The sequence below is a fragment of the Amblyomma americanum genome, chromosome 6 (genome assembly GCF_052857255.1).
Source record: "Amblyomma americanum isolate KBUSLIRL-KWMA chromosome 6, ASM5285725v1, whole genome shotgun sequence".
Classification (NCBI taxonomy): domain Eukaryota; kingdom Metazoa; phylum Arthropoda; class Arachnida; order Ixodida; family Ixodidae; genus Amblyomma; species Amblyomma americanum.
The window spans coordinates 200,323,480-200,395,568 of record NC_135502.1 but is presented as its reverse complement, the minus strand read 5'-3'; the positions used below and the strand labels follow the sequence as shown (position 1 = coordinate 200,395,568).

General features: G+C 46.0%; 1 protein-coding gene, 1 long non-coding RNA gene and 1 pseudogene across 2 annotated transcripts; all 3 read left to right on the top strand.

The window, feature by feature from the left end:
• Positions 1-4,604: 4,604 nt before the first annotated feature.
• LOC144095695 (uncharacterized) lies at positions 4,605-8,530 on the top strand. The gene is made up of 4 exons (XM_077629354.1): positions 4,605-4,844; positions 5,609-5,702; positions 6,238-6,313; positions 8,369-8,530. The coding sequence occupies exons 1-4, from the start codon at positions 4,829-4,831 to the stop codon at positions 8,528-8,530; spliced, it is 348 nt and encodes a 115-aa protein (XP_077485480.1). The 5' UTR covers positions 4,605-4,828.
• A 9,598-nt stretch (positions 8,531-18,128) lies between these two features.
• Positions 18,129-21,389, top strand: LOC144095169 (uncharacterized; annotated as a pseudogene).
• Positions 21,390-38,523: 17,134 nt separating this feature from the next.
• LOC144095167 (uncharacterized) lies at positions 38,524-45,413 on the top strand. Its single transcript, XR_013306707.1, has 5 exons — positions 38,524-38,558; positions 38,963-39,033; positions 42,591-42,697; positions 42,827-43,007; positions 45,297-45,413. It is a non-coding gene; the product is annotated as an uncharacterized LOC144095167 (long non-coding RNA).
• The last annotated feature ends 26,676 nt before the right edge of the window (positions 45,414-72,089 follow it).

Genomic DNA, 72,089 nt, shown 5'->3' with positions numbered 1-72,089 from the left:
CTCGCGTTTGAACATTTCGACACTGAACCACGTCACGTGCGGGTACAGAGGTTCCGTGACGCCGGACAGATGGTAGGGGAGGACGTGCGAACATTTGCGTCGCGGCTTCAGCGCCTAGCACGCGATACGTTAAGCAGGGAGGAGGAAGGAGACCAGCTAAGGAAGAAATACGCGGAGGATATACTTAAAGAGGAAATGACCGCTTTGTTCGTGGCTGGTCTGCAAGACCCCGTGCGCCGGTTCGTGCTCTCGCGCAAGCTGAGCAATTTCGACCAAGCCGTGGCGGCCGCATTGGATGAGGAACGAATTGAGGCGTTAACGACAGCCGCAGCGAGAGTACGCGTCATAGAGAGAGCGGTGCTCAACCCTGAGGTTGCTCTCTTGACAGAGCGGTTAGATCGCTTAGAACAGCTGCTATCTCAGCAGGTGGAACGCCAGGTTGAAGCGCGCGCTCAACAGCGCCCATTCGCTGGAAACCGGAGACCGCCACAAAGCTACAGGCGCGGTATGCGAGATTTTGAAGAAATCGTATGCTTCGCTTGCCAGGGTCGCGGACACATCGCCAGGTTCTGCCAAAACGTGCGCCGTGGGGAGCCACAAAGAGAAGCAGGCGAGACACGCCCTAAGCAAGCCTACAGCGGGGCTCCAGATACCGAGACAAAAAACTAGATAGTCCTCCCTATCCTGAGGAGCGTGGAAGGGAGCAGTGGATGATGAGGTGGTGGTGGTTTGTGTGGCCGACGAGGCATGCCCTGTTGTGCGTTGCAAGTTAAATGGTTGTTGCATGGAATTGTTGATAGATACGGGGTCAAAGGTGACATCCCGATCCAAACGCACGACAGAATTTTTTGTCGCGCACCTGTCGCGCGACACAAATTTGTGTCGCAAGACAAGCTGTCTTGTCGTGCCTTGTGTCGTGCGACAAGTTTCGTGTCGTGGGTTCTTTCGCGCGACAAAGTTGTTTGTAGTAGGTTCTGCCGCACAACAGACATCTTTCCTGCATTTTGTCGTGCGAAGAAGGTCTCTGTCGCAGCATTTGTCGCGCGACAGGTTTCTGTCGCTGGTACTGTCGCGTGACAGAGGGAGTCGTGCCGCGCGACAGAGATTGCGTGCCTCAGCAAAGTTGCCTGTCGTGGGTTCAGTCGCGCGACAGACTTCTATCGCGGCTCTTTTCACGCGACAAAAGTACCTGTCGTGCGGCCTGTCGCGCGACACAACAGCTTGTCGTGGGATATGCCGCGCGACAGATACCTGTCGTGGGATGAGTCGCGCGACAGATACCTATCGTGGATTGTGCCGCGCGATAGATACCGTATCTTACGACAGATTCCTGGTGAGGGTAATTGTTTTACTGCAGAATTCTAGAAATACTGTCGTGCTGTCGTGTGACAGCGATAGGAACAAATTGACCAAAGATGCTTCAAAGCGCGTTCACTGTGGCGAGTCGCTAAGAGGATGCGAGGTGCTCTGGTCTGTTGGTGACCGGCACCGAGCGAAATGAAGTGCTCATTCACATTGGCGAATCGAGCTTTCAACTCGCTTCCCGCGACCCGGCTCTCTCACCGAACGAGAATTGGCTTACAAGAGAGGCACGTGCTGCTCGAGCAGTCACCTAATTCCCTTCCGTTCCCACATGACAGTGTGACGAAAGTAGTGCATGCTCAAGAGTATAATGCGGCTTTGAAAGCCCAAAAAGCTGTAATGCACAAGCGACGAAGCCAGCGGTGCCTGCGTATCCACACGCGCTTGCGGTGGCGGCATGTAGCTGCAGCCACGACAGCGCCTGCACACCAATCGGTGTGCGCAAGTCGAATGGCGCTACTGAAACTCAGTGTCCTCTTGGCTTCTGTGACATGTTCAAGCCATGTAACATAATGTATACCGCTACTACTGCATGCTCAGAAAAGGCCAAGGACACTTCTATGCGTCGCGGAAAAGAATGTCGTTAATCGTCAATCAGGGAAAATTACTCGACATAACCATCCGGCTACACAAAGGCAGCATGTGTGTACATGCACGCAGTTCTCTGTATAAATGTTCAAAGCAACCCCGATATCATTTTTCCGCGTTTCAGTTTCAAGAGCGTCAGCTCTTACTACTTACGTTTGTCAAGGACACGTCTCTCTGCAGGGAAGGTCAAATTGGCCACAACAGTTACCACACTATATGACATAGCAACAGCGGGCGCGTCGAGCCTCAGTTGTCACAGATACCTTCGACCCGTTTTACATATGCCAGTTTAGCGGCTATCGAAGTGTAACCCCGGGGACCCCCATTTGCATCAAATTTGGGGGCCGCCCGTTTGATGCTAACGATCGGAAGTGGTGTCATTTGACTTGTCATGTTCCTGACGATAAAATAAATATTTAGATGAAGCCCAAAATATGTGTGGGATTCGCACCGACGACCTTTTCGCCCCCAAACCGTGCATTCCGGGGACTTCCAGACAGCCATATGGCCTAATCGTTTGTCGCAGAGGGTTCCGGATGCGGTAAAACAATTCGTCTTGTTGTAATGCACACGTTTATAAAATGCGTTAACTGATATATAAGGAGGAAACATACCGGATATAGCGAAGGTGGCTGTAAATCGCAATAGTAGTGCAAAATCTTTGAAGTAGATGACGCTGCTTGTATCTTAGAACGCATGTTTCCGAAACGAAATGCCCTGAGATGTTTGCATTTTGTCTTTTCCACGTTTGCTGAGCACCCCGATCTAGCACCCCGATCTAAACACTTGAAGCTCTCGTAGCTAACGCTCTTAAGTCCAACGCTGATGCAGTGTTGGCGGAGAATTTTTTTTAGCGACAGTGACGTGGTACTTATCATAAAATAGCAAAAAAAAATACTTTACGACGTCGTTTATTGCCTTCACTGAAAATTTCATGACGGTGACACGAAAATGTCGCTAAATATAGACAGCAGCGTATGCAGCCGAAGGTGAAATGCGGCGGCCGGCGAGTTTGAACCGATTTGATTCTCGGTCGAAATGAGAATAAAGTCTTGGGACTGACGTTAACCGCGCGCTTTCAATAGTTTCGCCTGCTTTGACAGTCTAGCTCCTGTGCACCCGCGCTCGGTCCTCTAAACTGCTCTGGTCCCAGTGTGACTGTGTGCTATGAAAATCTGAGCGAAAAGGAGGATGTCTGGGGGTTTTGATGTGCACCACGGCCATACAGTTGAGCGACATGATAACGTACGGGCACGGCATGCCAGCCTGAATACCGGCCGCCAGCGTCAGAAAAATGCGACAGTAATGTTTGTTCAAGTCCATACTAAGCCATCGGATGGAGTATCATTGGCCAATATCGAGTCGTTGGTGGAAGCGATAACAGGAATACAAACAAATGTCTCCCCACGGCGCCTTTAATTGCTGCTGCTCAATCGCGGCTCTCCTGGCCTCAGCTGGCTCCGCTCCTGAAGGTGTCGCGGAAACCGAGCATATCTTTGTTTTACTATGAGACGAGGTTCACAGTAAAACGATGACGAGAGCAGCACCTCAGCGCTAGCCAGTTTCGAAGTGCACTCAGCTGCTGCATCGATGTGAAACAGGCTAGGCTTAGCGACGACTAGGGCAGCCAGGGGGTAGCGCGTAGTTCATTGCCCGGCGCGCCCGCGGGCGGCGTTGTTCCCGAAAGCTCGCCTCGCTCACTCCCGCTGGCTCACTGATTGGCTCAACAGCTTGCGACCTTCACTCGGAATGCTGGAAAATCGAGAAGCGAGCGACTGGCGCTGCGACTGAGCGATACTTTATGCCCACGTTTGCAGTACTGGTGAACAACCTTTAACGCCCATATGCTTGGGTTATCGGCTGCGTTGCGGCGAGTCCTAGTTAAGATCGTCCGCGACGCCATCGTCACCGTCCGTGACGCACAGGCTGAGAACTTCAATTCCAGTACGTGCCGAAACAGCTCGTATTTATCGTAACGATACGAACTCGAAAACACAGCTGCTTCGATGCGCTAGTGGGCTCTTGCTTGTTAAACGATACGCGATCAGGATGCTGCGAGTGTGAGCCGCTGTTGCATATTAGCTAAAGTGAGACGCAAGTATCGACGTAGTTTCGTAACGCAGTTGATATCAAAACACTCCGCTTGTACTGGTCACTGATTAAGCTGTTAAGTTTCATGATCTCCGGTGAGCGTGCCAGTGTCGCGCAAATTAATGCATCGCAGCTACTCTCCATCGTGCCAATTGCGTTCAACTTATCCACGATATTCGCCAGCTTGAGATACGGCGCTTTTCTTCGCTGTTTTTGTCGCAACTTAGTGATTTTATCTGGCCTCAAACGAAATTGCATTCTGTCAACACCGTCGTCTGCTCTGTCGTCTGCTCCGTCGTCTGGTAGGGCATCCGGGTAGCTTCAGGGGATCACAGGATCGCAGCTTCTACAAACGACATGCCAGAAAAAGTAACTGAAAGTGCTTTAGTATTCTTAAATAATCTAAAAATAATTTAAAATAAATGCAGTGTCTTTGTTGTGAAGACAATATAAATACTAATGGTTTAAAAACAAATTTTTTTGTCGGTTTCATTTTTTCACCGACACGAAAGCGCGGCCGTCGGCGCCATTGCAGCGCAACCGACGCGTCGTGCTTTGTATTATTTGCCTCTTTGAGGCATTGCTTGAGTACTTGTACGGCGGACACGTGTGAAGAACTCATTCAATAGGAAGGTGAGCAGGAGTGTGTTTTGGAAGCCAACGACCAGGATTTCGGCCTGTCAGCATTGGCGAGTTTCAACGGGTAAGCCATGAAGAAAGACAGCGCTGCGACGTCTTGTCATCTGTAAAGGGAACGAAGACTTCTGCGCCGTTTTACTAAGCTTGGATGAATCGCATGGCCGGTGAGTCCCGCTCTGCGTTTCCTTGCTAATGATCTGTATTCACACGCGCTATTTGTATGCGGCTATACAGGGATGTGAGTGGAGGCAGTCCGCCCGCGGTTGCCGCGGCTATAATGCGGCGCCAAAAAAGCAGGGCCTATATCCTGCATGATAAGTGTTGTTCTCATTGTCTTTATGTGCATTTAGTACTCGCGTGCCGTGGTAAATAAAAATGGCACCAGATATCACAACAGAGTTACGCTTTTCGCTTGCTAGCGCTTCGACACTCGGTGGAAAAGCATGGATTTGCATTGCGTAGAAGACGATGAGCGTGAAGTGCCGCGCGGCGGAGCGCTCGCGCTAGGCCAGCTGCGATCAGACACCGCACTATTTTGCTCAGGGTTAGTACTCATCGGATTAGTGCTTGTGCCTTAATATGCGTCTTACTAAATTCTGAGACAGTGATCGCATGCGAAAGGCTAGTTCATATTCATCGCCTTCTCATTTGTAAACTTGTCTGTGCTTCCCCAGTGGCACAGGATTTGAGGAAGTGTTATGTCAAAGTTAGATCAATCTTGCGTCTCCTGAGCTGTAAACGTTGATGCTTCCTCTCGTTCTGAGCACTGCGAGCTGTCGGAGATGCAACTGCACAATTATTTATGATTTCTACCTTTTTGCTATAATCCCTCGCTTTTGCGGCCCGCATTCAAGTCGTTCGCCATTGTCGATGTTTTTTTTGTTACTTATTTTCGCTTTGTTATTTATTCTTGGTTGCGTGCCATCAGCTGTGGTGCCGGCGATTCTCCGAGCTCGGAACTCTTCCCAGGCACGGGATCCTACCCACAGACCTCCCTTCGCCGCACTCACGAGTGTTCTTTGGTATTTTTTTGTTTCTCTTGCCCTTACTTACATTGCCAGTCGACAAATTTGTGCAGCTTTTAATTGTATGCAGATTTGTTAAATGCGCTAGCAATTTTTCTATGATGCTAAGCTGTGCTGTGAGATATCAAGCTTCTTGCAAGTGAAGGCATGCTTTTTTCCATTCTCGCTTCTCATTTAACCAAGGCAGACTGGTTGCAACCTTCAATTTAATACCTAGACATTGGTGCAAGGCACCATGATAGGAATTAATGAAAACCTGCACATTCTATATTCAAATTGGTGTGCGGTATTTCAGCCAGCTCATCTTTCAGTGTGGTTATAACAGTCATTGTGACTCTTCTCAAAGAATGTATATGGGTGCATTACATAAAATCTGTTCATTTGTTTTGTCATGGGCTAGCTCATTGGTTTTTTTATTTACTTATATAACGTCTAAGTTTAGTCTTTAAAGCAGTAGACGATTTCCTCTCTTGTCATTCATGACATGGCTACAGCCACTGAGAGCTGTTGCTCTGGATGTATTTATTTGCAGTTGCCAGCGGCCAGCATCTATTGGGCCATGCGTGCTTCCTGCCTTCGGCTGCGTCATCCCTCCTGATCCGTTCATGGTAGTTATTCTTTTTCAGTGATGCAAATCTTAGCTGCCTATTTAGAAAAATATTTTCAATATAGGCTTGCAGCTAGGTTTAGAAATGCATAAAATTCTACATGCACTTCACAGCAGTACCTGAGCTTATAATTACCGGAACTGTAGACTTGTACAAAATATAGTCGCTGATGTAGCTCTTGATGCAGCTGCTAACATAAACGTGCTTTGACATTGCACACCTGTTGCCTGGTATGCATATGTGTCCTCGAAAAGGACCTTTATGTTCATTTATCCCTTTAAAAACATTGTGCTCTACAATGATGGTTTACCAGTATTTCTGATACAGAGACCAAATTGTCAGTCAGTAATGTAACATTGCACGATGGCACCAATCCTTGTATGGCATAGCATCCTTGCAATGCACTGGGCAAGCTGGTGTCAGCACAGATTTATTGCTGGTTTATTGCCATAGCATATGGTTATACTGCACAGTTTGTACCTCTACCTTCTTAAAGCTGTATACTTGAAAAATTTAAAATTAGTTGAAGGAAAATTCAAGGAAATGTAGCAGTAACTGTCTCACATTTTGGTGGACACTTGAACCGTGATATAAGGGAGGGATATAGAAGGGAAGTAATGAAGAGCTGATGCGCATGTTAGATGCCCCTCTTTAGTTAAACATACCTCGCAATTAACACATTTGGTGCAAAACAAACATGGGACTTGCACGCTCACAAGCACCCTGATGTCAGTAAAACAAAGTGCCAATGTTGCCGTACTTTAGAGCTTTGCTCTTAAATGTGCAGCTGACTGCTGCTCAAAGTTGAGAGCAAAAATATGTACTTTTCCTCATGTGCAGTCTGCGGTGCTGGTGCCATTTGCAATGGTGATTGACATTGAGTTGCATGATGCGCAGTCCGTTCCTGGAGTTAGTGATTTTGTCTGTCGTGTGAATGTGCTGTTAAAATTAGTGCACAACAATGGTTCTCTAGTTAATTTTAGGTAACTGTGTCCTGTGCCACATGCTACCACCCTTTTGCCTCAAATTTCCTAATCTCATTTAGCCATCTGATTGCCACCCATTCATGCATTCACCTACTCTTGGAATCCTCCCAGTGTTTTAGTGTGGTATTGCTTATATCTTCTCTGCATTACACATGCATTGCACTTCCTCTTTTTGATTTAGTCAAGATATCTCTGTTCCTGTTTCTTGCATAAGCATAAGAGGCGACTCAAGTGCACCATCTGGGCTTGTGATGCAATGTATAGGGCCCTTCGTTCTTGAGTAAAACCTGGTTTCTCCCTACTGTTGCACCAGTAAAGATTCTTAAAGAACAGGTTCAACGCAATTTCTGTGCAAATGTGCCTGTAAGAAAGTGTGGTTTGTCGGTGCACAAAACCGAAGAACTGCTGGAGTGTAGTGGATGCCACATAATTCTTCTGACAGATTTTTTAAACAATTCTGGTTATTTTATTTCTCTTTTAATGTTTATTGTTTGTCGGTTGCCTATAATTTTTGGATAAACTGAAAACTACATGTACTGACTGGTATTTAATTCCAATAATTATACCCATTATTATGAAGCTGTGTTGGAAGGTAGGTGTGCATTTAGTATGCATGCTTTGAATTTCAGTGATCGTTTCTGCAATGCAAAATGGAGGACAGGTCTCTGCTGTGCGAGTTTTTTTGCAATGGAGTGAAAGTAGCTGGAGCAGCATTTGCTGCTGTGTCACCCAGCCAAAAGTTCTCCCACAGACCACTGAGCTTCTGAATACCTATGGCTTAAAGCTCGAAGCTCTGGTTGCCCTTTCCGTGGTTTTCTGCATTAACGAGTGCGAGCCCAAGGGCTCAGAGCTAACAAGCATTTGAAACCATAGAGCTATACACAGTAGTGCTGGGGCCGTGCAGCAAGTCAGTGTGAATTAGGTCGCGATAAACGTGGTTTACTGTAGAAAGCCAGTGTGAAAAAATAGTTGCGCTCACAGAAAACGCTGTTTCTTTCTTAGTCGGTCATTGAAACAAAGCAATGCATGTAAAATTTGATATCTCACTGATCCCTCAATTTTTTTCCAGCTAAAGACCAAGAGTTGCATGGAAGTTGTGCAAGCCACCAAGTTGCGTGTGATTTGTGCCAGGCACATGGAGCAGGCTGGGAAATTAGTGGATGGCCAGTGGTATTCACTCAGTAAGGCAAGCTTTTTCTGTAAGTACAGTTTTTGGCATGGCATTGCTTAGGAACGCATGCACTAATCTGACTACTCTATGCCCGCCCATGTTTCAAAAATAAAGAAGTACATGAAAAAAAATTGATTGCCGAAAAAAAATTGCCGCTTCTGTTATGTTTTTCAGGAAAGTATTTGCCATTTAAAGGGCTGTGAAAACCTTAAAAATTATTATGTGCTTGTTGTGGCTTTTTTTCAAATTTCTTTCACGTCTATGTTCGCCTGACCTTGTAGCTTGTCTGCATGAGATTGGCTGCAACCTACAGTTCGCTTTTTTGTTGCTCCTTAATTGCCTGTCACAATCTTTACTTTGCATGGCAGTGTCATGCAGTTTGGGAAGTAATCTGATCTTATTTCTGCATTGGCCTGAAGTGCAAGCTTTTGCATGTGGGGCAGGTTTATGGCCTCCTTTTGTTTGCTGTAACTGCAGTTTGGCCATGACAGTTAGAGGCTTAGTCCTTTTTTTATTTTGATGCAGTGTCATATACTTCATGCATAAATTAATGAGGTAAGCACTATTTTTGTAATAAATGAACATTCATTATAGCTGTGGCCATTATAAGTGCACTTGACGCTTAAATGGCTGTCTTCCGGCATTCAGTATTACATCTTAAAACCAGCCGGACGACACAAAACAGGAGAAGAGATGAGCACAAGATGAGGCTGGTCAAACAACTGAAATTTTATTGAAGGATAGTGGAAAAAAAAGACCTGCAAAGAGATTCAAGCACGCAAATCCCCAAAGCAGTGAGAGGGCAAAAAACAATAGAAAGGCACTGACGTACTAGTAAACCATCTAAAAAACTAATTCCTTACAGTGAAGGTTCACCGACGGTTTAGTCAGGCACTTGTTTTTAGCCTTACTGATGTAGTAAGCCTCACATATTTTAGGACATTCATTACTTCCCTAAACCACTGATGTGCCGCAGAAATCAGGCGTGCAAAGAGAAAGGTCGTCCTCCGATTGCATTCACGAGATTGAACGTGCAGTGTCTGGTGAAAATTCGCCTTCCTCTCTATACAGTGAAAGTGCTCTCAGCCAGGCACACATTCAGATATCTGCTTGTCTGCCCATAGTAGTTTCAGCTACGAGGCAGTGGAATGCAAAAAACCCGTTTATTTTTGCAAGTGGTGAACATTTTTTATCTGCCACTGTGCATAGCGGACGATTACCCGTAGTTGTATCAAGCCTAGTTTGAACGAAACAAAAAGCTCCTACCTTACTTTTAGCGGTCAAGACAGCAGCAACATTATACTTTGGTGCAACTTTCTTGGGACGGTGCGAAATGGCATGGAGGTAAGGTATAGAGCCCGTCTTTTTGTGCTGCTCAACTACGTCAGAATCATGTGAATGGTGTTCCGTTCCCTCGAGAGAGTAAAAAAACACTCTGGCAGTTGCGTGAGATGGGCAAGTAGGAACCCAGGTGCCATTGGCTTGGAAACCTGCTCCGAGAATGCATTCTAAGCACTGTGATGTAATGACTTCCATATAGCGGTCGTGATGCATGCTATTGCCAACCTGTCCTTCGCCAGCCTCGAGTGGTTCAACTCGTAGCTAAGAGGCTTCCTGATCTTGGGCTGTGGCGCCAACATATGTGGTCGTCCGCAAAGCGCAGGTCTAAGTCAAGAAGCTACAAACGGTTATGCTTAGTGAAATTCAGACATAAAAGATAGGCTTTGACCACATGCCTAAAGATTTCTAAAACGTCTTGTGCCAACTTATCTGAGCCCTCCTTGTGCAAAAAAATTAGGTAGCTATCAACATAACGAAATGCTACTATGCCGAGGTCTTCCAAACAGGGTTTTGATGTGGTATCGACTCTGGACAGAAGAATGTCACGGAGGAACAGTGCAACCTGGGACCCTCTGCATATGCCTGATTTCTGATGTAAATACCGCCTTGCCAACTCACAAAAGTGGAGTTCTGTGGAGTTCTAGTTTCTTGTGGACAGCAACCTGGGCAGGTGCTCTGCAGTCAGCATCGAAATGGAGGGCCTGCACTATTCACTGTCACATGATAGACCTCTGAGGCATGTGCAAACTGCATCAGGGTGAACAATGAACATGCTTTTACAGATGATTGTGTGATTTCGGTTGCTGGCTTCATGGGGCTATTGTCCTTTTACTGCAAATCCGCATTTGTCAGTTGGCAGGGCGGTATTTACACGCAGGTCGTACCTTTGCTCAGCAACGTTTTTTTGTCTAAAGTCGATAAGGCATTAGAGCCCTGTTTGGAAGACCATGGCATAGTAGCATTTCGTTATGTTCATGACTATCTAATTTTTCTGGACATAGAAGGCTCAGATAAGTTGGCACAAGATGTTTTAGGAGTCTTTAAGGCATGCGGTCAAGGCCTGTCTTTTACATCAGAATTGTCTAAGCAGAACCGTTAGCAGTTTCTTGATGCAGACCTGCGCTTTGTGGACGAATATGTTTGTCGGGGCTACAGCTAAAGATCGGGGAAGGCTCTTTTTAGCTACGAGTCGGACCACTCGTTGCTGGGGAAGGATGGTGAAGAGGTGTATTTGTCGCTGGTTAAGGTCAGTAAAGTTGGAAACACTTGATGGGTGTGTAATCGTGTGCATGACATCAGGTTTACATAAGTCATGCCATCACTACTGAGGACGCATTCTTGTAGCAGGTTTCCAAGCAGCTGGGTTCCCACTTGCCTATCTCAACAACCTGTCATAGTATGTTTTCACTCGCTCGAGGGTAAGGAGCACATACTCCGATGATGCTGATACACCTTACCTCCACAGTATTTCACAGTCTCAAGAAAGTCGCGGGAAAGCGTAATGCTGCTGTTGTCTTAACAGCGAAGTGCAAGACGGGAGGCCTTTGCGCCGCCATTAAAAAGGCTTGATAAAACTGGGTACTTGTCCACAATGAAGAGTGTCACAAAAAAGGTTCACCACTTGCAAAAGTAATGGAGTTTATTGCATTCCACTGTTTTATGGCTGCAACTAATATGGGCAGAAAGGCAGATACCTGAATTTGCACCTGACTGAGCACTTTCGCTCTATAGGGGAAAGGTAAATTCTAATCTGGCACTGCATGCTCAATCTTGTGAATGCAAATCTGAGGATGACCTGTCTCTTTGCACGCCTAATTTCCACGACACATCAGTGGTTTATGGAAGGGATAAATCTTTCGGTAGATAGTTGAGGCTTACTACATCGGTAAGGCTAAGGACACGTGTGGCTAAGCCATCGGTAAACCTTCACCGTAAGGATATTGCTTTTTTAGATGATTAATCAGTATGCCAGTGACCTTTGATTGCACTTCGCTCTTTCACTGCTTTGGGTTATTGTGCGCTTGTATCTCTTCGTGGGTCTTCTTTTGCGGCTTTCCTTCAATGATGCCGCCGCGGTGGCTCAGTGGTTATGGCGCTCGGCTGCTGTCCCAAAAGACGCAGGTTCGATCCTGGCCGCGCCAGTCAAATTTCAATGGAGGCGAAATTTTAGAGGCCCTTGTACTGTGCGTTGTCAGTGCACGCTAAAGAACCCCAGGTGGTCGAAATTTCTGGAGCCCTCCACTACGGCGTCCCTCATAGCCTGAGTCGCTTTGGGACGTTAAACCCTCACAAATCAAATAATCAAAATCTTCAATTAAATTTTTGCTAGTCCCGCCTCTTGAGCTCATGTCTTCTTGTGTGTTTTGGCTGGTTTTGAGGTGAGTCAGTACCAACTTGGCCAGTCATAAGCCTTGTTCAGTATTACAACATTTTGAATAAAGTGAGAAGTTTACTAGGCTATGTTGCCGGGGGTCGTGTCCGCAGCAGTTGTGGGCAACTCAGAAGAGATAGCGTCATACGATTGGTTGTGTAATTGGCAGAGGATGATGTGAGGATGCTGCTCGAAAAGAAACTTTTATAATCTGATAATTATTTACAGCCAAAAATGTCCAAAAAGTGGCTGGGCCAGAGAAAAAGTGCCGCGAATTTTGAAAACGCTGAAAGTAGATGGAGCTACAGCGTAGTGCCAAGTTTGAAAAATTGGAAGTATGGACAAAGCCAGAGCTTGGCGCCAAGTTTGAAAACTCGAAATGAGCAATCACGTGACCAGTGATAAGTGTCCTATACTTAACCAGGAGATAGGAAAAAGAATGATAAATTAGAGGCAATTAGGTAATTATTGAGAAGCGAAAGGCAATGACCGGGTGATTAGACTGGGCGGGTATTCAGTGAGTGGGCAGGAACGATCCGTGGAGGAAAATTTGAACTCGAAATTGTTGCTGGGATGAAATGAGGGTAAAATAAGAGTTAATTAATAACCGATCCAGTCAACGAAAAAACAACCATGGCGCCAAATTTGAAAGGCGACCAGTGTTGAGGAGGCGTCAACGCTTTCACATTTTTTTTTGCGCAGGTAGCAGCGGTGATCTCTATTTTTCTTTTTTTCAGCCAAGACAAAAACATTTTTCTTGGCTCATGGGCGATGTATCTAGGAACCTGAGGCCAAGACAACGCTGGACAGCATGCATCAGCAAGCTCGAAAAAAAGCACGAAACAGTAAATAAATATTGATCATTTTCATTTCAATTCTAGTGGTTTTGTGCACGAATTACTCTGGAATGCACAAAGCTTGTGTTAATTGACAGGCGACCATTAATAAGCTGTGCATTTTTGTGCATTGCCTACTCCAGAACACAAATCCTGTGTTAATTGACAGGTGACACAGTAACGACTGATACACAGTGTACGAGCACTACACAAGACACACTACAGAAGACAAGGCAAACTACAGAAGACAAGACAGACTACAGAAGTCAAGACAGACTACAAAAGAGAGGACAAACTACAGAAGACAGACTATAAAAGACAAGACAGACTACAGAAGACAGGACTACAAAAGACAAGACAGACTACAGAAGACAAGACAGACTACACAAGACATGCCCAAAATACGACAAGACTACAGACTACAGAAATTTTCTGTCTTAGAATCCTGTAGTGCGTTTTGACTGGGATTGCTTAAGGAGAGCAATTTTAACACGCTTCGAAGGAAGGGAGACCGCGAGGTGTTGGAAGCGCCTGGTGGTATGGTAACCAAATTTGTAGGCATAACGGGGGATCCTCATGGCATAAGTGGACTCTACCGGTTACACTTCTCTCTCGGCGGAATTGCATTGGAGCACCCCTGCTACGTATGCCCGGACACGGTGTCTCTGCCAAACGGAGTGTCAGGTATATTAGGGCAGGATTTTTTGAGAAAAGGGAAGGTAGTCTCATTCTCTGAGGAAGAGGTTAATGCGGGCGGCTCAAAAGTTGCGTTTTTGAACAGGAGAGGGGCTGAGATTCGCATTACCGATATTGACACCCGTCAAACAGTGGGATCATTGTAGAAGGTATATTCGCGGGTTGCCGTCAGGCTGGTCGATGAGGCGGTCGTCCTTCCTTGGTCGGAGCACATTTTGTACACGTGTGTGCCTTCAGATGTAGAGAGCGGCGCCGTGGGAGTGCTTGAGCCGGTCGACTCTCTCAACAATGGCCTGAAGGCAGCCGCGTGCCTCGTGACAGTTAATGACGCCCACAGAGTGCCCCTACGGGTGCTTAACTGTAGCCAGCAGCCACTGAGCCTTCCCAAGAACAAAACATTGGCTTTCTTCACCTCTGCGATAGAGAAACGTGAGCCCACCGATACGGTACTCGCAACTGTAGAGCATGCTAGTCCTTCGGCTGCTCCAAAGGCGTCGTTCGATCTTTCTCACGTAAAATCCAGGGAGAGGGAGGCTCTGGCTGGTTTGCTGAACGACTACTCGGAGGTATTCGCCGCGTCCAACCTGGATTTGGGCTGCTGTGGCGTTATAAAGCACAGGATAGAAACCGGCACTTCATCGCCCGTTCACCAGCGTGCGTACAGGATTCCTTACTCCCAACGTGAGGAGATGGAGCGGCAGGTGCAGGACCTGATTGATCGCGGCATTGTCGAACACTCAGTCACCCTGGGGAGCACCAGCACTATTGGTGGAAAAGCCAGATGGCTCGTATCGATTGGTAGTGGACTACCGCAAACTAAATGCCGTAACTCGCATCATCCATACCCCATCCCCAATATACAGGAGACGCTTTCTCAGCTGGGCTCTGCCAGGTACTGCACGGTAGTGGACATGGCGGCGGGATTCTGGCAGATAGCAATGGATCCGGCAGATGCCGAGAAAACGGCATTCAACACGCCCTCAGGGCACTATGAATGGAAAAGAATGCCGATGGGTCTGGCCAACAGCCCTGCTGTCTGGCAGAGAACCGCTGATGTTATCCTGGCAGGTCTTCTGGGGAGGCTGTGCTTCGTGTATATGGATGACATAATCATATGCAGTGACAGTTTTGAGAACCATTTGCGCGATATTGAGCAGGTTTTGGTGCGACTAAGAGGAGCGGGTCTCAAGCTGAAGCCCTCTAAGTGCCAATTCCTCAAAAAACGAGGTGAAATACCTCGGGCACGTTGTTTCAGCTGACGGCGTGCGACCGGACCCTGAGAAACTAAGGTGTGTCTCGGATTTTCCATCCCCGACTAGCGTCCGCCAGGTCCGGCAGTTTCTCGGCCTGATCGGTTACTACCGAAGGCACATAGAGGAGTTCGCCAAGCTCGCTAAGCCGCTCACCGCCTTAACAGCCACAAATGTCGCCTTTCGCTGGGACGAAAACGCGGAGGATACTTTCGGAGCCCTGAAAAGGAAGCTAATGAGTGCACCGCTGTTGCGCCACCCGGATTTTAATTTGCCCTTCGTTATGGCCACAGACGCGTCAAAGTTCGCAGTTGGTGCCGTGCTATCTCAGGTTATCGAGGGCAAATAACATCCCGTTGCTTTTGCTAGCCGACAGCTGAGCCCCACAGAGCAAAAGTACGGAGCTACGGAAAGGGAGTGCCTCGCCGTTGTCTGGGCAGTAAAGCACTTCAGATGCTACCTTTACGGCCGCAAATTCAAGCTAGTCACAGACTGCCATCCTCTGAAATGGGTGATGAGTGTCAGGGACCCTAGCTCGCGACTCGCTAGATGGAATCTACACCTGCAGGAATACTGCTTTGAAGTTGAGCACAAGTCAGGAAAGACACATCTGAATGCTGATGCACTGAGCCGCACAGCTGCCGTGGCAGCTATAGATGAGTTTGTCCCCGTAGTCGACCCCGCCGAATTACGCACAGGGCAGTGCAAAGATCCTGACCTGAAGCGAATAATCGAAAGCTTAGAGGGCGCACCGTCTCACCCCGAACAGCTAGGTTATTTCATTTGCAAAGACGGCACCCTGTGTCGGCGCACGAGGCCAACCAGGAAAGGGAGACCAGAGAAAACCGCTTGGGAGAGAGTCGTCATACCTCGGTCCTGGACAGAAAGGGTTCTTCGCGCGTTTCACGATGCGCCATGCGCCGGTCATTTTGGCGTTGCGAAGACACGCAGGCGTGTGGAACGTTTGTACTTTTGGAGTGGCATGCGACAGGATGTTAGAGACTACTGTGCGAAGTGTCATTCCTTTCTCGAAAGAAAAACACCCAAGGGACGAAGACCAGCTCCAATTCAGCCGTTCCCTGAGGTTTCGGCTCCCTTCGAGCGGACAGGTATGGACATAATGGGCCCATTGCCCACGACCACTTCCGGAAACAGGTACATTTTAGTATTTGTCGATCAACTTTCAAAATACGCGGAAGCGGTAGCACTCCCAGATCAGAAGGCAGACACGGTTGCAAGAGCATTTGTCGAACAGATCGTGCTCCGACATGGACCCCCGAGGCAACTCTTGACAGATCGGGGAACGAACTTCGTGTCGCAGCTAATGAGGAGAGTTTGCGAGCTGCTTAAGATCGCTAAGAAGCAGACAACACCGTACCATCCGGCTTGCAACGGCGCGGTGGAGCGACTGAACCAAACCGTGGCCGGGTTCCTGTCGCATTTTGTTTCGCGCGACCAGCGGGACTGGGACTTGTGGCTCCCGTATGCAATGTTTGCCTACAATTCCGCAGCACACGAGAGCACGGGCGAATCGCCATTCTTTCTTCTCTACGGCCGAGACCCGGACCAGCCTAGTGAAGTGCCAGAGGGCCCCCGTCGTGTCCCATACGCTTCACTGGACGACTATAAGGTTGAGCTAGAATCGCGCTTGCAAGTGGCGAGGGACATCGCAAAGGAGGCCTTAAAGAAAGCGGCGAAGCGCAGGAAAGAGGTGCACGATAGCAGTGCTAGAGACGCGCCGTTTGATGTGGGGGACAGCGTGTACATTGAAAACTGCCAAAGGCAGATTGGGCTAGCTCGTAAGTACCAGACGAAGTGGAGAGGACCGTGCGAGGTTGTCGAGAAGCTTTCTCCGGTAAACTTCAGAGTCCGAGACGTGAACCGGCGCTTGAGAAGGATACACGTAAATCGCCTCAAGTCGGCACCCGTTCAGTATTCACGAAATGAGGAAAGGGAAAGCGCGGATTTTGATGGGGACAGAAGTGAAGCGGAGCGCGCAGATAGTTCGCAAGAAACGCCCTCTCCTGCATATGTTCGGCCGGCGCCAGAGATGACGGCCGGAATGCCACCGGATTTACTTCATGCATTGCTAGAAGAAGAAGAAGCGCGCGAGGTTGCCGCGCAGATAACGCCAGGAGAGGCTCCTGCCACGAGCCCTCGCGAGTCTCAAAGCAGACAAAGGGTCACAGACTTACTTGGTATGACGCATGAAGGCCGATATCCGCTGCGAAATCGGAAAGATAAGTCGGACTAATGGCGTAAACAGAGCGGAGTTGTGAACTGGTTAGAATTGTGTAATGCCGCAGCTCATAACATTGCTATGTGCTTGTGTGTTAAGATATCGGAGTTGGTAGTTAAACCTTTCTGTCATTAAGTAACACCTTCACAGGAGAGCATGCGGAGCGCATGCAGAACCTGCCCTACTTCCTTTCGTTATCTATATTTTTGTCTGTGCCGTGATCGTGCTAGAAGTGGGAGCTCCTTTGTAACTGTGGTAAATTTATTTCGTCCAGTTTGGACTAGAAAGGAGAGGCTTGGGTGCTGAGTTTCATGTTTATCTGTAAAAGAAGATCAGTGCTGCCCTTGGAGACGTCAGTTATGACAGCTGAGGCATATGGTGTTGGGCAGTGGTGTTGAGTGCAGCGAAAAGTGTTTTGTCGGACGCACTGTGCGAGGCGGTTCAGAAAGAGAAGGGAAGCTGCATGGACTCAAATGTTCGGAGAACATTCTTCTGGAGGGTGAGCGAGTGTGACGTTCCTTGTGTGTGCTACGAGGGTCCGCGTTCGACGGCGTGACGTAGACGGAGCCCCTAGTGGCGGCAAATCACTCAAGGGAAAGCAGTTCAGCTGGAAGAGAGGAGATCGGCGACAGCCGGTCTCGTTTTGGAAGCAGCCAGAACACATGTTTCTACTGTATATGGCTGCAAGCAACTTGAGTGGGATTGCTTTCGGGCCTGCCGCCATGGACCGCACGGAGAAGACCCAGGTGACAGCTGCGTCCAATTACCGAGCCATACGGTGTCTCTGTGCCTCTCCGTCCCGTGTGGACCTGCGCATTATGGGGGGGGGGGGGGGGTCGTCACAGCGGCCTGGTCGCGTTTGTCGTCTCTCGTCGTTGTTTTGCGGCAATTTTGTTTCCGTGTGCGATGTGCAGTGGATACTAAAATGCCGAACAAGTGTTGTGTGCCGGGGTGCACCGGCAATTACGATACGGGCAGGAAGATACAAGTGTTTTCTTTCCCAAAAGACGACGACACTTTCAAGAAGTGGTTACGCGCCATTCCAAGGAAGGACTTCGTGCCCACTTCGCACACTAAGTAATGTTTATGGTACAGTTATGTGCTCCTGGTTCCTTTTACTTAATCAGCACGTTTACTGTGATACTTCCGGAGCCCAGATAGATTGATTGTGGCCACATTTCTTTGCTGAAAACACGCTTATAGACAAAGGGGCTAGCATTAGGCTATTTTAATAAGTGGATTCTGAGATGTTTACGAAGCGTTTGTACGTTTGTGCAGGTTTGCACCGATCATTTCGACGCTTCATGCATGGAGACGACGACATCGTACACGGATCCAAGAACAGGAAATGTTCTTACAGTTCGATTGCCAGTACCACGGTTGCGCCGTGGATCGGTGCCTACCGTATTTCCCAACTGCCCTTCGTACCTTTCAGCAGCAGACAACAGCAAGAGAGAAGCACCTGATGCTAAGAGGAGCCGACTAGAAGCTTCCCAACTCGGCCGTGCGGCCAAAGTATCACTGGCGTCACATGAAGCGGAGCAGGAGAGAGACCAATTTTCGTCACCCGAAGAACTAAAGGCGCGCCTGCAAGTGGCCTCAGTGTCAGTGCAGTAGACTGTGATTCATAAAGAAAAGTGTACGATGTTTTTGAACATCACCAACTATCGTGAACCTTGGTTGAAGGCGTCATTGACAGTGTTCGAAAACCTCCAAGTCTCTGCCTGCTACCAAGGATCCGCGATCAAGAATCTTGATAGCGCTGTTGTGCCAGACTCGGTTTGCAAAGTAAGCTCCTTGTTGGAAATTTTGAGCAACCTGTGCATGCTGTCTGACGAGTCTGGCGAGCGTTGTAGTTCTCGCCACCTGTCGCTTGCAGTAAATTCCCTTCTAGACAAATTGGAAGCAAGCATTAATGAAAACAAGAAAGGGGATGTGAAATTTTAAAGGAACAGCTAACATTGCTCTCTGCAGAGCGTATTCAGTACAGCACACATGTAATGGTGTTTGCATGCATTCTCCACACAGTATCACCGCATGCCTACAAGTATTTGAGAAAAACAAGTACACTAGCCTTGCCCCATCCGAGCACTATTAGGAAAGTGTGCTCATCTGTACAAATGTGCCCAGAAATCGATTCTTGCGATTCAACTTTTCTTCAGTATGTTTCCCTGAGATTTACACATCTGTAGCCACATGAAAAGACAGCGATGTTGATGCTTGCCGAAATTCATATCAAGCCTTGTTTTGAATATAAGGGGGGAGCATATGTGGTGCTGCAGTGAATTCCAGCGAGGGAGCCACATCTGTACACGTGTTTATGATACAATGTCTGCTGAGCTCATTCAAGGAGGTAGCACACATTTTTCCGGTAAAAACCATACAGGGCGACCAACTTCATGCCATACTGAAGAAGGTGATCATACGCTTAGAAGAGATTGGGTTGAGTGTCATAGCCGTTGTTTGTGATAATAACTCTTTAAACAAAAAGGTAATGAAGATGTTTCTGCCAAAGCCAATGCTTCGTCATGTTTATCCACTTCCGGCAGATCCAGATCGGCCATTATTTTATGTGGTAGATGCTGTACATCTTTTGAAGTGTATCAGAAACAATTGGCTGAATCAGAAAAATGCGGGGACTTGCTTTTTCTGCCGACGCTTTGAGCTTTCAAACAATGATGTTCGTCCTGAATGCAAAATGACTTCCTCATTTAAGAATTTGAGAGATTTACTTAAAGAGGAGTCATCTCTACTGATAAAGTCTGGGTATGGCTTGACATCCAAGGCACTTAATCCTAGCAACTTGGAACGGCAAAATGTGAAGCTGGTACTGCAGGTTTTTAATCCGCACGTAGCCACAGCCCTGGCAGCTCGCAGTGGTGAAGCTGATTTTCAACATGCGGCAGCAACAGCAGATTCCATCAAAATCATTTTTCGGTGGTGTAGTATTCTCACCGTAAAAACGCCAATTAAAGGCTTCCATCATCGTACTGTTTACGAAGAACACATGTCTTGCAGTACAGATGACCCAAAAGTACTTTTTCTGAATGGTTTCATTACCTGGCTTGATGTCTGGGAATTTTATGGGCATGACACTGGGGCCCTTACCCAGGACACATTGAGTGCCCTAAGGCTATCTGCTCAATCCTTACTTGCATTGGCAAAGTACTGCATAAGTGAACTTCATTTTAAGTACGTCCTACTAGGGAAAGTTCAAACGGATCCTCTCGAGAGTCGTTTTGGACAGTACCGGCAAATGGCTGGTGAATAATAATAATAATAATAATAATTGGTTTTTTGGGGAAAGGAAATGGCGCAGTATTTGTCTCATATATCGTTGGACACCTGAACCGCGCCGTATGGGAAGGGATAAAGGAGGGAGTGAAAGAAGAAAGAAAGAAGTGCCCGTAGTGGAGGGCTCCGGAATAATTTCGACCACCTGGGGATCTTTAACGTGCACTGACATCGCACAGCACACGGGCGCCTTAGCGTATTTCCTCCATAAAAACGCGGGCAGTACCACATATCTGTTCAACAGCTTTGTGAGACAGAGGGAAGGATTCGCCTTCAAAATGCCCTGCCAAAGATGAGCACTGATGACTTCAGAAACATCGAAGAGACAAACAGTGTCAGAGATGTAGGAACCTCCTTTAGTGTTCAAGTTGTAGACGCTGACCTTGATGCACTCAGAGAACGAATGACAGTTATTGGTTATGTTGGCGGGTATTGTGCGCATGCTACAATAAAAGTTTTAAAGTGTGAAAGTTGCCGAGGTCACTTGGTTGTTACCGGAAGTGAGACAGAAATGGAAGAAGACACCCATTCCTTAATCGCACAACAGGACCGAGATGGACTCAAGTTTCCCTCTGCCTTTGTGATTACAATAGTCATGTACACGGAGGCTGTAGTTACAAAGCTTGCGACACAAAGTGCCTGCACACAATTTCTCCATGGACCCAACCAAAGGAATCGCGTTCGGCAACTGACGCTCAGCTCTCTACCGAGGCTTGAGGACATAGATGCATGCGGAAATGGGCATGCCTACGGGTTCCTTGTCACACTTGTTGCAAACTGTGCAGCAAACATAATGCTTAACAACTTATGCAAACAAATGAATGATCTACTTCATATTATAAAAGAACAGAAGGCAAAAAACAAAAAAGCCCAAATCTTTTTTGAAAAGTAATTTTCCATAACTTGTACACCGCACATTTAATTACTTTAAATTGCACTGCAGGTATTTTATTGCAGTTTCCTCATGTGATTTCTTTGGCGAACTTCTGCCTGTTGTAGTGCAATGAGCCTTCTTTTGTTTGTGTCATGCATGCTTTCTAGCCCAGAGTTTAAATGACAGTTCTTTGTTTTTAATCTGAAATTTTAAAGTATTTTGGCAATTAAGTGCAATGTTTTTTTTTTACTGAGCTGAACCTCAGACAGTGCCTGCTGTGGTAGGTGAATGACCTATTTGTCACACTTTTTGTCTCTATCTGCTCTTCTTGTCCAGTGTCTATTATTGTACTATTGTTGCAGTGTCTATTATGTATTGCTGTATTAGTGTCTATATTATTGTGCGATGCAGTTTGTGCAGTGGATTCCTTGTGCATTCCTGTACTTGTAGCAATGAAATAAGTGGTTATTTGTGTCACTTATTTATTATAATCTAGTCTACAGTTTAGTCACAACTGTGTTTAATGTACTGTGGTTTCTTCGCATGTCTTCGACTCTACAAAGTAATATGTTGTGTTTTATGCAATTGAAGGGCGGCCACCTACTCTGAAAAATGGATGAAATAATATTTTCTTCAAACCTACAGTTAAAGGGACACTGAGGAGAAATTGAAGTTGGCTTGTATCGATAGACTACCAGCTCCTGATCACAAAAACGCCGCTCTTACTGAAAACAAAGCTCTTGTAAGGTAGAAAATAGCAAGAACCAAAATACAGGTATCGCCACCACAGGCCAATCTCGCAAGTACAAGCATACTGACGCCATAGGACAAGAGACGCCACCTTGGAGAAATTTTCCATCCTACTTGGTGTCGCGAATCTCTGAGGCTGACAAAGGTAGGTTGCGCAGATCAATATTGAAGTAAGTTTTGTTTTAAAACCAATGGTCCACTTTTATCACACAAGGGAGGCAGGCAAAAGACAACCTGAATGTTGGAAGCAAAGAAAACGGATGCTTGGCGGCGCCACAGGCGGCCAGGAGAGTTTCGATTTGTTACGGCGCTTCGCGTCTATGAGCTTTGCGTGCCCCGTGCACATGGTTTTGCCTTTGACGCGCTTCGATTTACAAGCGCCGAACAGCAGAGGAACTCCAAGTACCGCTTGAAGTGCTAGTTAAACTTTGAAGGAGCGTGTAGGGCTTGTCAGATGATCGCCACGGTCGATGAAAAGCTATGATGGCACGATGGTCGGTGATCGTACAAGGCAGCACTTGTGTATTCGCACGCTTGCACGGCGAAACATTCCCGGCGGTGCCAGTCAACTTCAAAGGACGGGAGACAAGGTACAAGGCAGTTCAGAAAAGTTGCTGATGGCCTAGCTCTGTTAGGCCAGGATTTACCTAGCGAAAGCGCGGAGATTTCTGCATCAGAAGAGTGCATTCACTAGATGCGCCTTTATTGACGGCTGTAACTTGAGCCGTCGTAGCGTAGCGGTAGGGTTTCCGCCTCAAACGCCGAAGGCCCTGGTTAGATTCCGAACCTCGGCACCGGACTTTTTTTTTTTATTTAGTGAGTGGGCGGGGTATTTCAGTGGCTCCCATGGATGCCGCCACTGAATAGGTTGGTTAGCGGTTAAGCGCAGACTCTGTTATGGCGCGTTTATGCTGCGGCGAGGGGCGCGCGCGCGCACCCTGCACGGCGAAGTCACGTCGGTCAAAGCGAGACCCTCTATACTCCAACTGCGCTTGACCGCCGACGCGTTCGGCGGCTTCGGCGCACTCTGACCGAATTGGCGGGGAGATTGGAGCATGTATCTATTTCGCGCCGAGTGCGCCAGCCGCCGCCGGCCCGGCCAGATTGTTTTGGCTCCGCGGCGAGGTGCGCGTTATATTCAATAGCTGCGGCTGTTTATCCATTCACAGTACATATCTGAAGGTATATGCAAGTTGGCGAGAGAGCCAGATCCAGTGGACCCGTTGGATCTAGCGGAAGCCGTTGAAGCGTCGTGCGCCGGCTTTGGTTTCAATCCGCCGACTTTAAACGCGACCGTCGTCGAGCACCCATTTGTTTTTTGTGGCAAAAAATAAATAAATAACTTGGCCCTTGCAACCGTGGGAGACCTCGACGCTGCCTGCTGCGCCGTGCAACTGCTCCGTTCAAGGAATCACAATCCGTTGGCCCCAAAGCCCCGGCCAGCCTCCGATGGGCGCAACGCACCCCTCGCGACTCCCCGCACTGGGATTATGATATTTAGTTTGTAACGGCTGCTCTCTGAGGAAGGGGGAAACCACCCGCCGGCGCCTAACCCAACCGTGCTCTCTCAAAAGCATCGCACGCTCTGTGAGGCTGAGGTCGTTGAAATGCAGGTCAGAGTTTTTGCTAGAACTACGTCGTCGGGTTCGGGAACGGGATCCATCGTAACGCTGGCAAGACGCCGGTGCAAACGTAAACGAAGCGATGGTGGCGACGCCCGATAGATGCCTTCAACGTGCGGCGGCGGTAGCTTTCATTTCGGCAGCTGCTAGACCGCACCGCTAGCGGCCAGAAATCACGGAGTCTCCGCTTACGTCACGTTTCACGTCACTCCGTTCTGTGTCGTCATAAGAGTTCTTCGTGTCGTCATAAAAGTTCTTGAGTTTGAATCTGAGCGGCGGGAAAAATTTTTCAACTTCGAATCCAAATTTCTTTGAAATAAATGCATCTTTCGCTTCCGGACAAGCGGCAACAAAGCCATGAAATGGCGAACTATCAGATTTTGCTAACAAAAAAAAAATTTGATAGGGTTCTCCTCAGTGTCCCTTTAAGATGCGAGTATGGTTTTCGTTTTCTACCTCTTGGCGTTGCAATGTGCTATGTTCTGCTTCCTCTCATTCATCTGAAACTCGTACCGTGCCAAAGGGCCTACTTTAATATACAGATTGGTATTGTAACTCTGTGTATCTCTTATCGGTGCAACAACTTGTTTCGGCTGTCAGTTGTTTAGGATTTTATAGCACGCAGTACAAAAGGCAACATCCGTCTACATTACAGCGCAATATCGTTTTCTGTATGTCATGTATTTTGGCCGCGAATGATGTGTAGTCGTAAATATCTGTAACTATGCATACAGACAGAGTCTGCTGTGATAAATAAATCTGTATAATTCTGTCCGCAATCTTAATTATTTTTCCTTGCCCTGATAAATTGCGCGGACCTGGCGTTCGACGAGCCTGCCTGTGGCATCAGCTCCCGCGAGGCGAGCGCGCGGCAATCGCTCGCGGCCCTCAGCCGGCGCGCAGTGACGTCGTTGACGTCGCGTCACGCGACGCGCAGGCCTGAAAGCTGGATTTCTTCCGCCGGCTGTCGAGGCGGTCGGACGTGCGTTCGGCGAGCTCCGTCGACATCGGGGACGAAGTCGTGCTCAGGAGCCTGAGGACGACCCAAACTGGCTGGAATCAGCGTCGGAAGAGCACCGGAAGGCTAGGAACACCAATAACCAACAAGGTGGGCCGATTTTCCTGAATTATAGGGCCGAGAAGGCCCCAACGGGAAGGAGACCGGGCTAAGCCTAACGAGGCTTAGCCAAGACAAAGGAGAGGCCTAGGCCTAACGGCCGACGCCCGAGCCCTCCCAGTGCCATGGAGGTGGTTGAGGGAAGAGAGATAGACCCGGAGGAGCTAAAAGCCCCAAGGCAATGGTTTAGGACAAGAAAGAATGGAAGACTAATTCCGGAAAAGGAAATAGCCGACGACCCCGTGGTCGAGACAAAAGCTAAGGACAGGACGGCCGCAAGGCAGGAGGGAAGAAGACTGGCTGCGAAATTGGTGGAGAAACAAAAAACGAGAATTCCGCAAGATGTCGACAAAATAATCATGCGTCCCAGAGGTGGGATAGAGAAGCTACTTGTGCACGGAGGAGCGTTTCTGGCGAACGCCATCGCCGAAGCGGCCGAGGTCGGAGAAGGCAGCAGAGAGGACATAATCACCTTCAACAGGAAACAGCAGTCCATCATGATAGCCACCGGAGATGGAAATAGAGGAGAGAAATACGCGTCGCTAACAGAGCTGAAGATAGGCGACGTAGAGACAACGCTGAACGCGTACCTGACCCCGCCGGAAAACTGCGGGAAGGGAGTGATCTACGACGCCCCGGACTTCTGGACGGAGGAAGAAATTTTCGAAAGACTAGAGCAACACGGAGCCAAGAACCCACCCATACTGGGAGTGAGAAGATTAGGGAAAGAATCCAAGGCCGTCCTAATCCTGTTCGAAAGCAACAGGGTGCCATGGCACGTGTACCTATCCCCAACGCCGACGAGGTGCGTCCTCTACAAGAAAAGGTACGAAGTCTGTTACGCATGCGGACGAATGGGACACCGACAGGACGTCTGCCCGGACCCAGAAAACAAGAAGTGCAGAAGCTGCGGAGAAGAGAACCCAGCAGAAGGCCACAAATGCAAGACCAAATGCCAACTATGCGCAAAGGAACACCCACTAGGAGACCGAAGATGCAAGGAAATATACAGAACACCGTACGAGATCAAGAAGAAGATCTGGGAAAAAAGGCAGGAAGAAGAGACCCGCAGGAAGGACCAGAAGCCTACAGGAAGAACGGATCGCCGAGACGACAGCTTCCCCAGATTGGGGGAAGGCGAGGCAAGGAACCAGACGCCCCCAGGAAAACCGGGAGCCCCCAAAGGACAGGGAGGACTCGGGGAACAAAGAAGGGCGAGATCCAGATCATGGTCCAGGAACCCGGAGAGATCGAGGCCCAGGAACCCAAAGGACCCCTGGGGAAAAGGACGCAGCGACCGGAGCAGAGAGCCGAGCAAGGAGCCGAAAACAGTAAGCTTTGCAGGAGGGGCCTCCCAGGCTAAAGATGATAACGACAGGGAGATAGAAAAACTTAACCGAGGGGCCTCCCAGGCTAAAGATGATAAAGACAGAGAGATAGAAAAACTTGAAAAACAGGTAGAGGAGCTACAGAGACTCCTGAAAAAGCACATAGAGGGGAGCGCAAAAGCAGCTCCACTAGAGATGAAACAAGCAGAACAGCCCAAAACAGGTACAAAGCAGACCGGACCTCTTACGCAGAAACCCCAGGCGACAGGGCAGGTAACGGAGGAGGCGGAAAAAGCAAGGAGACCCCCACTCAAACGCAAAGGGGACGAGGAGGTAGATATATGGGAAACGCTCAGGAAAGAGAGCGAAGCGAATAGGCTAGCAATCTCCACCCTACAAGCCGAGATGAGGGAATTCATGATGCAGATAACGCAGGCAATAGGACAGCTGCAGTCTGAAGTCCAGACTCAGAGAAAGAATTACAAAGCCAGAGAGCGGAGCTGATAGCCCACGCGGAGCAACATAAACGAGCGGAGGAAGCAATAGCACGAATCCAACATGGATAGAAAGGCCAAAAACAAGACCCTCATTTGGCAGTGGAACTGCCGAGGCTTCCGAAGCAAGCGAGCGGTATTGCAACAATACATCGATACATTAGAGGAAAAGCCCCTGGCCATAGCCCTGCAAGAAACTGGTAAGCGGATAAATCTACCAGGGTATCAAGCATTCCACAGTGATAGAGGGGAGAAATCTCACGTCACCACATACGTTAAAAGGAACATAGCAACAATTGAGCATGAGCTAAACACGGCAGAGGCAGAAGTCGTCCTAGTAGAGATGATAACGGGCAAAAAGAATGAACCAAGCCTGTTCCTACTAAACGTGTACTCGAGACCGAAGCAGCAAAAAGTCAGGTTCAGGGCAATATTTCGGAAAGCAATGAAAGTGGCAAACATTAGCCCACTGATCATAGTAGGGGACTTCAACGCCCATCACGAGGAGTGGGGATACAGTACGAGGGACACGAAGGGACGACACCTATGGGAGGACATACAGGAGTTAGGCCTAACCCTGCACACAGATCCGGGGTGCCCGACTAGGAGAGGGAATAGCGTCATGGCGGACACCACACCTGACCTCACGCTAACCAAAAACGTTAGGGCAGCCACTTGGATGAACACAGGAATGGACCTAGGAAGTGACCACCTCATTATCGCCACGACGGTACGCACGGGCATCAAAGATAAAGCGGGTAGACTGCCCAAAATCACGGAATGGGACAAATTCAGGGCCCAAAGGGACCAGCAAAATTGGGGAACCATCCAAAACATAGAGGAATGGACAGAAACCCTTAAGAAGCACGTGTCGGAAGCGACCGTAACTTTGAAGGGGCAATATGTTCTAGAACTAGCAGACAACAAACTGCTGCACATGTGGGAGGCCAAAAATGGACTCGAACGCAGATGGAAGAAGCAGAGATGGAATAGGAACCTCAGGAGAAGAATAGCAAGACTAAATCGGGACATAGAAAAATATGCACGACAGTTGTGTGAGCAAAACTGGTGCAGCAGGTGCGACGAGATGGAAAGGGGTATGAGCTTAACAAAGACCTGGAACCTATTAAGGCACCTACTCGACCCTACCAACTCTAAAACGCAGGCGAGCATTAGTCTAGCCAAGACAAAGCACATCTATGAGGGGACGGACGAGGAGTTCGTTAAAGAAATTATACAAACATATATAGGGGACACGAAGAGGGTAGAACTCCCAGAGTACCAGGGTCCCCCGATGGAGCTTTTAGACGGCCCAATAACAGAAGCGGAGGTAAGGGCGGAAATAATTAAGCTCAAGTCAAAATCGGCCCCGGGCCCAGACGGCATCACCAACAAAACCCTGAGGAACCTAGATGATGGCTCGATAACAGCAATCACTGCATATATGCAGAAGGTGTGGGAAACCGGAAAGCTTCCCGCGCAATGGAAAGAGGCCAACATCATACTCATTCCAAAGCCGGGAAAAGCGCCTAAGCTCGAAAACTTAAGACCCATATCCCTCACATCTTGCGTAGGGAAGCTAATGGAACACGTAATTCAGACAAGGCTAACCAGATACATGGAACACAACGAGCTCTGGCCAAGCGAGATGATTGGCTTCCGCCCGGGGCTGAGTACGCAAGACGTGATGCTGAGGCTGCAGCACGACATAATCGAATCCCAATCCAAAGATGCAAAAGTAATCCTAGGTCTCGACCTCAAAAAGGCGTTCGATAACGTCAAACACGAGGCTATACTAGAGGAACTACATAGTCTAGAGGTAGGTCCGAGAACATATAACTATGTCAAGGACTTCCTAACTGGGAGAACAGCGAGGATCAAATATCAGGACATAGAATCAGGGAACATAGAACTGGGCAGCAGGGGCACCCCCCAAGGGTCGGTACTATCCCCACTCCTCTTCAACATAGCAATGAGAGGGTTACCTAAATTACTTCAAGGAATAGAGGGTCTAAAGTTCAGTATGTATGCAGACGACATCAATGTTTGGATAAACAAAGGAGACGACGGGCAAATAGAAAGGAAACTCCAGAAGGCAGCAGACACTGTGGTAGAGTATGCAGCACAAAGAGGACTGGCATGTTCACCAGAGAAATCTGAGCTTCTGGTATACAACCCAAAAAGAAACAGGCTCAAGCAGGGTGAGGACTTTAAAATCACTGTGGAAGGAAAACTGGTGCCTAAGGTAGATATGATCAGGATTCTGGGCCTATTCATACAAAGTAACGGCTACAATGATGAAACCCTAAAAAGATTGGACAAGTTTGCGACGCAAGTCACGGGAATTTTCAGAAGGATATCGCTTAGAGGTAGAGGCCTCAAAGAGAAGAGCCTAATGAAACTAGTACAGGCATATATACTAAGTAGGATCAGCTACGCGACCCCCTTCCTCAAGATAGGGGCAACAGAAAAAAGGCAGCTTGATGCCATAATCAAGAAAAGCTATAAGAAGGCGCTGGGCTTGCCAATAAGCACCTCAAACGAAAGGCTACTAAATATGGGGCTTCACAACAACTGGAGTGAGATAGCTGAAGCGGTAAGATCAGCGCAGCTAGATAGGCTCAGCAGGACGAGCACCGGCAGAGCTATACTAGAAGCGGTCGACAGGCAAACCGACCGGGGGATGCAAAAGAAACAAGACATTCCAAAATGTGCTAGGGAAAAGATCAGAGTAGACCCATTGCCCAAAAATATGCACCCAGAATTCAACAAGGAAAGAAGGGAAAAGAGGGCAGAAGCCATGGCCAGAGGACTGGACAGTCTAGATAAGAAAGCAGTGGCATACACAGATGCAGCAAGTGGGAAGCTAGGAGCAGCCGTGGCCTCAGTGGTCAACGGAAAGGGGGAACCTGAGATAGCAGCATCCATTCGAAGCCGCAACCCGGAAACGGCGGAAGAAGTCGCAATAGCGTTCGCATGCGTAGGAACGCAGGCCAAAATTATAGCTAGTGACAGCAAAACTGCAGTCTACAATTATGGCAGAGGGAGGATTGCCTTAGAAGCAGCACAAATTCTAAAAAAGAAGGAAATTGGGAGGGACGTACGCATCGTGTGGGTACCAGCTCACGCATCCATCCCTGGAAACGAGGCGGCAAACACCCTGGCTCGAGACCTCTACTTCCGAGCCAGGGGAGAGCCGCCCGACTGCAAGGACCTGGATGAGAGACTGATCAGCTATGCAGAAATAATAGAGAGCTATAGAAGTCAAAGGAGGATTTTCCCTCCGCCGGACAAAACACTAGGGAATAAAGAAGCTACAACATGGCGTAGACTACAAGCTGGGAACTTCATAAACCCGGTGTGGGTATCACACGTATTTAGGGAAAAGGAAATAGAGGAAAAATGCAAAAAATGTGAGAATAGGGGGACCCTAGATCACATCATTTGGGAATGTACACACTCCCCAGGGATTAAAGAAGGAATAAATAGCAAGGAAGCCTGGGAAACCCTTCTGCAAAGCGCGGACCCCGCCGTGCAGAAAAAAGTCATTCACCTGGCACTGGAGGCCGCAAGAGACCAAGAACTCTATGCCTGCCTTTAGATGCGAGGCTCCCGGCCCCCACCCCTAGGCCTGCGTGCCAGAGATGGGGAGTAGGGGAGCCTCTTCTCTGGTGGAAATAAAGGTTTTTGGAATGGAATGGAATGGGCCTGAAAGCTGTTCAGGGCGTAATGTCTGAGCGACCTTGAGCGGGCGGCGCGGAGTTTTCAGCGCTCGGACCGCGGACCGAGTGGAAAACGCGAGCGCCTTTTTCAGTCCGCGCGCTTGGCGGCGGACAGGGATTGTTTTTGCTCTTTTTTGCTTCTAGGTCAGTCAACGTTGGCTCGAGCGCTCGTCTGGCTAGCTAATGAAGTCGGCTTTGCTTCATGCTGGCGCCTTTCTCGTTTCTACGCGCTTTTCGCCGTATTTGCCGCTCTTGTGGAGCATTGTGTGTTCTCTTCGTGTTTCTCAGCGTTGTTCTCTCTGTGTTTGCTGCAATTTTTTGAGATTGTGCACGTTGGAATGAGTGAAGTTGGGAAGAAGGTCCTCAGTGACGAAGCGACCGTCACGTTTTTAGCGCTCGTTGAGAGCTGCCAACCGATCTGGAACATTGAGCACACTGACTAGCTCAACATGACGCTAGGAAATCGTTCGTGGCAAAATATCGCTACGGAAATGGATGTGCGACATCCCGAGTCGGCCCCCAACACAGTGGGTACATAATGTTTTTATTTTTATATTTACTGAAGCCTTTGGGCTAAGTGGGCTTTCGAACTTGCCCTTGCGATGCATTTTAATTTGTTACTATTCCCTACGCAGGATTCTTGAAGGCGCTGTTTGCAAATAAGCGCCGTACGTTCCGAAATGAACGCAAAAAACTGAGAGCGTCGAAGAGTGGCCAGGGCACTGCTACGTTTCGCCTACGACGCGCGGTATTGCCGGCGTGGATGCAACGGACGCCGGGGCTTCGTTCAAAGTGGCGGTCATTTTGGCCCGTTCAGTGCTGCCGCAACGCCTCCCGCCAAGCGCGTCCAGGCAGGTTTCAATGCCACGTGTCTTCGTGTGTGCGTGTGTGTGTGCATGTTGGTGCCCACGCTTGTCAAAGCGCGGCAGCCGGGGAGAGGAGCTCTCCAACTGGGAGGCGAGGATGTCTGACCGGCGCCGGCCCGGCGGACGCGTCAAGTCACGTCTCAACGTGTCCGTGCGTCGCCGTCTCGTGCGCCTCATCCCGAGCCGTTCCTTCTTGCCCTCGACTCCGAGGGTATAAAGGCAGCTGCCCCGGACGCCAAAGAGAGGCTTCGATTCCTTCCGTCGAGTAACGTGGTCGCCCTGACCGGCTGCTCTTTTGCGATGCTAGAATAAACGAGTTGTTCTGTTGGCAGTCGACTCATCCTTTTCCAGGACCTTCGGATGTTTCCAGCTGTGCCCCAGGCCGCCAGGCCAACGCTACCCTTGGGGCTTGCGACCCATTCGCAACAGCACCGACGAAGTTTACTCGGGTAAGTGGCGCTTTTACTCGTGCTTGGCGTTCTCGGACGCCGCAAGGAACGACGAATCAAGATTGATCACTGAAAGAGCTTGGACAAGTGGAAAGTGTGAGTAATTTTTCCCATTTATTTAACACGAAATGAGTTAAAAAGGTTATATAGTGCTTCTTAAGTAACTCTTAGAAAATGTAATGCGATAGCCACGAGCTCCAATACACACGGTTTGGTGCGAAAACACTCATACGATCGTCAGAGCTCAGCAAAAATCTTGTTTGCGCATCTTCCATCTTGAATGCGTATCTTGCTCGTGCAGTGCTCGTTGCCATAGCAACTTTGACGCCAAGCGGCAAGAATTTGGCCCGGGAAACCCCCGAAATTAGACTTTGGCCGATCTGGACCAAAATCGAAGTCCAATCATAATTGGGCGTGCCCGACACGATGACGACCTCTAAATTTGGCCTGGGCCACCCCCGAAATATGACCATGTCCGATTTCGACCAAAATCGACATCCATCATTGACCGTGACCAACAAGATGGTGAATTCCAAATTTGTCACGGGTGATTTGCAAAAATTTGGCCCGGGCGACCCCAGAAATTAAACCTTGGCCGCACTGGGCCAAAACCGACGTCGAGCTATAATTGGGCGCGCCCGACACGATGATGACCTTCAAATTTGACCTTGGTCGCTTTCAAAAATTTGTCCTGGGCCACCTTCGAAATTTGACCTCGGCCGATTTTGACCAAAATCGATGTCCAGTCATAACTGACCATGCCCAACGCGATGGTCACTTCCAAACTTCGTCTAGGGGGTTTACGAAATTTGGCCGGGCCATTGCCAAAAAAAAGGCAGTGCTTTCACGCTATAAGAGGTTTAACGCAGTTAAAATCTTATCTTTTTTTATTAACACAGCCAACCAGTGAAACCACTCGAGACACCGGCTGCGAGACGACAACTGAAGTTGACCTCTCCCAAACTTCACCTACACAACAGTGGCTCCAAGCTGAACAAGTGGCAGCCGGGGCATATGCTCAGGTGACAGTTCACCTGCTCAGCCGCACTGCCAAGCTGGTCAACCACCTCGGCCACCTTGGGCTTCTGCCACCGATAGCAAAAAAGGAAAGCGAGTGACCTGATGGTCCAGCGTACCGCAGCACTAAAGAAAGTAGCCGAAGCATTTTTTAAAGACGACGGGGAAGATTCCGCAGGAACGTTTGGCAGGATGGTTGCAAGTTACCTTCGAAAACTGAATGACAAAGAGAGGTCGCTGTGCCAGAGAGACATCATGGACGCTATTCTGCCGCACTTTTACGAAGCAGGAAATAACGGCCAAGCAGAGTCTCCAGATGAGTGGAAGTGTGCACAGCTGTAATAAATGCTCTGTTCTTTGCCGTGCTTTATTTGTGGGCACGTCAGCTGGCCTTTGGTCAACACCGTCTCAAATCCGTTCATGTTTTTCATACAGATTTGCTTCCTCGGCTTGGCGGCGAAGGTCAGCGCAGATCAAGACACGGCATGCTTCACCATCGACACACCGACATTTCAAGCCGATCACGCACCTGAGGCAATCTTTTGTGAAGATAAGTGGGCGGCATCACGTGCAAGCTGGTCGACGTCATCAGACAGCTGGAGCTTAAATAGCCTGCCACCACCACGGTTCCTCAGTGGGCACGTCAGCTGGCCTTCGGTCAACACCGTCTCAAATCCGTTCATGTTTTTCATACAGATTTGCTTCCTCGGCTTGGCGGCGAAGGTCAGCGCAGATCAAGACACGGCATGCTTCACCATCGACACACCGACATTTCAAGCCGATCACGCACCTGAGGCAATCTTTTGTGAAGATAAGTGGGCGGCATCACGTGCAAGCTGGTCGACGTCATCAGACAGCTGGAGCTTAAATAGCCTGCCACCACCACGGTTCCTCAGTGGGCACGTCAGCTGGCCTTCGGTCAACACCGTCTCAAATCCGTTCATGTTTTTCATACAGGTCAGTAAATCTTCCTGTACCTTTAAGTCTAGCAATCCTTACTTGTTCCAGCTGACGTGCCCCGAGTGTATATGCACAATGTGTGCCGTTGCCTCCGACTTCGTTTTTTCAGTGCTTATGCTTTGTGGTGATGTCGAGCCGAACCCGGGCCCGTCAACTGAGCAACTACTGGGCGAACTTTTAGAGGGACAGAAACAAATAAAAAACAGGCTAGACGACATTGAATCGCGCCTTAAAACGTATGAAGACTCGGTTTCAGCTATTTCCGAAGTATGTTCAATAGCTCGGAGCTTAGAGAAGAAGGTTCAGGGCTTAGAGCTCAAGCTTACCGATTTGGAGGACCGCAGTAGGCGTAATAATCTTCTGGTGTTCGGTGTAAAGGAAAAGGAAAATGAGACGCATGAAGATCTCGAGGAATCCGTCCTCAAGGATGTCTTCACAGAAATTCTAGGTGCACACGTCAGTTCGGTCGAACGAATACATAGAATTGGTCGGAAACAACCCGACAAAGTACGACCGGTAATCATAAAGTTCTACGACCACCGTGAGAAAATGAATATCCTAAAGAATTGCTTTAAGCTAAAGAACGGAAGTGTGTCTGTCTCGGAGGATTTTTCCGCAGCCACAAGAATGAAAAGAAAGCAACTGTGGGACAGTGCCGCTTCTAACAAAAAGAATGGTCAAAAAGTCAAGTTCATATACGACAAGCTTAAGATAGACAACGACTTGTTCGAATGGGACGAGGAACGAAAGATCCGAGTTCCAGTTAGCCGGAAAGATAAACAGAGTACATGAACCGTAGCCCCCGAGGATAGGTCGTTTGTGTGTATTCAGCTAAATGCGCGAAGCATCGTTAATAAAACAGTTGACCTAGAAAGTATCGTGCTCACACACAGGCCACATATCGTATGCCTAACAGAAACCTGGCTGCACACGGATATCGAGAGCGCTGAAATAGTACCCGTAGGCTACCGAATGCTTCGCAAAGATAGAAACTCTCGAGGCGGTGGCGTAGCAATTATTTTCCGAGAGTCATTGCATGTAACCAGTCTTCCCGACATACCCGATATCGAATGCATACTGCTAAAGGTTTCTTTAACCGAATTTACCTTGATTGTAGGTACATTCTACCGGCCGCCAGATAGCAACAGCACATTTTTTGAAGCACTGAATGAATTCCTATGCACTGTAAAAAAATTCCGTACCTATAACGTAGACTATGTACGTTTTAAATACAGAACCACTTCTGCTTTCAATGAAACGTAGGGAATGACCGTATATTCAGTCCAGTATTGAAGGAAACGTCCGTGTTCCTCTGTAGTCGTTGCAGGGAAAAATACTAAACATTCAATTTAAGGGATCAAAACTTAACACGACAGGACGGTTGACCCCATCGACAATGTGTTGCACCAACCGCACTAATAACTTGCTTAAAGGCAGCAAAAACAGAAGATGCTTATGATGTGACGCCACTTTTACACGATGAACTGCTGGCCCGCAGACAATAGGCATCACATGACGTCCGATTTTTTATTTGTCTGGTTTACTCTTAGCCAACAATGTCCGCAAACAAGCATGGCGAACGACCGTGAGCATGTCTAATGTGATTAACACAATGAAGAGCCGAGGAAGGGTGATAACGCATTACGTTGCTTCAAGGTTGAGTGATTGGTACAAATTGTGAGCAACGTTAAATAACAAAGGCCTTAATTTGCTATGTTAAAAGCTGACTTGATGAAAAAATTTTTCGCTACATTCCTAGCCACATGATAGAGTAACATTTAATAAAAATGTTACTGCAACATTTGCTTTCTGTGAGAAATGCTGCGTAATGAGGTCAACTGTTAGAAAACATTTAGACACAGACAATGGTTGGACAACTTCTCCAAAGTGAAACTGAACACCAGCTGAAAGTACATTGCAAACATGATGAAAGTGCACAAGTTGAAAGCCGAATTTCCATCTGCCATTTGGTAAGGAAATAAACAACTGAGTAAACCAAAAGCATGGGCACACAAATCTGTGAATGCAGTACAATGTAGCAGTTACATCTTTGCTACACAACCATTAATCAAAAACACCAACTCCTTCATGGATAACAAAAGCACCGACACAACAACATATTGCTCAATGCAATGTTTAATTTAGTAGGTACCTATTGCCGCCCATTCATGCCTGCTCTTCCTGCAGATAAATGAAATGCCACCAAAAAGCAGCGAGCAGCCATAATTGCTTCAGTGACAAGGAGGATGTGCACCATCGATGCTGTTCCCCCATCCTGAGTAGGAAATAATAGCAGTTTTTTCTGGAAATACTCTGAAAGCACGAATTTTCTACTCATCGTTTACTTAGCTTGCACTGACACGACCCATTGTGTACTCGGTACCTTTGACAAACAAGGGGCCAGCCAATAGGCACACAAGACTGTAGAACCTTGCTAACTTGCAAAAAATCAATGCACAGAAAGAAAAAGCTGACAAAAAAATGAGGAATTCCTTATTTGCACTTTTTATACAATACTAAGAATGTGGCTAAGATATGGCATGCACATTGTTTTTTTCTGTTCACTTACAAACTTTCCAGCCTGTGCTAGCATATTACTGTGATGTAAATAATGAAGCATGCCAGCACTGTACAATATGCTGTAACACTTATGAAATACTCCCCTTCAAGGCTACCGCATGCCTCTTACATGCGGTAAAGTTTAAATCTGCCAAACTAGCTAGTCTGCAAGATGAGACGCCAAGCCTCTGACATCTGGCGATGTGTACCTCCCATGTAATTAGAGTGATTGGAGATGCTCCTTTTTGATGGCATTTCAGTTGCTGGGTGTGGAAGGACCAGATATGAAGGGCAACAACTAGACACCAACTTTTTAAGCAACATCACAATAAGCAATGTGCCTTAGCTTTCCTTCTGTCCAAAAAGGAGTTTCATTTTCTATGTTCTGTGTTCACATAACTGCTTGCATGTGCACATTTTGGCTTGCTGGGCGGTGCTTTCCTCTGTTAAACTACAGTTTTAACTCTGGCCTCAGTCTTCTGCGCCTTCTTAATTTTTTGCTAGCGTTCACCTTAAGTCGCGTACAAACTCACGCAGATCTCCACTTTTCTACGTTTCCAGCTGTCACATCTTCTCTGCCTTCGTCATGTCCACCACTGCATCCAATGCCTTCAAGTCTGCTGTGTATAATCATTTTAATTAATCTGCCTACACGTGTATTTATGTTAGTCGCTCTCCTCTCTTCGATGCCAATTGGCCCTGAGAGTAAATAAGTGAAATGGTAGTCTAATCTAGGTCTGAGCAATCACGCATTATGTTGAGTTTATTTTACCACGTTGGCCAGTAGAGAGTGGAAGGAAAAAAAGCTGCTAAGTGGAGCTCGACAAGCCTCTCGACCTGGAAAGCAGCAGACACCAAGGCATACGTAATCACTAACGACAACAGAACATGACAAGTGTGAAGTAATTCAGTAACGTTCGTCGCATTAACTACAGTGCATACTCGCTGCTCAGTAATTTATTACCTCATTAGACATTCTTCAAAGAGAGTGTACAATTATGTGTTTTGTTTGGACATGGCACCACAGTACAATGACAATCATTAAGCTTGTGCCAACACAACATAAAATAAACTTCTGCCCAGTAAATGCATTGCTTACAGTGCCACCACGGCACCTGTTTAGAAAATAAGCTCAAAATATTAGTGACATTAAATTTGAGCAGACGGTAATTCCCCCACCCCCTCCCTAAAAAAATGAAAAAGGGTGCTCTTCCGACGGTACGTTTGTACGCTGTAATATTTGCGAGTCCAACTACGTGTGAAATTCAGATATAAATAATTAACGCCAAAGCATTCGGTTGAATGCGAGGCGCCAGGGCGCGGGCAAACAGTAATCGTCTTCAGGTATCCACTGGTGCCACGCCCTGAGGGCCACTGCTCGGCGAATACCATTCATGGCCACGTTCACATCCAACAAGCTTGTCACAAACATCACACAGGTGATGATGCAGCAGCAGTTCATCATTGCTGTTGGCCAGTGCTGAATTGTTTGGCGTGGTAAACGGAATCATCCACCGAAACGCGCGTCGACTGTTACTCGCCAGATTCTTGCAGTCCCACGAGGGAGAGCAGCTTTTCCGTCGTCTTCAAGTCTCCTTTTTCGTGCAGGGCCACTGGCATTGTAACGCACATTCTGCATGATCGTTTTACTACGCACCGATGCCGCACGGGACAGCGAGCTGTTGTATGTACACTCCAATGCAGCGTTCCGGCCACACACATACACACACACACATACTAAAGACACACAACGCGCAGGACGCACGCAGCGAACACGGAAGAACAAAAACCCATTCCATAGCGCCTGTTCATTCAACTCCACACTGCGCTAACTGCGCACATGTTTCCGACTGCGGGCTCGGCTAGCGCTTCGACTTCGCCATGGCTAGCCATGGCCAAGCTGCGCTACCGCTGGTGGTAGTAACGTTCATGCAACGAAAAGAAAAAACAATATGTCAAACGATTAAGGTTGTCAGCTAAAAAAGCTACCGTAAAATTAAATACATCTTATATGTTTTTGCCGTTGTGCGCCTTTGCGACATCAGCGACGTCAGCTTGAGCGCGAATACGCGAATGGCGCTATGAATTTCCCGTGTATCTCCGTAAATTGCACATGGCGTGGCTGCGCCGCTAACTTTTAGACATGCTTGCAGAGGTAGTCGGTGCGAACAGTTCGAAGTTCAATCGACTGGAATTGCTCAAGGAAAGTCAGCGGCACTGCATTTTTATTGTTTCTGTGCATTGCGAGTGACTTTGGCGGCAGTCACTCGGCAACGTCTCCGGTTTGGCGAACTTGTGAGAAGGTGAGCCTTTTGTTCTCAAATTTTAAAAGCGGTTTTTTGTTTGTATTGTAACCCTGCGTCTCGTCGCATGTTATGTTCACGATAACATCAGTACAACGTGCATGCGCTTTCTGTCTCTATTTAGAGTAATATTGGTCGATCAGCGTAAACTTTTGGATTCAATTAAGCACGAACTGTCCATGTTGGTACTGCGTGTCGAATGTGTTTTGAGACGATTCTGAGCGGGAGATGGTGTTCTGATAATTTGTGTACTACCAGATATAGTCTAGAGATTTGAAACCATTTATCACACTGAAACAAAGTTGGAAAACTGTTTTGTGTTCATGCATCTGCTATCCTTAAACTTGACTTTTCGGCAATCATTCGCATGGCTCCTTTGGATCTGGAAAATTTACTGTTGCTAGGGGTGCCTGGTAGCAGAGCTCCTGGGGACGCCCAGTGGGTCATTTGTTTGTCCAAGTGCCCAGTACCAAAGGTGCCATTCCTGACATTTTTTCCAAGTCCGTTAACCTCATATTCCTTGCAAAGATTACAGTATGTAATCAGGTAGTAAAAAAATTGGCAACTTCTGCATATTTCAGAACAGTTCAGAGAAATGCACATGCAGCATCAGTATTCTCTCGGTAGAATTTCTGAGACCTGGATTCATTTCTTCTAGGACTGTGGCAAGCAGTAGGTCAACTGTACATAAATTTATTTTCCTCTGGTGCAAAGTAAAGAGTGCAGACGTCATAAGACAAGTCTCTAGTCTGTTTCATTCTCACTGCATTTGGCCAAAGCATAATATGAAATGCTGTATGTTTTATGCCCTAGTTTCCTTTACTTTGAGCAGTAGATATTGACAGTGAATAGCAAGGCAACTCCACTCGCTGACGGTTTTGCCTTCGGCAGCAAAACAGGGAATACCTTACCCCATGTGTTATCTCGACAGACTCAAAACTGCGATGGACAGCTGCGTCCACAGCTGCTATCACCTCCCAAGTGCATGCGCTCGTAAGACACATCATAACTCTGGATTGCCATTAACATAGCATTGCTCATTGCAGTTGCCGATAAACACCTCATAAGTGGTACTATTATGCACTCTTTTCTTTGGCACTATGTATGAGCTTCTGTTCTCGCACTTTCTAGAAATAATGCATGCAGTTTTGAAGTGCGAAAAGGGAATTTACGTGTAACTATGTTGTCATGTCAGTATGTTGCAGCCAAATTGTACATTGATGTCAGTGCTGGTGGTTTCTTTTCATTATTTTAGGAAAATGTTATAATTTTACCTATAGCAAATAATAGCCCTCACTAATTAGCTGATTTTGTCATGTCCAGTATTTTCACATGCTAAGCCACCAAAGCATGATTCAGAATGTTGTCAGAACTAAAGGCACTGAGTCTTTCGTGTCAGTAAAAAATGTGCTTTATACCCCTGCCACATGGCATTCCTCGAAGGCCTTTCCAGCAAAGGCACCATTTTTCACCAAAGGAGCGAAAGCTTAAAGGAGCAGCGATGCAGCTACACGGTGCAGCCCAAAGGTGAAAGTCGTTCAGGCTTAGCACCCGCTGCTATACTAGAGGTGGCTGAAGTCCGTGTTCTAAAATTAAAGTGGTGTATTCTGTTCATTCGTTGAGCTTTGACAATTTCTTTATTCTGATTGCTTCCTTAAAAGCACTGCAACAGCTACTCTCATCAGCAGGAGCAGGTTTTGTACGTGTATTGCCTTGGCCACCATGGGCGCTCGGTGTTGCCGCAACACCTTCACTGTTTTGAAATTTGAACATAAAACATAAACACCCGTACAAAAACCAAAGCCAGACACACCTTTCGTATTTGAAAAAAATGTTTTCAAACATTATTAGCTTATCTATTTTTTATTGATTTTACTTTTTGACTTTGGATGGTACTGCGATCACAGCTTCTCGAATGCCGCGTCTTCGGGCTCCGAAGGTCTCGGTTGAGCGCCTTCGCCTCCAAGGCCCTTAGCGACAAAGGCGCAACATTTGTACCGGGTAGCTGCACTCCTTACGCCTTTGGATATGATTCTCAAAGGCCTTTGCGGTGCCCGTGTGACAGGGGTATTAGTGTGGTATGGCTGCTTGAACACCTGTCCCTGGTATCTCACAAACTGAATAAGGAAGGGAAAAGCCTCAGGGTGCTTGCCGACATTTCGACAAGAGTACTTGTCTTTGTCTGGCAAAGTGTTCATCATTGGTGGGGTTTAAATAAGGTTTTCACTTCGAGGCGAAAGGCCTGTTGTGTGGGACGAGGGTGCGATATGGGAAGGGCGTTACGATGGGGAGCGTGAACCTTGACTAGGCATGATAGCTGCTAAAGAAGATTAACCGGTTGACCTGCAAAACTGTGAAAACAAAAAAGCCCAATTCAGTAGAAACGAATCTCGGGGTATGAAGTGTGGATAGTGGGCTTGAATGGCTTTATGTCCAGCCGCAACAGGTGGCTTGGTATAGCTGGCTGCCTTTTCCTGAAAAACTAGGATAAAGGAATTAAGCAGCATGGCAGAATAAAATACCAGGGGGGGGGGCAAAATAATTTGAAGGAAAAAGAGAAAATGAGGGCAGGTTCGGAGAAAAGGCAAAAAGAAGGGGGAGGGGGAGGAGTATGGCAGCCAAGGTTCCGAGAAGTGATGTCAGGAGGTGCAGGGCGTAAGGTTAAAGTATAACGATAAATTAAAGAAAGCAGGAAAGGAGGGGGAAATTATGGGTTGGGAAACCTCTGACCATGTGCAAGGCCTTTTCAAATAATTATGCCAATTCCGGAATGTACAGAGCTGGCCACATTTAGTACAAACATGTGAGCGCATGGCCGCACTCTTTAGAGGTCCACTGTGTGCGGCGCAGCCACTCATCGCTGCAAAATGGCGCAAGAGGAGATGCACCTGGATGTGGTGCTTCGTGTCATGTTACACTTCGATGTGTGGCAATGTCAGACACAGTGGCCCAAAGAGCACAGACATGTGCTCGCGTGTTCGCACTAAGAGTGGACAACCCTGTACTTGATTCTAAGTTTCCTCTGTATATGTTAACCCCAGACGAAAACAAGTTGTCTTGTCGAAACGTTGGCAAGCACCCTGAGATTTTTCCTTCCCTTGTTCACTTTTTGAGTGTCAAGAAACCATCTGCCTACTCTCTCTGTACCATGCACTCCACATCTTGTACGGTTATCTTTGTATGTATACACCAGTGATAAATCATGAAGGAAATCAAGGGATTTGTATTTGTATTGATTAACACTTACTTTAAAGCTATATCATGAGGGTATAGTTGAAATTGTGCTACGGGGGCTTGGTTGTGTATCGTGACTGGTTTCTCTTTATCAGGGCTACTTGACAGCCACCATGAAATGAAACGCAGGCTTTTGAAAAGTCGTTCCTCAAATAAAAGAGCGTTTCCACTGTTACAATGGAAATGTTATTTGCTAAAAACTTCAATCATTGCAGTTCAGGGATTGATATTTTTCAAATAACTAACCTGAAGTTCAAAACCTGCAGAAGGAACTATGTAACTTCTTTCCTGCCTTAAAAACCCAGTACTTATTTGCCAGTTTCAGCAAGCAGAGGTCTGTTTCATGGCACATACTTTCCACTACCTTGCATGAAAATTGTGCAGTACAGGCTCACCATAAAACTAGGGGCATAGTATACTGCTTGTATGCAACTACTTTGGCGTTAGAGCATGCATAGCATGGTCTTAAAGTTATTCTTTTCATTTGCAACTGGTTCATAAAAGGCCTATTCTGGCAAAAGGCATTTAGCAAAATTATCTTCCTCTGAATGCTTCTAAGGATAACATTAGTTCATTCAGGAAAATATATATTGACAATATCTCTTAAAGGCATGATTGTCCATATTAGCTCTTGTTACCTCACAGTATTTAGTTTTGTGCCTCCAGCATCACTGACTTGCATCATATGTTAGAGTAGTAAAAAGCTCTCTGTTAGTTTAAACCACAACTCATGATGGGGCTGTGCACTTTTTGTGTTGTTACATGAAATATTCTTATGTATGAAACAATTTCTTTCAGCTGCACCTCACATGATTCAAATTCCACCAGAAGAAAGGCTGCAACACAACATTGCTCACCTTCTGTTGCTTTCCCAGCACATAACATGCCATAACAGCACATAGCAGGTAAGATGTGAACAAAAACAGTGCATGTATATGTTCCACACAGGCATTTTGTGTACTACCAACACTATGATATGATTAACTATGTCATGTAAGAGAGAGCACACAAATCATTTTTTGTATATATTGCAGCATGGTTATTTCAAGTTTTAAACTGGCCATTGAAACGACCCATTGTATCACCGCTGGTTACCCGGTGGCACTGGGGATCGAACTCCGCACCTCCTGCTTGCGAGGCAGATGCTCGGACCACTAGGCCACTCCTGCGGTCCCCCCACTGATGTTGCTTACACCAGGTGCTGTTAAAGCCCCGGTATGTATGTTAAATGCATTTTATAAAACCATTCACTTCCAAAGTACCATTTCATCTTTATAGCAAAACCACAGTTCGCCTAGCTAGACAAACCTGCTGCATACAAGCCAGCAGAAGGGTTGCACGTACATGGTTCGTTAGTAAAACATAAAAATCAAGCAGAGCCTGCCCTTCATGGTGCATTATACCCTGATTTTGAGCAATGATCAAGATAGGCAGATGGTCATTTCATTGAAAACTTGCATGATACATTCGTAGAATCAAAAAGACAAGTACTATTGCAAAATCTTCAAACAGTGTTTATTCTCAGAGAAAACATATCATGAAAAAAGTGTTGGATTAGTTATGGTGCACCTTGTACGGGGAAAGGGGCTCCCACTTTGTGAAAGGCTTAATTTTGGAATAACGACAGCGTTTAGACTAATTGGGTTACCATGTTTAGATAGTGGATGTGCTCAAAAAGACACTGGAAGTTAGCGCACTCTGTGGAAATCTCTTTCTGTATCCTTGTCTTTTTGAGCGCTTTCACGATCTAAATTTAATTTTGCAAGAGAGCAAGGAAAAAACGAATCTTTAAATTCTAATAATTAAGGATAAAAGATCATGTTTCATTGTGTTGCTTAAAGTGTACATTGTATCGCTATTGCTGTATTGCAGCACTTCTGTCGTGGCCTTGCATTGCAGCCTCTTGACTTTTGTTTATATATTAGGCAGTCCTTTTTTTCATTCGATTGCAACACTTTAGGAGTTACTACAGAGTTGCGTGGTAGCGAACTCTCAGATTAACGTTTTGCATTATTACGCCAGCATAACTTGCTAAGTGTTGTTTCACTGCAGTCTTGTTACCAGAACAGCCTCTTGAAAGTATTCAGCCTGGTGGTCATTGAGGGTTACTGTTCACATATCAAAATGCCGGATCAGCTGTATACTCTTTACAGCTACCAGAACTATGGCACCAGACTGGGGATTTGGATGAAACAATTTTCAAATGTGTGCTCGGTATCACGCTGTTTTGTTCCAGTTGTGGAGAGGTTTTCTTTTCATATTTGTTCTGTCAAACATTTAAATTTTGGGCAATATGTTGTTGCCTTTATCTTGTGTTCTCTTTGTTGTTGAGGTTTAGTATTTTTGGCACAAGCACTCCCCTCTATTACTTTTCAGTATAATTTAAAATTTGTAGGGCACGTCATGAAGAATAAAACTTCTACTTGAATAATCTGCATGTGTTTATGTTCTCATTGTTGATATAAAAACTTAGTTGAGACAGCTTGTATTTTAGCTCTGGCTAGAATTTTTAGGAGAGCCTCAGTGACATAATCACATGACCAACACAAACTCGGTATTATTGTTTGTGCAGTGAAAAACAGTTTTAAAATAGTTATTAACAGCTGTCAGTGTAGGACTGGCCTAAAATGTTTTGTGCTCTATGTAGCTCTTCTCTGAGGCAGGATTAATTCATCTGCACCTGCAGCCTGATACTGCCAAGATACCAATTCTTGGGTGAACTTATGATTTTTTTTCACTGAGCAAACTTGCATCATCTTGAAGCATGGAACTTGAGCTGATTCTTAACAGCTCTAGTGTAGCGAATTTCATTATCCTCATTGCTTAGTTTACATTCACCTCAGGACAATGGCCTTTTCCAGTTTAATTATCTGTCTTGCACCAGCTACATGCCACACTATCAGAAATCACCCAATCTTATCTAGTGAGCTTATAATCAGCTATCTCCTGCTATATTTTCCTTAGGGTGAAATTCATTTTGTTGCGATACAATGCACAAGCTGTTTCCTGGCGTGGTGCTCAGCTTATCTGGAATGAAATGCTTGGGAAATGGGTCTCTGATTTCACCTTGAGTAGGCGAAATTAACTTGTGCTAAGGCACTCTTTGGCCACAGATGCCCTTGTGCCATTAAAATCCATCAAATTCATTCTGTTGCCCTAAGATACCATTGGTCATTCATTCTCTGCATTGTATGCCCTGGCCAGATCCATTTTCTTCTTTTAATTTCTGCCAGAATATTAACAACATCCTTGTTCATCCCTGTTATGGTTTCACTCGGTCAGTTGTTCTATTAATAACTATAATCACTTTATTGAAAACATATTTTGGGCTAAATGGCATCAAGTTTGCCACTCTGCACAATGATATATATGTTTGGTCCTGTATGTCTTTACTTGTGTGGTAATGTTTATTTTGTGTTCACTGTCTAAGCAACCTTATTTGCCTATGATATCCTAAGCCCTTCTATACCTATTTTCCTTCCCCCTGGCTCTTTCTCTTTTCAGTCATTCCTCCTCTTTCCTTTACACCGGCCATTGGTCACAAGGCTGCTGTGGGGAACGACAGTCAGCACTGGGCCCTTTTTTGTTCATGGAACCTGCACTGCTACTATTAATACTAATAGTACGTTATCAGTATTTTTGTGATACTGCATTTATTGTTATTTATGAAGTAGTTGGCTAAGGCAATGGTAGCAGTGTTGGATATTGCAATATATTATGCATATATCTCACTTGCAATATATCAGTGTGTTCACTATTACGCTACCCTCTATTTCTTTCAGTTCAGTTATTTGGCTATAGATATATTGTGCTGCTTTCCTAGTTTAGTCCACTCAAACTAAAACTTTGCTCTTTGTGTCACAGGTAGAATCTACAATGATTGCTGCTTAGTGTCTTGTAAGCAGGAGGCAGTGTTCAATGGAGCCATGAACTTTCCTTGGAATTGAAAAGCCTTTGCCGTATTATGCGCTGAACCACGAGTGTGAAGAGGAAAATTTCATGCCTTGGATTTCTGCTGAGGTGAGCCATTGCGGTGAATCCACCAGCGCGAAAGACAGGGATGAGAAAGGAGACAAGACAGGTGCTGACTCGCGACTAAAGTTTATTGGCGTGAACAGGGAATATATAAAAAGCCAAGCAATACCATAAACCATGCAGTTACAGATAAGCATACAGGACAAAATAAGTCAAAAATCGCCCTCAACATTTCCCTGATCGAGGTAGTCCAACTCATTGTGTGTTAACACGATAGACAAAACACACATTCTTCACGGAGTCATAAGATGTGTCTAGCCTCGATAATCTCCCATTTAGTCTCTGAATTTACTGCCAAAATGCGTGTTGCCAAAAGGAAAGGGTAGCAGACTTCACATCCCGTGCAGTGTACAGCAGAGTTACCCCAACCACCTAGCCAAGCCCCTACCCTCTTGTGTTCCTGTAGTCTTACATTCATACACCTTCCAGTTACACCTACGTAAACCAGACTACAAGATAATAATATTTGATACCACATTCATTTTACAAGGTACATATACATTTCACTCTACACGTGTACTTTTCTCGAGCCACATTCACAGAATTATTCTTAAAATTTTACATGCTTTAGACAACGTATTAGGGGCCGAGAAAGCCACTTTTACATCATACCTTCTGGCCACATTTTTCAAATTGTGCGACAATTTATGTACATACGGTAACACAACTGGTCTTTTGGCATCTCGCTGGCTGGCCCCAGCCTGATTGTGCCGGTCACCGCAAAACTGTCTCAGCTTCTTTAACAATTTATCATATGCTCTTGCAGTAACAAGGTTTGGAAATCCTGCGTTCGTTAACCTTAAATCCTGCTCTTGGAAACTAGTCGTCATGCTGTGAAAGCATAATTTCATCAATTCTGAGCCCGCGCTAGAAAGTGCAATGCTATCTTTCACTAGCTTGGAATGGTCGACATGTAGCCGGGTAGCAGCTTAACACTCGCCAGCACACATGAAGTGTGCTGAACATCAAGGTAAGGTCCAGAAACCACAGCTCTTTTTCTTGGGACATTTGCTCCAAGGTAAACCTGAGATAAAGGCCTTGCTCCTTAAACAACTTGAGAAGATGTACAGGTCCCGAACTATCACAACCTTTATAAAAGACCAGAAAATCATCGACATAGCAAAAGATTTTTCCCCCAGCCCATGCACATTCTGGACAATTATTCTATCCACCCTACTCAAGAAAATATTGCTTAGCACAAGGTCAACCTTCGAACCACTACATATTCGAGACTTTAGAACACATACCGCAGTGCGCTACTCTACAAACATGCTCTTCAAATAAATGCTATTCAATAACATGCTCTTCAGATAAATTTCAGAAAAGCATTCATGCAAAATTATCTCTGGTTATTTGCAAAAGCATCTGTCTACTTCGCATCTTGAAGATCCATTTCTTGTACTCAATTCGCAGTGTGGTTGAGTATCTTAAGAATGACAATCCAGCGGATTGTCTTGTGATTAGTGTCGATGTAGAACTATTTTATTCTATCCCATATGAAGATCTTGTGAAAAGCTTATGAATGTGTATATCGGAGCACAACGATGAGCTCGTGTTTAGGAACGGGTGTGTAACATAAGTCTTTTTTGGCCCTTGCCTCCTTTTATTTGAAGTGAAGAGCATGTTTGTGGAGTATGGCAGTGTGGCATATGTTCAAAAGTCTGCTAAATGTGTCGATTCGAAGGTTGACCCTGTGCTGAGCAATATTCTCTTAAGCAGGGTGGAAGGAATGATTGCCAAGAAATTGCATGGGCTGGGGGAAATCTTTCACTACGTCTATGATTTTCTGGTCTTTTACAAAGGTTGTGATAGTGTGGGACCTGTATATATTGTGAACTTGTTTAAGGAGCAAGGCCTTTGTCTTAAGTTTACCTTGGAGAAAATGTCCCAACAAAAAGAGCTGCGGTTTCTGAACCTTACCTTGATGTTCTGCACACGCCATGTGTGCTAGCGATATTCACCCAGGAGTGTTAAGCAGCTACTTGACTGTTGGTCGAACGATTCTAAGCTAGTGAAAGATAGCATTGCGTCGTCAAGTCTAGGCTCGGTATTGGTGAAGCCATGCTTTTACAGCGTGACAACTGGTTTCCAAGAGAAGATTTTAAGGCTAATGAAAGCATGATTTCCCAACCATGTTATTGCAGAAGCGTGCGATAAATTGTTGAAGCTGAGCATATAAGATTGGGCAAGTTGGTCTGACATGCTAAAGATAGGAATGGCGCAGCATCAAGTAACGAGAACAACAGGAGAGCACACCCACGCACAAGTGCCATGGAGCGGATGCAGAATCTAAGAGCGTGTACTTGACATTCAGCGTTGGCAGCCAAGGATCGGGCTCGTTCAATCTTTAGCGTTCAAATCCGTGTTTCCTCGTTTCCTTGACTGTCAACGCTGAATGTCAAGCACACGCTCTTGGATTTTGTATCTGCTCCAGGGTTGGCACTTGTGCGTAGGTGTGCTGTCCTGCTTTCCTCGTTACTTGATGCTGTACCATTCTTCCCTTTAGCATGTTAAAAGCTGAAACCCCTTCGCAGGGACTGGCATGATCAGGCTGGGGCCAGCCAGTGAGATGCCAAAAGACTGACTGTGTTACTGTACATACATAGATTGTTGCAAAATTTGAAAACTGTGGCCAGAAGGTATGACGTAAAAATGGTGTGTTCGGTCCCTAATAAGTTGTCTACAATCTGTAAAATTGTTAATAATTTTGTGAATTTCGTTAGGGAAAAGCACATGTGTCGAGTGAAACGTGGCAACATATATGTGCCTTGCAACCATTGCATGCATTGCATACCATTATCATGTGGTTGGGTTTATGTTGGTGAAACTGGAATGTGTATCAATGTAAGACTACAGGAGCACGAGCGGTATTTGGATATTGGTAGGGGTTGTAACTTATCTGCATATTACAAGGAATGTGAAGGCTGCTAGGCATTCCTTTCGGCAACACGCATTTTGGCACTACGTTCACAGCAGATTAACCAGAAAATTATCGAGGCTAGACACATGACTCGGTGACGAATGTGTGAGTGTGCTGCCCATAGCGTTAACATGCAGCGGGTTGGACTGTCTAGATGAGAGGAATGTTAAGGTCAATCTTTTACTTAAGTTGTGATGTAGCTGATGTGTAATTGTGTAGTTTGTGGCGTGTGGCTTTTCTGTATACTCTCTGTTCACTTCAATAAACTTCAGTTGCGAGTCAGTGCCTGTTTTGTTTCTTTTCTCGTCCCTGTCTCGTGCTGATAGATTCAAGTACTTGTAGAGTAGATTCACTGAATTGTGTACTTGCAGAGGCTTGTGAAAAAAACGAGAGGAATTTTCTTTCCTTTATGCGGAATGGAAGGTTGAAATTTTTTTACTTAAATGTTTGCAGCATTAAATTCTATTCGGAAAGGTAAAACCCACTTTATTGTACATTTTGTGTGCAATGGTGCCGGTGGCTGCATGCAACTGAAAACATTCGTCCAGGTTATCTAGCTAGCGTCCTTCTTCCTTGTGCCACATTTTCTGAAATAATATTTTGTCATATTTATTTCAATCAGAATTTCTAAGAACATATTGGTGATCACATAATGGTGATCACATAATTTGATGATCACATATGACATAATTCAAAGCGTGATCATTGGTATTTTTTTGTCTGGGGCAGTACAATGAGAAGTACATAGTATATAGTAAAATTAAATATGACCAGTCTAACATAAACAAAACTACTTTTTTTAAAGGAAACTTTTGCTACCGAAGTGCTGGAGTGACATGGCATTATGAAGACGTGGACAGTGTGCTGTATTCATGATGGCACGAGAACTTGCGTACAGTGCTTCAGGCAGCTGGTGAGTACCTTGGTGCTGTGCTTCTGCTAATGTAGCCAAATTATGTTTTTAATCTAAGAGTGTATCTGAAAACTTAAGCAAGAATTGAGTAGTATTTAGATATTCTTGCACCAGATACCACTGTGAGAATTAGTTATTAATGATTTGTCTCACATGTACCCTTGTCTGCTGAATATAGTAAGCATGGCTTTCGAGCTGAGTGCCTCCGACGTATGAAAAAAAAATGGCCACTGGGCTGCTCCACGACGCGTGGAGCAGCCCAGTGTAGCACATTCAGGCTTCATGGAGTGGAGAATGAAGGCAGTAAATAATTTAAGAGTAGAAAACACAGCACAAACCACAGGACCAGGAAACTGACAGAACACACCGACCCTGATGACACTCTGCATGAAGGGTGTTATAAAGTTGCCTGTCATGTAGTGCAAGATGGAGGTCGCACAGGACGGGTGTTAAATATGAGTTGATGCAGACACCTGTCATTACGTAGTACTCACTGTAGAACACGAGCAAGAAGCAAAAGTAACAGCCGAGCATGGCCACTCTTGTGCTTTCCTCCGCAAGCAATCTGGAATTGCACTTAGAAATCTTTTATGCTTTCTCTTGGCATATACATCATTGCTGCATGTGGCGAGGAAAAGTACATACCCTTGATGTCAAGTGACAGTGAACTCACAGGGCTGGTAACAGCTCACTGAGGTGTTGTGATATATCTACAGGGCACCTCATGAGAACAAAGAGCCCTTGAAGGAATTCTCTCAAAGTTTGTTGCCGCATGGACCTCTTCGTAATCAATGACTCTAAAAGGCAAGCCTTCCTTTAGTGTCACAAAAAAAGGCCTAGGACATGGGTCTTTTTGCTTCTCCATTATTGCCAAAATGTTTGCTAGCGAGATCTTTCGCAGATATATAATTATTTCACAAAATGTCAAGAAGGAGACTGAAGCTGCACCAAGCAGTGCCAGTAAAAAACTTATCACAGCTGTTCAAAAAGCAGAAAGACTCATGCCTTCATCCTTCTTTTGCATCAGACACATGAGGACACTTCGTCTTTCTGGGTCAACATTTTGAAAAGGTTCACATTGCAACGGCCTTTGGTTAAATTTCTGCCAAGAGCCCTTTTTTGAAACTTGAGCATCCGTTCCTTGTGAGGCACACTGCAGAGATATTGGAATGCCCAGTGAGCTGCTTCCGGTACGTGTGACTGCATTTTCACTGACATCAGATATTAGTACATTTTCTTGCACATGCTGAGATAATGGAAGCTATGAGTGAAAACATGCGGTTTTGGGGAAGTGTGCTTCCTGGGGCCGTATTCCAAGTTTGTGTCATAATAAAAAGCGTCATAATCTGCCGCAACGGGCATGCCCGGGAACTGGATATAAACAGTGCGGGACTTTCGCTTCGTCTTGTCTTGCCTATAACAAATTGGATGAACGATAAATTCGGCAAGCGTCTCCCACCTTTTTCAGATGTTACCAATGTTCCTTGCTCACTAAGTTGTGCATTTAGTACTATGTACAGAAAGGCACCTGCATTGAATTGCATCTGGCCCCCATAATGAGCTACTTTCTATTTGCACAAAATGATAAGCAACTGTAAAGACTTTCATGCGCACGGTGCCGCCCGGGAAAGCGCATTTTGTCTGCTTCTTTCTGGACCTGTGGTTTTTACTGTTTACTGTTATGAGAAATGAATTTTGGGCAATAAATTATAACGGGTTGGTTCTCGGTGAATGGCTTTTGAAAGCTTCTACGAAAGCCGATTGTTCAATAGCGGATGGTTGAAATGTATTTGTGAAATTTAAATTTGGTGTTGTGTGACCACTAAATGAGGATTTTTTTTATGCTTTTCAGATGGATCCGACAGCAATGTGCAGATGTACAATGTGTGTAGTTTGCCAGGAAAATAAAACGTATGTACTTGTACTCACCCAAACACTTACCACTCTTTCATTCTAAGCTGCATTCTTTGTACGTATGCACTACATAATATGCGTAAAGAAAAGCCTTGTACATAATACTTATTTCTTCGGCACCTGGACGGCTATATCTGCAGTGAACATTGCGGGCAGAAGCTATACGAAGACGCATGTTCATGTACTACAGAAAGTACATAATTACAATACAGATAATTTCCGCTCTAGATGAAATGACTTCCGAGTGAACGGAGGACGTATGCATACACATTGCGGAAACTTCAATAAGAACAAAACATAAGCATTCGTTGTGAAAAAACGATTTCGGTCTTGTGCATAGCATGGCGTAACTTTCCGTTACCAAGAATGTGACAGTCGTCATACGGAGTCTCGGTTTCTGACATTTAGCCCGTACCTCATGTTGCGGAAAACCCTCCGGCAACGCATTACCAGCGGGTTTCTCTGTACTGCGGAGCATTTTTGTTTTTACAGTGTGCTCTAGTAACATTGCTACTTGCAACACAGTACTTGCTGGAGATTTTAATATGCCTTCCATCAAGTGGGACAGTGAATTTCCTGAACCACTATCTGTCATTTCTGAGCCATTTGTAGATTTAATCTTTTTTCACAACTTTACTCAACTAGTTAAAGAACCCACCCGCATACAAAAAGACGCTAAATCAATTTTAGATCTTTTCCTCGTGAGCAGCAGCCTGCTTTGCCGAAATCCGGTTACGCATGTCTACGATGGCATATCTGACCATAAGATGGTATCGCTGAATATCGCATGCGCTCCTGCTGCTAAGAAAAACAAAGACATACGCGTAGTCCCGCAATTCGCACGTGCCAACGACGTTGCTATCTTAGATTTGTTGGACAGTTCGTTCTCAGATTTTGTTGCTTTAAGTGAATCTACCGATTGCTCTGTTGATGCTCTGTGGTGTTTTTTCAATAGTCTTGTTATGAAGTGCGTGAATGATTTTGTGCCGGCTTTGACGAAACGAGTACGAAATACTAGTCCTTGGATGACTAAAAAAGTTATTCGGCTAGAGCGAAAAACAAAAAAGTTAAGAAAGCAAACCCGGCTTTCTCCTTCAGCGGCCAACAAAAATAAGCTCTGTGTGCTACGTACGCAGGTAAAGGAATGCATAAAAAGGAACAAGGACTACTATTTCAACGTCACCATGAAGAGCTTTCTGCTCACCGCGCCAGAAAAGTTCTATCGGCATTTGTCTCCTAAAAAGAAAATAACATACAAATTGTGTACAAATGGCGAAACAATAATGTCACAACCGCAAGTGGCATCTGCTTTTAATCAATTTTTCTGTTCAGTTTTCACAAACGATGATCGTAAGAAACCACATCCCGACTTAGTGTTACATTGTCTGCCAATTAATAATGTTATTGTTTCTGAACAGGGCCTTCTGTCGTTACTGCTGAATATCGACAACAAAAAGTCACCAGTTGCTGATGGTATACCCAATGCTTTCCTTGTTAGGTATGCCGAGTGGTGCAGTAAATATTTATGTATTATGTTCAATCTTTCTTTGACTAAAGCAGAAATTCCCTTTGATTGGAAATGCAGTAAAATCGTGCCGATACCCAAAGCAGATAATTCATCATTACTTTCGTCTTATAGGCCAATATCATTATTGTGTACATGTTCCAAGGTTCTTGAGCACATTATTTTTAATCATATCTCGACATTTGTTGAACATAATAATCTAATCGACAGCAGGCAACATGGGTTCCGAAAAGGACTCTCCACAGTAACAGCACTCCTGGAGCTAACTCACGATTTCGCAACAGCCATTGACATTCAAAGCCAAATCGGCATTATATTTCTTGATTTTGAAAAGGCTTTTGATCGCGTCTCTCACCCTAAACTTCTTTCAAAACTAGAGCCGCTGCTGAAAAACAGTTCTCTTCTTGCATGGATCGAAGCTTACCTATGTGGCCGATCCCAATGCGTCAGAGTAGATCACGTGTGCTCTGCTCCTGCGCCTGTCAAGTCCGGTATACCGCAGGGATCTGTTCTCGGGCCCTTATTCTTTTTAATATTTATTAACGACATAGTTCATAACCTACCCGTTAAAATCAAGCTATACGCCGATGACTGCATAATCTATCACGAAATTCACAACTCCAGCGATCAGGCTCTACTTAATAGTGCCTTAGCAAGGATTGCAACCTGGTGCTCAGACTGGCAGTTGTCAATAAACACAAAAAAATCTGTTGCGATGACCGTAACACGCAAAAGGCGGCCATTAAATTTCTCATATTCTATAGGCAGCAGCACTCTTGCAGTGGTAAACAACTATAAATACCTAGGCATAATCATAACATCGGATCTAAGGTGGAATGAACATATATCGGATATTGTGAAGAGGGCCATGCGAAAATTAGGTTATTTAAGAACTCTGCGACAATGTACAAACGAAGTTAAACTAATAGCATATAAAACCTTAGTTCGACCAGTTCTAGAATATGAATCAATTGTTTGGGACCCGCACACTCGTGGCAACATAGACAAGCTCGAATCTGTACAAAAGAAAGCAGCTAGGTTTATATACCGATCATATAGCTGGCGTACTTCCGCGAGTACTCTAGTAAAAAAGGCAGGTTTAGACAATTTACAAAAACGGCGTCAGTATGATCGATTAAAATACATGCACTTGCTGTTTCATGATAAACTAGGTATGAGAAAACACGATTACATAGAGCCTGTACACCGACGAACCACCCGATCGCATCATAGCAAAAAACTTAAAGATTATTCCTGCCACACTCAAACCTTCGCTCTTTTTTTTCCGAAAACTGTCCGTGAGTGGAACCGGCTTCCGGCCAGCATTGTAGAATGCCCTACTACTGAAGCATTTATGAATGCTGTCAGAATGCGGTCAGATAGTAATTGATGATTACGGAGTGTTCTTGAGATTTTTTGGGGGGGTTTCTGCACGCAACTTTCCTTCATCTATTTTTGCTTGTGAGTGCATCTCATTTGTTGAAGGCAGCGTGTTGTGCCTTGATTCGTTTTGCGCATGTCACTTATGTTTTTTTTTCTTCTCCCGCTCCTGCTTACAGCCTCGCCTAGAGGCTAGCAGTACTGAGTAAATAAATAAATAAATAAATAAAATTAGAAGCCAAGTATGAGCGCTGCTTTCTTGAATGAAATATACATGGAGTATACACTGAGTTATTTATTACAACTATAACATTACAGTCATTACAACATGTCAATAAAAAGAGATGTCACTTTTCATATATACGATTTCATCCTGTGTTCGAAGAAAATTGAGCCAGTATAGTGAATCCAAGCTTGTTAACATGAAAAAATTCGCTGCAAGGGTGCTAGTAATACTCCAGAAGAGCGAGAATCAGAAAACACGTACGCGTTATATATTTACATATGTTGTGCCTATGGTAGATTAAGGAAGATGAAGGTAGGTGGCAGATGAGGAAGGAAACGCGCATAGTTTATAGGAAATTAAGAAATCAGAACGGCGCTGCATAAAACATTGATTTTTAAAATAAAAATTACGTAAAAGACACCAACAGCAGGAGCTACCATAAGGAAAGCATTGCATATCATTGCACAGTTAGGCAGATAAAATCAAATCACCCCAACAGCAAGAGCAGGAGAATCACCATGCAGTCTTCTCTGCTGATCAATCGGTATATGCCATGTCCCTCTGCCATGGCACTGCTCCTCGACCATTAATATAGTCCGAAAGGCGATCACGCCGCGAACATGCCATGGCCCTAAGCCGGCCCCGTGATGGCTGAACAGAAAAGAAAGTGTCCACTCTACTCTCAGGGGCGGCTTCGGCTGGTTGCACGGACTCAGCAGCCAGAAAGTTGTGAAGCACACGTGTGGTGGCAGCATACAGGAATGCTCTCTTTGGTTCTGCTTGCAACACAGAGTGTAGAAACCGGAAGCGGTTTGAGAGGATTCCGAACGCATTTTCGACGACGCGACGTGCTCTTGATAACCTGTATAGACAAGAGGGATACAGTTGGCATAATCCTAAGGAATTGCTATAAAAAGAATTCGGTGGAAGTACAACATTTCATTAAAATACAAATTAGCCCCAAGTCATCTTTAATATACTAGTACCTGTAGTTGAATATCCTTTGGGCTGAAGATAAACAATTTGCACCGTAAGGTTTCATTAGGTTTTCTGACAAAGGAACGGCGTCGTCTCCGAGAGTGACTGGGGGAATGAGGAGATCTGGCTGGTCACCAATCTTGACTGCATCTGGAAGCCTTGCTGTTTTGTTATCAATTGCTTTTTGCAGCAGAGTGGTTTGCCAAACTCCAACATCACCTTGAGACCCCGGAGCACCAACATCAACGTATCTGAACTTGTAATTCGCATCAGCAAGTGCAAAAAGCACAATGCTGAAGGTTTTCTTATCGTTGAAAAACAACGACCCCGACTTCTTCGGCTTCCCGATGCATACGTGCTTCCCGTCTATAGCGCCAATGCAATTTGGAAACTACAACTTTTGTCCGAATTCTTCTATAACGACTTCCCATTCTTCCTTGCTCTTTGGCGTTCTCAGAACGTCTCCTTTTAGTTCAGCATATATCGCTGAGCAGGTTTCTTCTAATATGGAGTTCACTGTAGAGACGCCAAGTCTGAACTGGCGGCTCAACGAATGCTGCCTTTCTCCTTTAGACACAGACCAAAAAAAGAAAAATTCGGTTAACAGCTGCCTACTAAAGGCCTATTCCCACTTTCTAATCGCGAAGGGCGTGCGACCGGCTGTCGCTTGCGTCCAGGGAGCGGTTTGACTGTACCAACGTTTGACGTTGCATGGGCGACCCGCGGGTCGCTTTCCCGAGTTGGTCTCGTTCGGATCAGAAGTTGTCGATCTGACTGTTGGCGGCAACGAGAAGCTGGATGCGGAACAAGCTTCCATTTACTTCCACGGCGCCGCTGGTTGGTTACCGGTTGGAGGCTCGCAGTCGCAAATCTAGGAAATCGAATAGCGTGCGACCATTTGCCACCATAGTTTTTCGGCAGAAACGGTCACGCAATCCCTGTGACTCGCAATTGTGAATGGGCCGTAAGTGACCACCTCCCCTCGATTTCTTAAACAAAATGCCACGTCTAAAAGCAGCTGCACACTGGGATCCCTTTTACAGCTTGTTACTACTACTGTACTTGCTTTTTGAAAAGATAAAGTAACTCACCGGATGCAAGAAATCGAAGCGTCACTTGTAGCCTCGTCTTAGCCGGCACGGATGCCCGCATGATGGTGCCCTGTCGCTCAATACGAAGTCGTACCCGAGCCAGTATCTGGTAAAACTGGTCTAGACTCAGTCGTAGCGAGCGTTTGTACTCTGCCTGGTCGCTTTCAAGAAGGTCCTCGTACAGCAGGTTCTGCACGCTCAAACACTTTTTTTTTGCATCCATGGCTTTGTCCAATATAACCGCTTTTTAGCGGCGAAGGCTTCCTCGTCGTCCTCAGCCACTTCAAAGACTACAGCCAGTGCAGCGAGACGAAGTTTCCGATGGGCGTCCATGTTGAAACTCTGGGTAGCAGAGTATTCGGAGCCGCGCAAACAGCGCAAGCACTCTGGGGGAGAGAGTACGCGCGGATTGTCCGCTGCATTCGTGTGAATGCTCGACGTCCGGACCGAAATTGCGGATGCTTGTTCACGTGTCACGATAGCGCGCTGACGCGCGCGGACCATCCGCGATCCCGTCCGCTCGTCTGAACCCACCTTTAGGGTAACGGAGTGGATTCGAAGAAAAGGCAAGCGTAGCAGGGCGTGGCAGAAAGTTAGCTGGACGGATGAGATTGAGAAGTTTGCGCGCATACGCGGGCGCAGCTGACCAAGGACAGGGTTAATCGGAAAGGCATGGGAGAGGCCTTTGCGCCGCAGTGGGCGTAGTCAGGCTGACGACGATGATGATCGTGATGATGAAGCTGGAGAAGAGCACTTTCACACTCAGATGGCCACTTGTAGGGAGTGTCTTTGTGGAGGAGGCAATTGAGTGGGTGAGCGATGTCTGAAAAACGGCGACCAAAGCGGCGAAAATACGAACAGGGGCCGATAAAACTTTAAAGTTCCTTTACAGTCTTACTGAGGCGTGCGGAAAGATGAAACAGCCCCGGTCTCCTGGGGGTCAGGTAGAACACCTTCAAGGTCGACGAGATGCCCGGGCAGAAATGTCTTGCGCTCACCAAAGTGACACTTTTTCGAATTAAGTACCAGAGCAGCGCGCTTCAGGCAGTCCAGTACATGGGTAAGGCATTCTTTGTGTTCATTGAATAGCTGGCCAGAAATGACTACATCATCGAGGTAGCACATACAAATTTGCTATTTCATGCCACAGAGGTAGTGTCCATGAGTCTCTCGAAATTTGCAGAAGCATTGCAGCGCCCAAAATGCATTGAAAAAGCTGTGGGTTGTGATAAAACTAGTTTTCTCTTTGTCGTCAGGGTGCGTGGGGATCTGCCAGTAGCCGGACCGCAGATCGACGGATGGGAAGTATGAGGCTGAGAACAGGCTATCGATGGCGTTATCAATACGGGGAAGCCGGTACATGTCTTTCTTTGTTACAGAATTCAGGCGGCAGTAGGCTACGCAAAAGCCGCCATGCACGATCTTTCTTCTTCACCACAATGACAGAGGCGCTTAAGAACTTGAGGACTCTCGTGCAACACAAGTTTGGAACATATCCAGAACTTGTTCACGGATGACCTGGCGTTCTGTCGGCTTCTGACGAATAGGGTGGGAATAGCCGGTGTCGATCCGGTGCCGTGTACGTGCCACATAAATGCTAGATGCATTACTGAGCTCCGCAAAGTTAGAGATAGACACGTACTTGACCGGCAAGGCCGCCAGAACATCACGGAGCAACCTGCAGAGCAAGTTGCTTTCCGCAGGTTGCGGAGAGCAACTGATGGCGCACAATCGTGCACAGCCCTGGGACACTGACACCGCGTAATGTGGAGCCAAGATGAGTTTCTTGAGGCAGTTAGAGTAGAGCGGCGCCACTGTATCAAACGTATCAGAAGTACGGCTGGGGAAAAAAACTGGGATGCACATCCTACACAGCGGGGGCACGCTGGTGGCTTCGGATGTGCAGAACACATTGTCACGAACTGACGGCTTCTCTAAGACTCCAGGCTCAAGAGAACATTCAACGCAGAGTTCCAAGTGCGACAGTCGACAATGGCCCCACACTTGCGCAAAAAAAAATGATACCCAGAGTAACGCCATGTGTGCATACATCTCGGAAGCACTGCAAACTCCGCCATGAATGCCATCCCGCCAAGGCACACCATAACGCTGCACATACCAAGAGGGCGCAACCGCTCACCGCCCGTGCCATGAAAGTTCATATTTCGGTCCCAAAGAAACATGACTTTGCGGCCTAGCAGGTTCTTAAACGACAAACTGATAATAGAGATGGTTACACCCGTATCGACTAAAGCCACTGTGGGCAGACTATCCACAACATTAACCGTGCTCTTCAACGTAATAACTGATTGCGAAATTTCGATAGACAGTGCACAGTCTACCGCGGCCTCACCTCCAGCGGCTGCGCTGAGTAGTTCCCCGGCGAAGCCGATGGGGACCGCCGCCGTGGTGACAAAGAACGGCGCGCAGAGAAAGAAGGTGGCGGATGAAAACTGCGGTCAGAAGTTGGAGAGCGGCTGCGTTTTCCGTCGACCCGGGAATAGTCGCTCAAGGTCGACGGCCATCGCTAAGGATTCTTTGGCGGAGCATGGCTGATGGGTCCCCCGTGGCTTGCCGGTACGTGAACGGCGGCGGCTGTGGCGAGCCATGCGCCCCTCAATGCCGCAGCGGTGACACACGGGAACGGTGCGACGAAGTCCTTGTACCTGAGAAGACTATGACGAGGCAGGGCGCATTGAGTACCCAAACGCGTCTTCAGGCCTTGTGGTGGGGCGCCAGGAAGAGCATGCAGGTGGTATTCAACTGTATTTACGTCCGGATAGTGGTGGGATTGGAAGTCAGCCGGGAGTAAGTGGTGGGCAGTCGGATGACCCGAGCCATCGAACCGTGTTGCGAGGCCATCGGAGCAGGCGCCAATGTGAGCGGCAATCACTGAACTATGCCCGGCATCGAGGGGACTACGAAGGAAATCCCTCGAGAAACGGCAAAGTCAGAGGGCACAGATGGGGCGCTCCGCGCATAGGGCTCGAACCTCTGGAGTTCCTCGCGAAAGATCTATCGCATTGCCGATAAGAGATCCATGAAGTCCTCTCCAACGACGGCCACAGTTGGGCTGTCAGCCAGACGCGCACATTTGGGCGTAATGCGAGAAGTCTTCAACGTCTAGAATGTGCGGACATGCCAAATGGCATATGAGGCCGCTCAAAGCCATCTTTCGCGATCAGACAATAATAAATGTGGTCGCCTACGCCCTTCAGGAGATGTCTAACTTTATTTTCCTCGGACGTACGCGTATGAGCGTTCGTGGAATTAAGTAACTTGAGAACATCCTCAATGCACGTTGTGCAGGTTACGCCCGATAACTGAGCCCGGTGTGCAAGCGTTTGCTCGGCCCGCTTTCGTCGCGCGAGGATGCCGCCGAAGCATTGCCGCAATCCAGGAACGAAGCGCTTCCATGTTGTGAAGGAGTCCTCGTGGTTCTCAGTTCAGTCCACAGCAGTATGAGTAAGAAAGAATACCGCGTTGGCAAGCTGAGCGGCGGCGTCTCATCGGTTATAGCTGCTCACCCGTTGTTAGAGGCTCAACTACGCATCGACGTCCTCGCCTGCAGCTCCCGCGAAGGTCCGATAGTGCTGGGAGGAACCGTCCCTTACAAAAATTTCTTTAGACAGTCCATAGACTGTCTATAGACAAATCCTTTAGACCAGTCTATAAACAATGTATAGATTTATGGCCATACACTTTTAGTAGACTTTTGCCTATAGACAGTCCATAGACTAATGTCTACTGAAAGTAGATAGGTCCATTGACAGTCTATAGACACAGGTCCATAGACAGTCTATAGAAGATTTATAGATTTGCGGCCATACACTTCCTATAGACATCTGTCCATAGACCGTCTATAGACAAATGTCTACTGATAATAGACAGGTCGATAGGCAGTCTATAGACGATCTATAGACTTAGGCCATACACTTCCTGTAGATTTCTGTCTATAGACAAAAGTCTACTGGTCCAGTAGACAGGTCTATAGACTGTCTATAGACACACCACATATATGTGGCCTGGCAATGCTGTAGACATTTGTCTACAGACAGACAGTCTATAGAGCTCTGTCTACAAAACCTTAATAGACTGTTGTCTGTAGACTGCCTATAGACAGTCTACAACTGTTGAAAAAGGTCACCACATGGTCTTCACAAATGGCATGACGATCAATATACTTAAAATATAGTTTATTTCGAAGCTATGCAGGCAAGGAATATGCAATACATGCACCATAAGAATGCACCACATAAAAATAAATGTTGAAAGTAATGGTCCGACTATAGTTTCCTCAGAAGCAATCTTGCGACCTATTGTCTGCAGTCAGTCATCAGGGCATGTTGACCTTGTACAGTGGAAGGAAAAAATAAGAGGAACTGAAAAAAAAATTCCCACTCCATCTCTACAAATGCGCTTTACAACACAAGGCATATATATCCTGGCTATCCCATTCAAGAAAGCTAGTCGATGTTTTGGTTTGGTTTTATGTGGTCCAAAAACCCAAAGTGATCAGGCTATGAGAGGCGCTGTAGTGAAAGGTTGCGGAGTAATTTCGGCCACCTGCGGTTTCTTACCGTGCACTGATATTGCATAGAACACAGGCCTCTAGCATTTTGCCGCTATCAAAACGCGACCGGCCAGACCAGGATCGAACCAGCATCCTTCAGGTTGTAGTAGTATTACAGTTTATTTGGGACAAAAAGTATTCAAAATTTGTCCTGGTTGAGAAGGCTAATGGCATTTTTGCCTGATGAGGCCATCCCACCCCTGACAGCAGTGGCAACCACTATAGGCATATTGGAACACATTTGCAGTATAGTACATCGTACAACTAATATGTATGCAAGCACACAAAACAAAAGAAATTGACAACCTTGAGGACTGTGTGCATGCTTCTGCATATGGAAAAAAAAGGTTTACAGATTCCCGAATACTATTTACACGTACAACAGATCGAAATATCATCCATGACACAAAAGAAATTCTTTGACTTATTATTCCATTAGGTACATATGTCTTAGTGTTTTCTTTAGGTAGTGATGGGTAGATTGGTAATAATTCAAAGATGACCGAATATTGATTCAATAAATTTGCTATTTGCATACATAATCTCACATCACCATAGTTGGAGCGAGATCGGGGTACTGTATTTTATCTTCCCTAAGGAGATGTGGAGTGTGTTTCTTTTTGTATTGAACCTCAATATTTGAACGGTGTAACATATACTGGCGCACCATTTCCAGAAATAACTTATATTTGAATAGCTTACTGATCTCTAGTGTGTCATAGATCTTAAAGTATGGCAAGCAATGTTCTATTCTTGGAATTTTCGAATACCACATATTGAGCACTTTTGCAGAGGGTGCAGCTAATCAAGGTTTCTTTGTGCTGTGTCTGACGATACCAGGGAGCAGTATGTTAAACGTGAATGAAAGAGAGCATAGTAAGTTTGTTGCTTTACTGGCAACCTGTTTAATATGCCAAAAACATGTGAAAGTTCAATTCGGAGAGCATCTGTGTTCGAATTCCAGAGAAACGTTTCATGAAAGATAAGACCTAGAAAGCAAATCCTCTTAGACAGGTTGATAATGTTATTCTGGAACTTCAATTTGAACTCACTATCTTTTTTGCTACCTTTAGGCTTGAAAATCAGGTATTCCGTCTTGTTTATCTTTAGGTCTAGTTTATTAAAGGTTAACCAAAAGTCTAAATAGTGAACCCATTCATTTGCTTCCCTGTAAACGAAGCTTTCATTGAAACCTGAAAAAAAAGTACATTAGTGTCATCTGCGTGTAATACCATTTCAGAGCAGCCTGGGGGGTTTACAATATCACTCATATATATCAAGAATAATATGGGGCCTAGAATGGATCCCTATGGAACTCCGTATTTAATAGTGCCTCGATCGGATTTGGTGCTCTTTATTGTGGTGTATTGCTCCCTGCAAATTAAACAGCTTTCCATCATGGCATGTACTGTACCTTGGATTCCATAGAACGGTAGCTTTATTAATATCATGATGGACAGAATCAAAGGCTTTCCTGAAATCAAGAAATAAACCCAACGTAAGCTTTCATTTCTTAATGTTGTCAAGAATTTCCTGTTTAATATAAAGTAAAGCAGTTTCAGTTGACTTGTTCTTTCTGAATCGAAACTGCTCTTTTACTATCAAGTTATACAGATTGAGGAAATCGACAATTCTTTTGTTCATTATGTGTTCAGAAACTTTTGCAAAGACTGAAACCACTGACATTGGTCTATAGCAGTTCAAGTCTTCAAAAGCATAACCTTTATGAATAGCTGGAACACGCGCAAGCTTCATTTGGTTTGGAAATATCCCTACTTGAAGTATGCAGTTGCATATATGTGTAAGGACTGGAGATATCAGTGCGGCTACAGCTTTCACGGGGGAACTTTTACATCATCGTAGGCTGATGCACAGTTGTCCTTCAGTGTCATGATTATGCTGAGGACTTCTTCGGCGCAAGTTGGAGTGAGAAATACAGCTTGAGGACATTGAACATTCATGTATTGTTCAGATGATAATGTACCACGGATACCATTTGAGGCACCAACTTCTACAAAGTGCATGTTGATAAGGTTTGCAATGTTTTCGTCAGTTCAGCCTTGTGTAGGTAATGCACAGCGGTAACGTCGTCTTGTGTAATAGCCTTTACTTGCAGTTTTTCTACAATCTCATTTACTTTGCTTAGGAAGTCCTCATAGTGGGTTTTCAGTCAATATATGAGGCTCTAGGGTTAGAAAGCGACTACGCCACTCCAAATCATCTAGATCCTGCTTCAGCTGAGTCATATCACTACCTACATTGTTAGATTTCAGCCCTTCAACTCGCTTCGTTAGTTGTTTTGTAGTTTTTTCTTTAACAGTCAGGTGGTTCTGAAAGTCGTCAAACTTATCAGAGAGCAACTGCATTTGCGACTCAAATGAATCAAACTTTTTTGAGAAAGGCAAAAGAGCATCGAGCTTTCGTTTCAGTCTGCAGTAATCTGAATATCACGTCGGAATCATGCTGCAGATTTTCTGTGGTGCTTTTGCCCTTGTGGTTCCCTCAACAAGAGTGACATTTCCATGCTTTCTTTTTGGCTTCGCGCTTAGCATTGAAAGATTCTTCTGTTATTCCCGCACATGCACCACGATTAAAATTAAATTTGCACTCTGAGCATGTTGCAAAGATGCTATCAGTGAGTGGAAGATGGCAAGCACAACAACGAGCTATAGTACGCTTAGATCTTTTACAAAAACCCTTCCCCTTAGCAGTAGCGACGACATAAAAGGAAAACAAAATCACATTGAGTGAGGCATAACTATGCACAAACCTGCACAAAGGCAGAGACAGTTACATGATGCTCGCAGTTATGGTCACCACTGCCAAGTGAGGTCCCAGTGGAAGGAATCTTCTTTTATAGCCCACGGTGAACCATTGATGCTGTGCCGGATTCCTGGGTGACACCGACGACCACGCCTTCCTGGTCCGCTGCTCGAGACTACCGTCCGTCTTCAGGGCACGTGCGATGACCAGTGAGATGTACGGCTGCACAGTGGGTAATCTGCACAAAGGCAGAGACGGTTATGTGATGCTCGCAGTTATCGTCGCTACTTTGCAGTGGTGACGATAACTTGGCGTAGCTTTACATAACATAACTGACGACTTGGCATAACTTGAGCACCTGAAGAACACGATAACCACTGAGCCATCGCGCTGGATTCATCGGATTCATATTTACTGAAATGTAAATATGCATGACAAATTCCAAGCGGCTGTCATACAACATTGATACTAATATCCACATTCCGTGCAGCACTCTACCTCTACACTAAATACCTACTGCGAATACTGACTGACCTCTGTATGCATTCCCTTTACATCAATTGGAATAGAATACTTAGAAAACTTGTGGCACTTATCATCATTGACTCGCTACGAGCTGTTGAGAATGCTGCCCCATAAAACGTACATTCAGTGGTCCTTGCAAAAGGATCCCAACTGGAGAATATTCAAGCATTTATTCTTATACCCGCTATTGGACAAGCACTTCAAAATACCCTGCATGAAGCGTGGTACGTATGCCGATACTCAAACAGGCACAAGCCATGCAAAACCTACCAGGCAGACTGCGAACCAGTTCATCACGGTTTTGCGCCCACAACTTGAAACACTAAGACGAAACAGCATACTCATACACCAGCGTGCGCTCTTTGGAACGAGCGGGTTACAGCGCTTCCATGCCGTGCTCATTATCCATAAAAACTCAAACAGCACATAGTGGTTGCAGCAGCGCCATTTCAGAACCAGACATGAGCTTCAGACAACAAGCTCATTATTGTAAGGATGAAATACCATCTCAGATTTAGTTAAGTTTTTACTTCAAGTGCAGCCCGGACAGAGCAGTAAAAAGGAGACACTTGCATGCAGGTACCCTAACCTAACGCTGATAGAAAAATCAACGAAAGCAACGAACACGCTCAAAGTAAGAATAATTTCATTGAAACAATTAACGTGTTCATCAAAAGGTGCAGCCATAAAAAACAGCGCGAGCATAATTGCATTCGTGGCGAAAATAAGTGCCAAGTAACATTGGCGTTTTTGTAATGTAGCAGTCTCAGATGAGAAACGCATACTCTGCCTCTCGCACAATTGGTACTGAAGAAATTTGTGCCCGCGTAAGCGGGGTTCATGAACGAGCCTCTCGGAACGAAATGTAGCCATCTCTTGTCGAGGCAACCTTTACTCAGCTTTCGAAATGAATTTCCCGCAGGCCAGCGGCGGCGGCCAACGGCTCGGATAACAGGGAGGGACGAATCCATACCTGTGCAACGAAAGGGGAGACGGGATGCAGCTCGTAGGTTCTTCGAGGTGTTTGTGCACGCTCGCCATTTGCGCCGGCAACCACTTTTTTTTCAGCCATCACTCTATTAGCATTCCTCCACCGCCGCTTCACTACAACTTTGACAAACGCCTCGAGCTCTAGTCAATACCGTTACAAAACATATTTGGTCAAACGTCGCTGCCCACGACGCGCACCGAGTGAGCGGCTGCAACAAACAAGCAATTAATGCACACCTCTCAATGAACAGCACTCTGTGGTACCGACAGGCGATAACAGAAAGAATAAAACATAAATGTAATCCACCTCAGAACTTGATTGCGCGTTTACGCAGATGCCAAGTAAATCGTGCTCACACGGCTCTAACGCATAGTTTCATTTCGGCCTTCACTCACGGGCTAAGCGATATTTCTGGCTGTGCACCTACCTTTCAACACGGAAAAGCCAGTAGAGAGCTCGCGAGGAGGGCTTACCGGCCCGGGTTTCGCACCGTGTGCTTTTCCGCGCGTTGAAAAGACATAGCGGCACAGACGTAAGCGCATTATTCGAGAACATGGCGGCTGCCGCTGCTCACACAAACGTGCTTACAAACGCCGCTTACAAACGTGGATAGGAAGTTTCTCACTGCGCACATAATCTGCTCTGCACACACAGCACTGCTTAGAGTGGCTAAGGAGACCAAATGAATAAAAATAATCGTGTAGACTTACCATAAGTGGGCGATTAAGTTGAATTTCAATCAAAACGTGATCCACGAGAGAAAACGCCGCTGACGCCGACACACCGGCGCACACAATCTGCTCTGCACACACAGCACTGCTTAGAGTGGCTAAGGAGACCAAATGAATAAAAATAATCGTGTAGACTTACCATAAGTGGGCGATTAAGTTGAATTTCAATCAAAACGTGATCCACGAGAGAAAACGCCGCTGACGCCGACACACCGGCGCACACAGTTGTTTGCTTGCCCGGATGATTTTCTGCCGCCTCCGGGCAAAATGGGTAAAAAGTGAAACAGAAACCAATTTCACGGTCATGTCTATATTGGTTGCACTCTTGCCAAGTTTAGCTTGCTCTAGAATCCAAGAACACAAAGGGCCATTGGTTTAAAGCATAAATTCTCCACTCGCGCTTTAAAAACCTTATTACTTTCGCGAAAACCAAAACCGAAACCTTACTACTTTGTCCATGTGAGCCTCATCTCCCATTGAATAGTATGTGGCGCCCTTTTCGAATAATTATAATGCTGCATAGCATAACGTCTTTTTGGCGTGTGCTCGTGTTTGGAAAACCGGTATGGACAACAGCGTGTTATCGCCTCCGATGCAGCAGGTGTACGGCGAAGAACGAAAATATACTGGGTTTCTGATTGTTGAGTCGCAGCACTTTTTCACGTGAAAGCAAACTGCAAAGGTATAAATGGCATATCTTGATTCCGCAGAGAACCATGATCTTTGAGACTCAGGGAATGAGGGACGCCGTAGTGAAGGGCTCCGGAAATTTCGACCGCCTGGGGTTCTTTAACGTGCACTGACATCACGCACTACACGGGCCTCAAGAATTTCGCCTCCATCGAAATTCGACCGCCGCGGCTGGCAAAGAACCCGCGTCTTTCGGGTCAGCAGCCGAGCGCCATAACCACTTAACCACCGCGGCGGCCCGATGCAGTTCTACTCAGCATGCAGCGCGAAAAGAAATGGATATTTTATGTACTTAGTCGAAAGGCAGTATATACATTGGTAGATAAAATTAGGATTGTTATAAACAATAGACAATAGGTTTATAGACAATAGTCTATATGCAGTCTTATGATTGTCTATAGACGATAGGAAATTAAGGCGGTTAGAGATTTTGGTCTATAAATTGTCTAAAGGTCGTGTATAGACAAATGGCTGCTAAGCCGGTTATAGACTAGTCTATAGAGGGCTTATAGATTGTCTATAGACAAAAGGAAGTTATGGCGATTATAGGCTTTAGTCTATACATGGTCTATAGATTGTCTCTAAGAAAATAACGAAGGTATAGACTTTAGGCTATCGAAAATCTATTGACCGCCTATAGACAAAAAAAAATTGTCTACTATAGACTTTGGTCTATAGATGGTCTATAGACTTTCTATGCACAAGAGGAAATGAAACAGTTATAGACTTCAGTCTATAGATAATCTATTGACCTCCTATAGACAAAGAAAACTTGTCTTACAGACTAGTCTACAGATATTCTATGGACCATCTATAGACAGAAGAAAATTAAGGCGGTTATAGACTTTAGTCTATAGATAGTCTATGGACCACCTATAGACGCAAGGAAATTAAGGCTGTTAAGAACTTTAGTCTATAGATAATCTATTGACTGAATATAGACTAAGGAAAATTGTCTGTTATGGACTATAGTCTATAGATGATCTATAGGCAGTCTATGGACAAAAGGAAGTAAGGCGGTTATAGACTTTAGTTTATAGATAATCTATTGACCGTCTGTAGACAAAGGAAAATTATGTCTGTTATAGACTTTAGTCTATAGAAAGTCTGTGGACCTTCTATAGACAGAAGGAAATTGATGCGGTTATAGACTTCAGTCTATAGGTAGTCTATGGACCATCTATAGACAAAAGGAAATTAGGGTGGTTATAGACTTTAGTCTATAGAGGATCTATAGACTGTCTATTGAAAAAAAATTAGTCTAAAGGGCGTCTATAGAGTCTATAAAAAGTCTATAGACAGTCTATAGACCATTTTCATAAGGGGTTAGTTGAGCTCGCAGATGATGGCTGGTCGGCCGGTTGCATGGTGCCTCTCAGCGGCCCCAAGGCGGAAGTGCAAAGACTACTGCGAGGCTCCAGTTCCAGCTGCGCCGTTGGCAAGGCCTGGCGATCGTGGCCCCGCACCTCCACCACGATTCGTAACTACGCAACTGAGACGTCCTAGCCGGAGCAACAGGCCAGGAACACACGGCGTGCGGGAAGCGACTCAGGGGCCGCAAGAGAGGGTCGAACGGGGCGAACACTCAACCTCCTCGTCCTTGCTTCCCCTTTATTGCCCGTTGTGGGACTTCCTCAAGGCCGTAACAAAATACAACTGTTGCGAGTAAGTTATATACTTATAATGTAGACTGACACACGCGAAAAAATATAACAAGGGTTTACTGACGTTTCGACGGGGGGACCAGGGTTTACTGACGTTTCGACTGGGGGACCAGTCGAAACCTCAGGCCATTAATGAAGACTGGTTCCTAGTCGGAACGTCAGTAAACCCTTGCTATGTTTTTAAGAGTGTGCTTATAGTTTAAAGGTACACGCAGGGTGTCGCTGCTAACTTTAGCCAGGCTTTAAATATACGCCGAGGCACTCTAAGACGACGCGACGAAATTCATGCTGCTGGCTATTGTATGGAGTAATTCACACAATTTTTTTGTATTGGGTTTAAGTGCGTAATTAGTCGATATCAATTAACCAACTTCGCAAGCAACAGATCAGCTTTTTTTCCGCTCACTGCAAATGCCCGCGAAATTCAAAAAATACCACGTGGCATGCCCCATTGCGCGCCGCGATTGCATTGCCCTCAAACGTTCCGTATAGGAACTAACGGATCATTTAGCCCGGTGCGCTGCGCCTTTAAAGGCGACGGGGCGGCAACGCTGCAGCTGGCTGTGCGATTTCCGCCAGCGCCCTCGCGGCGCCTGATGATACCGACAAGAAGACACAGTCCTTGTCGCTTGCGCTCCCGCAGTCGCACAGCCACCGCCTTCGTCGCAGCCCTGTCACCTTTTAAGCAGCAGCACACCCGGCTTGATGGGCTCTTTGTGGGCCGGAACGTTTGAGAGCGCTGAAATCGTGGCGTGCAAGGGGGCATGTCACGTGGTATTTTTTTTTCTAATTCGCGGGCATATACAGAGAACGAAAAAAAGCCGATACGTAATGGATGGTAAATTAGACACTGCTCAGTGAGACGTTTCGAGGACCGTTATACAACTTTTGCATTGGGTTTTTTCGCCTGTGTTTGCTGCTTGCGAAGTTGGTTGAATAATCTCGACTAATTATGCAGTTAAGCCCAATACAAAACAACGTTAGTTGCTCCATACAAAAGCAAGCAACATGCTATTGGTCGCGTTGCCATACAGTGTCGCAGCATATTTTCAAACCATGGTTAATTTAGCCAGGGCACACTGTATACATATACAAGGTGTTTCCCTTAACATGAACCAAGGATTTTTAAAAAGTGGCTTACCATAGCTGGGCGCGAAAGCAGCGACTTACTGTTTCCTGTCGTCTGGCCCTCCTAAGCGTATTTTTAAATGTAGCTTAATTAGTTAATTATCTCACATTAATTATGCAAAAATGTATATTCACTTAATGGTCACTTGCGTTTCGTTAAGTTGTAGAGGGGGTTGTGAAAGAACCATTACAATTTTTTGTAGCAACATATTTTCTGCGTTGTCCTTTCTCCAGTATTTCAACAAAGCCCGCGAAATATGAAAAAAAAAACACGTGACTGCGCTCATGTGCTACCACATTCCAGCGCTCCCAACCGTGTTTTGAACGAAATATGCGCTCTATCCGTGCCCAAGTGAGCTGCCGCCGCTTAGTTCGACGGGCTCCAAAATGATAAAAATATAAAAGCGGAGGCTACCCTGAAATACGGGACTCAACTGCTTTCTCTTACTTTTTTGTTTTGCCCCTGCGATGGTTCAATAGAAGCTCCGCCTGAATTGGCTGCAGATGGCCTGTTTATCACTTATCACAGCGCGCACTTTCCATGTTCAGGAAGAGTGTGCAGACGCACTTTCAAGGCTATGCTGAGAACGGCGTAGGCCACTAACTCCTAGACGATGAGCGCGCACGCTTCGTCCACTAAAGGCGCGCATGGCACCTCTACCTTCGCAAGAGCGCAATCACGTGTTTTTTTTTCACATTTCGTAGGCTTTCTTTAAAGGAACTACTCAATGAGCTTGTAAATGTTTGCAATACTTAGAAATGATGCTAAGAAGCATTCACAATAAGTATGAGTCTTCGGACTAGTCGGGTGACAAGCTGAGGAAGTCATTAATGTATAATAACAATTACAAAGGAGCAAGTGCCGACCCTTGAGATGCACCAGATGTCAAGTTCACACAACGAGAGTTGGTTAAATTATAACTTACGAACTGTGATCGGTTCGAGAAAAAGCTAGCAATCCAACTAACCAAGTGAGGTTTTTTCTAGATAAAGTTAAGGTTTACTAAGAGATTACAATGTAGTACAGTATCAAAAGCCTGGGAAAAATCTATGAGCATAGCGTCAACCTGGGTGCCAATATGAAGTGCGCAGGAAATGTCGTGTGAAAATTCCACTAACTTTGTTAAGGTGCTGAAACCTTTTCTAAAATCCTGCTGAAAGTTAGAAAGCATGTTATTAAATTCCAGAAATTTAATTATATGTTTGTGAATTACGTGCTACAACATCTTATTTTAGTATGATGTTACTGAGATAAGTCTGTAATTAGACAAAAATTGTTTGTTCCCAGATTTGATTTTGGTTTGGTTTATGGGTGTTTAACATCCCAAAGCGACTCAGGCTATGAGAGACGCCGTAGTGAAGGGCTCCGGGAATGTCGACCACCTGGGGTTCTTTAACGTGCACTGACATCGCACCGGCCTCTAGAATTTCACCTTCATCGAAATTCGACCGCTGCGGCCGCGATCGAACCCGCTTCGTTAGGGCGAGCAGCCGAGCGCCATAACCACTCTGTTACCAGATTTGAATAATGGAAGTACTTCAGCCAGCTTCCCTGAGGATGGCAGCATGCCAGTGCTCAGCGACTTTTGAAAGATGACTGGAAGATTACTGAAAGTCTTGAAAGTTAAGACACTTGATTTCTGTACATGCACCAGTTTGCTGCTATTGAGCGCTCGAGATAAACTGGTAAGAAAATGTCTAAAAAAAAGCCCGGACATTAAGGATTAACAAATAAGCTTTGTTATAGTACCTAATGGTCCTGGAGCGTTTTGACTATGGTGCATGTGATAAATCGAACGTTAAATGCAAGATATCGTGATCGCTCAGGCCGGTCATATGCATTACGTGTGACATGGTAACATCAGAAGATGTTAGTACAAGATGTACACAGGCGTTGAGGCTGTATACTAAAGGCCCCGCCTACTAAAGAACAGGTCCGCTAGCCATGGTCTCGCCATTATCATGGTTTGGTTTATGGTTTATGGGGGTTTAACGTCCCAAAGCGACTCAGCCTATGAGAGACGCCGTAGTGAAGGGCACCCGAAATTTGGGCCACCTGGGGTTCTTTAACGTGCACTGGCATCGCACAGCACACGGGCCTCTAGAATTTTGCCTCCATCGTAATTCGACCGCCGCAGCCGGTATCGAACCCGCGTCATTCGGGCCAGCAGCCTAGCGCCGTAACCACTCAGCCACCGCTGCGGCTTTCGCCATCATCATCATCATCAGCCTGACTACACCCACTGCAGG

Excerpts from the sequence above, each read along its gene's own strand:
- LOC144095695 (XM_077629354.1), top strand. Across the intron at positions 5,703-6,237 it reads GCACTCACGAGTGTTCTTTG|TTGCCAGCGGCCAGCATCTA; the intron begins GTATTTTTTTGT and ends ATTTATTTGCAG. Across the intron at positions 6,314-8,368 it reads TCCCTCCTGATCCGTTCATG|CTAAAGACCAAGAGTTGCAT; the intron begins GTAGTTATTCTT and ends ATTTTTTTCCAG.